General features: G+C 38.5%; 1 protein-coding gene across 2 annotated transcripts; it reads right to left on the bottom strand.

The window, feature by feature from the left end:
• Positions 1 to 10,863: 10,863 nt before the first annotated feature.
• LOC121367741 lies at positions 10,864 to 27,234 on the bottom strand. 2 transcript variants are annotated; one of them, XM_041492082.1, is made up of 6 exons: positions 27,178 to 27,234; positions 26,734 to 26,978; positions 24,989 to 25,051; positions 14,665 to 14,814; positions 13,677 to 13,987; positions 10,864 to 12,373 (listed from the first exon to the last, which is right to left on the bottom strand). In XM_041492082.1, the coding sequence occupies exons 2-5, from the start codon at positions 26,963 to 26,965 to the stop codon at positions 13,704 to 13,706; spliced, it is 729 nt and encodes a 242-aa protein (XP_041348016.1). In that variant the 5' UTR covers positions 26,966 to 26,978; positions 27,178 to 27,234; the 3' UTR covers positions 10,864 to 12,373; positions 13,677 to 13,703. The 2 variants fall into 2 exon arrangements, with proteins under 2 accessions (XP_041348016.1, XP_041348017.1); XM_041492083.1 differs by lacking the exon at positions 27,178 to 27,234 and having other exon boundaries at positions 26,734 to 27,048.
• Positions 27,235 to 64,583: the final 37,349 nt, after the last annotated feature.

The raw sequence follows: 64,583 nt of genomic DNA, 5'->3' as shown, positions 1-64,583 counted from the left end.
CATGGATCTAATACTACCCAATTACGGCAGCTAACTACCATGCTGTTCTACTGCAATATTGATACAAGTGTGGAGTGGATATATCAACAGAGGTAAGTGTTTGTTTCTTTGATTGTTTGTCAGGACCCTTGAAGTCGGTGTTGGAGTGCCTAGGCTTTGGCATAGCGAGAGTTTTGTATCGAGGGGCCACCCATCTTCTTTACGTGTGTATGGGGTGTGTGGAGTGTGACCGAGAAGGGTCGTGGTCGCCATGCTCCACATTGGCTACGCCAGTGCATATTAATAAGATTGTACAAGAAATGTTCGCGAGGTTAATTCATTTTAGTTCATTTCAATTTATTGCATTAATTTAATCGTACGAACTGCTCTCGAAGAGCCCTGAAAATTCCAGTGTTTAGAAGATAAACATAGTGCATTGAAATTGTGTATAGTGGGGAACACATTTTACATGGTCCCAGCTTGATATTTCTGTGGAAGATTACCATATAGATAATACATGTTAATAACATTGTTAAAGGGACAGACCCTAGCTTTTAAACACTAAAGCATATTTTTCACCTAGACCCTAGTTTCAACCCGTAAAAGTGGACACTAAGTTTGGTTAATTTATAAACCTGTAACAAATTTGGATACAACCGAGTGAAACAAGAGTCTGTGACGTTGAAATACCTTTAAAAATAGACTAAAACGCGACTCCATAGCCATTACTTCTCAGACGCACGTGCGTTTTTAAAACTATAAAAACTAATGTTTGATTTCAGTGATCATAAACGACTTTAATGGTGAAAAAATATGTCTTAGTGTTTAAAAACTAGGGTCTGTCCACTATGCACTAATATACTTCTGAATTCTGTTAGTAGATTCCCCTTTTAAGCATTGCACTTCCTCGCTAAATCCTGCACCCACCCCTGCCTAATATGACAATATATATATATATAAATTGCTTTATTACTACCACCCACGCTTCCTAACACACCAAATTCACAGCTTCATTGTGACCCCTGCTCGAATTGAAATTCGATCCGCCACTGTTAGAAATCGAATTTTCATTCAGAAACTCGTCTTCAAAAGGGCGGCGGGACGCCTTCCCCGTTTTGTCTGAATAGAATACTTTAATTATAAAGCTTGAGAATGCATCATTTCGTGTGTAATAGTAAATCATAGATTACCACTGTAAATCACAGATCTGGATGTCAAAGATAAAAAGGGACAGCGACATTAATGTATAAATGTATTCTCAGTGTGTGCATACAATTGCTGTAGTCAACAGAGTCATCTTCTCTTATATTAAAGGTAAATAGAAAACAATTGATTTTCCATAAAATAATTCTTCGACTAGTCGCTCACAAAGCGGTTCTGATGGCATAGTGGCCAGGCCATCTCATTTATGGTATGAGAGGCAGGCCAACTTTTAGAATTATTAAAGTTGCAATCTCGCTTCACCATATTGTTTAACGACACCACTAGAGTGCATTGATTTATTAAACATCGGCTACTGGATGTCAAACATTCGATAATGTTGACATATAGTCTTAGAGAGGAAACCCGCTACATTATTCCATTAGTAGCAATGGGTCGTTTACATGCACCATCCCACAGACAGGATAGCACATACCACAACCTTTGATATACCAGTCGTGGTGGACTGGCCGGAACTAGAAATAGCCCAATGGGCCCACCGATGGGGATCAAACCCAAACCGACCGCGAACATCATTTATAAATGCAAAACAAGCACAGCTACAGTTTCGGTAACCTCGTGTGTCATCGACATTGACATAGCCTATCTAATTACATACACATCTGCCGTCATGCTTTTAAAATACTTTTGTAACAAAACACCACAGAAAACAACTTCGTTTCCAAGTAAAATAATGGAGAATACTAGATTTTGTATGTCATATATTACTCAGTAAATATTGATAAATCATGTTGAAGAATGTTGTGCGGTAACAAATCACAAAACAAATAATAATAATAATAATAATAATAATAATAATAAATATTAATAAAATAATAACATTCACCTCCCCCACCCCCCCCCCCCCCCCCCCCCCCCCCCCCCCCCGAAAAAAAAAGAGGAAGAAGAAAAAAGAATAAAGTTTACGATTCAGTCTCGTATCCTGTAACCTTGGTCTCAAATAAACGTATTTGGCACACGTGATATATTATAACTAATTTAGTACTTATTAGATTTTCTTTTAACACCCTTTGAACTTATAGTTTATTTCATTAACGAACCATATACAAAGATAACTGCAGTTTTAATAAATGCTCACACTGAAATGAAAAGAAACGGACAAAAATAACAACAACAAAGAAACAAACACAGGAGAGAGAAGTTGAGAGGCAGACAGGCAAATAGACACACACACACACACACACACACACACACACACACACACACACACAGACAGACACACACACACACAGAGTGAGAGAGAGAGACAGAGATACAGAGACAGAGAGACAGAGACAGAGAGACAGACAGACAGAGACAGATGGATAATCTGAGAGATTGAGAATGAGATAGAAAATACATACACATATGCTTGCGTATTTTTGACATATTCACGTGAATACTGTACGAATAAGCCACGATTTCGTTCTGATACGCTACGAATACGCAGAGCTGGTTTTTGCGTAAACATACAACATAGAATACGCTGTGACGCATTCGGTTTAAATTCATGATAGAAATATACACACAATATGTTTTGCGTATTCAGGTTGAAGCAAAGCATTACGTATTCATAGCAGAAACACTGGATGACGGTCTGAATTAGGAATTAGAGCTGTGTCACTGGCGGGCCCATTGGAATATTTCTCTTTTCAGCCAGAGCACCACGACTGTTGTATCAAAGCCGTGGTATCTGCTGTACTGTCTGTGGGATGGTGCATATAAGAACTACTAATGAAAAAATGTAGCGGGTTTCCTCTCTAAGGCTATATGTCAAAATGACCAAATGTTAGACATCCAATTATTAATAAATCTTTGCTCTAGTGGTGTTGTTAAACAAACAAAAAAAGAAATTAATAATGTCCATTACTATTTTAGGGGTGACAGGTTATTTGTTGGAGAACGTTTTAATTTTCTTCAGCCAAATGATGACACTGGTCACAACATGCCTACATTTGCTCCATACTATTAAACAAATATTAATATTAGGACATGTCATGACGCAGGAGATTGGTAAAAACAAATACATTACAATATCCTGTGATGTTAATAATACCAAATGTCTTCATTTTAAAATGTGTATATAGCTAATTTGAATTAAAAAAAGAAAGAAATGTTTTATTTAACGACGCACTCAACACATTTTATTTACGGTTATATGGCGTCAGACATATTGTTAAGGATCACACAGATTTTGAGAGGAAACCAGCTGTCGCCACTTCATGGGCTACTCTTTCCGATTAGCAGCAAGGGATCTTTTATTTGCGCTTCCCACAGGCAGGATAGCACAAACCATGGCCTTTGTTGAACCAATTATGGATCACTGGTCGGTGCAAGAGGTTTACACCTACCCATTGAGACTTGCGGAGCACTCACTAATTTGAATTATGTTTGTATATATTCTGCGAAGAGCTCCTGTCATCTTGTCACTGTAAATAACCACTGTACAATAATGCCTCATATGCTGTCGTTTGTACGGAAATAAGGTTTCAAAGATTTAAGTTTCAAGATACGTATACCTTTCGTGTCTAGATGGCGGCGACGCTATCAGACAAGTGTAAATGCCGATTTAACTAGGTAACATTTTCCAATAAAATCCAGTAGGTATTTGCTGGAGCATTTTGGATATGTAGTTGCCTGAGGGCGCGAAGCGCTCGAGCTTTGTATAGGGATCCAGAGACATGCTCCCCCGGAAAACTTGAAATCTCCGAAAGACTAAAACGCGCTTTCCTGGTATCTTGAACTTAAAAATTGATATTTTAAAACAATGATTTTTGACTATTTGTAGATTGTATTTTTGTTATTAAGGTTATTATTAAATTTTGTTTAACGATAATGAAACTCTAGCACACAACAGGAGTTACGGGTACTGACCCGAGGTATATGGTAAATATTTTCGGCAATTGTTTATTATAACCTTAGTAACAGAAAAGGCACCACACGCACAAACTGGAGCTCGTACGTCTGTGCTACTGTTGTAACCTGTTTCTGACTAATATAATCCTTTTAGCAACTGAATTTACATACTCAATACATTTCTTTGTTTAAAACACCAGTGGCTGTATATCTGATGTATTTCTGATGACCTAATGTTTTCAGCAACTCAGCCGTCATTCTGCTACCTAATATGTATGTTTTTGTACGTACGAAATCATTTGAACGTAAAGGGTGTATACGACCAAACCAAATAGACGACAATAGTAACATATGTGCAGCGTATCAATCAACATAAACGCCACGGATATAGTAACATATACCTGCAGCGTATCAATCAACATAAACGCCACGGATATAAATACTACCACCCCTCACACTTAAAATGAATCAGAAAACATTGGGGGTCAAGCTGATTGTTTCTGAGATAACGGGTAGCGTCTATGACTACCCTAGTTCCGCACAAAATTCGAGTACTTTTTTTTACAGGTACCCCATACATGTTTCAAGCACAAGGCTACTTGACACATTGGTACTAGATGAAATAAAATTGCATATTTTGTTTACCCAGATGAAATATATTATTTTTTACAACCAACACATTCACATTTATAACCAATCACAGGACTTGTGGTGTTCACTTCTCTATCAAAAGTTGGGTGCACCTCCAATTTTTACTCAGCCGGAAGTTATTTGGTTTAGTACTACCTAAAATCCAATAGTTTCGGCTATTACAAACATTATGACAAACAGACACAACTCAAAAAGCGTTCTTCCAAAATACAATACATTGTAAGCTTAATTCTTCTTCGTGGGTTATCTCATTTCAGCCGGTGCTTCGTTAGAGATATAAATGATTATACTGTGATATATGTGCTATATTGTCCGTGGGGAACTGCATATGAAAAACCCAAAAACATTGCTGTGGATAACGCGTATCTTCCTAAAATTACTGATACACGAATAATGTCTTTTGTCCTGCCCAAACCACCCCACCCATCCCCACGGTTTATTGTCATGGATAGCCTGTCATTTAATGCACCCCATAGGAACTGAAAATATATTTTCTAGTTATTGTTGAGTGGAAATAAGTCACAAGACAATGATTTTGGTGGGTGGCTAGGGGTGAGAGGGTGAGTACTGTTGTTTTTGTGACAGCTTCTCTTCACACCTCTTAAAAAATAAATAGATTTCTTTTTTGTTCGCAAGCGACAAACAGGTCCTGCGAGACGACCGAAGCCGAGACGAACAGACGTGAGTTCGAGCCGACGCCGAGCCGAGCTCGAGTCGACACGAGCTGAGCCGAGCCGAGCCGAGCCGTGCCGTGTCATGCCGCGCCGAGCACACTGTCCTTGGCGCACACTCCAGCTATCTGAGCTGTCTGTCCAGGACAGTGGGTTAGTTGTTAGTGATCAGTGGTTGGGACTGGGAAACTCTTTTTACGTGCCCCTATCCACAAGGGTTCAGGCACGCCCACCCCGGATTCAGCCTCTGACTACGCCAGTGACCGACTCCGGGGCGGGAGGGTCAGTGGTTGGTGATAGCGAAGAGGGTGTAGTGGTCTTACACCTACCCACTGAGTCGTTAAAGCTCGTTCTTGGTGAGAGCCGGTACCGGGCTGCGAGCTCTGTACCTACCAGCCTGTTGTCCGATTCATGGCTTATCACGACACCACCGAGGCCGGTATTTTCTATTAATATTAATGGCACGGAACATACGTCTGCCTGATTTGTTCCACATTCCGTGTGTTGCACCTGTTGATTGATACCGCGACGAAGAAGTCAGATAAATGTGATGAAGTACACGCTTTACTTTACGATTATTGATATTAGTTTATACACGCTTCACAAATTTGGGCTATTCTAAGCACTTGGGTTATTCTAAGGCTCGTGACACATAATTTGATTATTGTAGGTGGGTTTCCATTTTCAGGTCGTCTGAAGATCAAATGTGTAAATGTAGGACATTCATCAATGTTGGTGTGGGTTTTTTGGCGGGTTTTTTTTTTTTTTTATTTTATTTTTATTGTCGTTGTTATTTCAGTTAATGGATGTCGATATTTTCCCCATCAGCAGCAGTTTTTATACGCACTGTACTACAGGCAGGACAGCATACACCACAGTCTTTGATATACGTTTAGTGGCAATTGACGAGTACAAAAAAAAAAAACATTCCATTAATTCACCAAGGAGGTTCGACCGTATGACTAGAGACCGCAAAGGAAGACGTTGGCGCCCCAGGTCGCCACTAATCAGTCAGTTCACTCCCTTGGTCTAAAACAGGCCCATTTATAACAACCAGTCGGCCTCGGTGCTGTTGTGGTTAAGCCATCGGACATAAGATTGATATTGGGTTCGCAGCCCGGTACCAGCTGCCATCCAGAGCAAGTTTTAATGACTCAATGGGAAGGTCCCCTGTGTGTGCTGTAACCTCACCGTGGGGCAGGGGTGTAACATTCTCTTTGAGAATGGCCAATACAGCACAAAATTGAAGTTTTGAGTAAAGTTCAGTATCCTTAAAATTCTGTGATGTTTGTGTTTTTGCACAGTTCTTTACACTGTTTTTGTTTGGGTCTTGAATTTTTGTATTGATGTTGATCATCACTTTATTTGTTTGCATTACCATAGTTTGACACCCAATAGCCGATGTATTTTTCGTGCTGGGGTGTCGTTAAACATTCATTCATTCATTCATTCATTCAATGGGAAGGTGTAAGACCACTACACCCTCTTCTCTCTAACTAATCATTAACAAATACCTCACTGTCCTGGACAGACAATCCAGATAACTGAGGTGTGTGCCCAGTACAGCGTGCCTGAACCTTAATGGATATAAGCACGAACATAAACTGAAATGAAATAAAATGAAATAACGACCTTTTAAAATGCGTTGTCGGACATATACGAACAGCTTTCGAGTTGTAGAAAGTAAGAAAATAGTTAAATTTTACGTGCTCCAAAGACAAAACTGCGCATGCTTTAGTAAACTAGTCTGGAAGTGGCAGTCATCTTTGTGGCGATGCAAGAGGGATGGAATAAACTTTGTGGCGATACTAGAGGGGTGAAATCCCCAATAAACGATTTTCTCAGGAGTGACTGTTCTCCTATAGACGAGGCACTAGAAAGAGATCCATGGAATCATCCACTATTTTGCCAAATGCCCATTCGACTCTGCGTTGTGACGAGATACGGCCTTGATCATGTATTACGGTTTTGTCATTCAGATTACCTTGGATGTTCTATGAATTGCCGTAAAACCTGTATCAGAAAACAAAGAGTTAACCTATGCAGTTTGATGGTTATTTGTGCAAGGGAGCACCAGCAGTCCGACCGGGGCCGGTAACAGGCGGAGGGTAGTATGGTGCTATGGAATTTGGAACGTGCCGTAGGATTAAGCCAAAGAGAAATGGTGCGCATTTTTGTGAAGGAAGTTAGGCTCAATTCTGAGCGGTCCGTCAAAAAGTAAAAGTGGAGCTACGTATACCACGAGTGAGTTTATATAGGAAGTGATTTGTACAAAGTTCAAGTTCAAGTTTTTTTATTTGCCTATACAAAATACACACGTGCAAAACAATAGTGTGTGTGGTTTATATATAATCATGGACGAATAAAGTGATATAAGTTACATTTATCACATTAACTATCATCCTGCATTAACCGATCTCTAATTGTATTAGTTTGCACTAATATGACGCGATAAGGAAGTTTGACTCGGTGAGAGGTGGGGATTAAAATGTGTGCGGTTATACAGATGTGTTGCACCTAAGCGTGCTTCAACATAAGTTAATGTACTGGTATTTTATTTTGTATTTCATATATATCAAACGCCGTGGTCTGTATTGCCTTGTGTGGGAAACATCATATAAAACATCTGGACGACAAAACCGTAATACATGGTCAGGGCCGTATCTTTTCACGATGAAAAAAAAGTAAAGTTTGTTTTATTTAACGACGCCACTAGAGCACATTGATTTTTTTATCTTATCATCGGCTATTGGACGTCAAACATATGGTCATTCTGACACTGGTTTTTTTTAGAGGAAACCCGCTGTCGCCACATAGGCTACTCTTTTACGACAGGCAGCAAGGGATCTTTTATTTTCGCTTCCCACAGGCAGAATAGCACAAACCATGGCCTTTGTTGAACCAGTTATGGATCACTGGTCGGTGCAAGTGGTTTACACCTACCCAATGAGCTCTGCGGAGCACTCGCTCAGGGTTTGGAGTCGGTATCTGGATTAAAAATCCCATGCCTCGACTGGGATCCGAACCCAGTATCTACCAGCCTGTAGACCGATGGTCTAACCACGACGCCACCGATGCGTGTCTACTCACGATGAAGACGAATGGGCATTTGGCAAAATAGTGGTTGATTCTATGAATATTTGTCTAGTGCCTCGTCTATAGGAGGACAGCCACTCTCAAGAAGATCCTTTACTGCAGAGTTCACCCTCTTGCACCACCAACAAGAGGACTGCCACTAATGAGTGTAACCTTACTGGAGATTGCACCCCTTGTACAGCAAAAGAGGACTGCCACTCACAGATTAATTTACTAAATCAAAGCTACCATTGAACAGAGCTCATTAGAATAAGCTGTGATAAAATGCATTCACGAATCACTGTCATAACAGTCACGATATCAGGTGTACGCATTACACATTTCTCATTGTTAAGATTAGCTTAGATGTGGCAGTAGCATGTTTTATTTCTTATTAACTCCCCTGCGAGAGCTGTTCCTCGTGGTACAGGGGTAGCAACAGTCTCGTGGTTTTCCGTGAGTGTAGCCATTACAGCACACATGTATATGTATATGTATATATATGTATATGTATATGTATATACGTGTATATACGTGTGTGTGTGTATGTATGTATATATATATATATATATATATATATATATATATATATATTGTACTGGTATGTATTGTCTAAATAATACCCCCCAAAAATGCAACAATTGAAATAAACTATTCTTCTGTTAAAAATCATCTCTTCATTCGGAATATTCCACAGTTAACCTCACCAGTCCTGCCATTGGTGATAAATGTGACAGTGTTTGTTGTCATACAATGTTGTTTCTTCTCAACAATGAATTCAATATGAACTAGTGTCAATATATCAGCCACTGTTGTGAATGAAACATGTGCGGGGTCCTACTTATGTCAGGTCATGCCATGCGGTTTTACGTGCACATTCAGAACAAGTCCTACTTAAAATAACATACATTTTTTATATACGGAATTAGTTGTGTTCCAATGATCAATTATAATCGAACATTAATCGATTTGTCTCTATCTATGTGATAATCAGCTATAAAAATCAATAATCGATTATGTGGGAAAATGTTAAAGGGACATTCCTGAGTTTGCTGCATTGTAAGATGTTTCCGACTAAAAAAATATTTCCACGATTAAACTTACAAATTAAATATATTTTCTTGTTTAGAATATCAGTTTCTGTATATTCAATGTGTTTCTGGTCGTCTGAATATTTGTAAGAAGCCCAAACTGGATTTTGTCTTCAAATGATTTCGTACGTACGAAAAAATAACATTTGAGGAAATAAAATGAAATTTAACCTAGTACAAATATTACAACGATCAGAAACACGTTTAATATACAGCCACTAATATTTTATGCAGGAAAATATATTTGATATGTAATTACAGTCGTCAAAAAGTATCTGTTAGTCGATAACATCTTAAAAATTGCAGGAAACTCAGGAATGTCCCTTTAACACTATTTGTTCTCCCAGTTTAGATGATAGAATTGACGTAAATGTGTTGGGCTTGGTGTTGTTTCCATGTGTACATAAAGAAATATTTTACTAAATGGTTATTAAAGGTAAAATTAGATCTAGATCACGGAGAGAACACAACAATATGTGCATGGTGCTTATGTTCATATAATTCTAACCGATTGTGTAACCGAAAGTTGATCGGTTGGTCCAATATTAAAGAAATTAGCATATTTAATAATGTAATTATTAGTAACTTTAAACGTCCCTAACCAAACCAAACAAAAATATATATTTATTATTACGATGACATATTTGCTTATACAATGAAACCTCTCAAAACCGGACCCCCTGTAAACCGGAATTTCCTTAAAACCGGACTTTTTTTCGTGGTCCATTTTTAAATATCTGTGTACAAGAGAACCTCTCTAAACCGGATACCTCGAAAAAGCCGGACATTTTACTTGGTCCGAGGGTGTCCGGTTTAAAAGAGTTTCGTTGTAAGTACTTGGCCACACATGGTATAAATCTAGATTATATCTATATTTATATGAACATCAACCTATAGTATGTGTATAACGATGTTCTTAAATATGTTCATGTATCTAATGTATTTAGAGTTTTTGTTATACACCTTGTTCTTATAGAATTTTATTTATTGGTCTTTGTATATATTTATTATCAACCATATTGCCACGTGAATGTTATAAATTGTATATGTATATATTCCTCCTATGCCGTTGTGCAACGGCTCGAGTGTAAATAAATTCTTATTCTTCTTCAAACCAATTATAACCGATAATCGATGATGAAATTCTTGCCGATTTTCAACACTAGGAATTAGTCGAGGTAAAGACGCTTCCGTTATATCTGAAACAAGCAGCTTAATTCCTATTTTTTATTTACTTTATGCGTGATTGGTGATAGTATTTATACCCATGGTGTATATGTTGATTGAAACGCAATGAGTAGCAGTTTTAATCATATATGTTAATTAAACATAACACGGAATATGTTAATATATTATTTTATTTTACAAAAAGAAACTATAGACATATTCATATTGTTTTTATTCATATAATGTCAAACAAGTGAACAGAAATTGTACACAATATAACTAAGACAACGAAGATAAACGAATACATTCTCAGTAATTTAATTCCATGAAGAAAATACAGATATCAGTTAACCCTAAAATGCACAATGTTTAGTTACAAAATAAGGCTTTTTAACATCCCAATTTAAAAATTAAATCATATTATTTTACTTATTTTACTCATGTGTTTACTATTTAACTTCAGGTTACATAAAATACATCTCATACAGCAACAGGCGAAAAGTTGTCATTGAAAGTGAAAAAAGGAGAAGAATTGGAATGCGATGTATTGTTAAAAGTCCATTTTCTACTGTATTCTTTTCGAAATATATAATCATTCTTTACAAATTGGAAGAAAATTAAATTGTATGTTTTGTATAATATTTATAGATTTAAAATCTGATGTGGGTACCGTTACGACAAATTGCTGAAACATGTTTGTAAAAATATTTTACTCAATTGATTAAATATTTAAAACAAAATATTTGAGACTGATTTTAAATTTCAGTTTTACCAATGGTCTTTAATTTGCTGCAACGTATTTCGAACATTAAATATATATATATATATATATACAGAGTTACGTCAATTGTACACGTTATTTACTTTATTCGATGAATTTTTAAAAAAAAGAAGAAGAAGAAATGTCAACGGTTACAGAAGTCGTTTTATTTGTGTTTTTCCACTCACACTTTGATAACGAAAGGAAGAGGACATTCAGGTCATTCAAGACTAGCAGTTATTCAGCAGACCGCGCTTTTAAATATTTATTTCTGAATACGACGGAAATGAACTGATTAGTCAGTCTCATTCAAACAAAAAAGACAAAAGACACAAAAAAAGAAAAAAAAAAGGAAAGAAAATACTAAAAACGAACAATACAAAACAGAAAAAAAGATAACTTAAGATAAATATAAATTCCATTGTTCTCACCACTTCAGCTTAAGTACAGATCAGTGAAACAGACGTGCATATTCAGCATACATTTATGTGTAGTATTACATGTGAACATATTGTAAGAATAATGGAGTGGTCAAATCACGTTAAAAACACAAAATAAAATAAATAAGATGCATTTACCAACAACGTGGTAAATAGCACAATCAGAATAACCGTTTTTTTGTTGTCAAAATATTGCACAGAATCACGATTTTATACGGCAACTTTCGTTACGTTTTAGCGTCATGATCATGCAGATAATGCATTCATCCTTAAAATTCCTTCTGGAACAGCCAGTATTTGTTAGGCAAGTGAAAACCGAATAAATAAAAAATATGGCCATGAAACAAAGCAAACTTTATAACAAGTTAACGGAAATTGCAAAAGACAGCACTCTTGTTTTTTTTTCGTAGTTCTTCCCGAATAGACGTGGATTTCAATTCTTGCTGAACAGGTCAAAACCTCTTCCAAAGACACCAACGGTAACTGAAATATAAATATAAATTTGAAATATGAAATTTATTCCAATTAATCCAATTAAACCTGCTTTGTGTTTTACTGATCTTACCCAAGTTAGAGCAGTTACGTTATATGGTCCTGTTTCCGCAATCTGACCGTGTTCCGATTTGGGTATTCCTGGTTATATTAAAGTGACAAATTCTAGTTCTTAAACACTTCGGTATATTTTTCACCTAAACTCTAGTTTCAACCCGTAAAAATGGACACTAAGTTTGGTTAATTTACAAACCTGTAACATAAGTTACAGAGTGAAACAAGAGTCGGTGACATTAACATACCCTTAAAATAGACTAAAACGCGACTCCATAACCGTTACTTCTCAGACGCACGTGCGTTTTTTAAAATATGAAAAATGCATTTTGTGGTATTATAAACACCAGGATGACCAGAAATACTTCGTTTATACGGAAATGGATAATCTAAACAATACAATACAAGTAATGTTTGATTTTAGTGATCATAAACGGCTCTAACAGTGAAAAATAGGCCTTGGTGTTTAAACACTAGGGTCTGTCCCTTTATGTTGGGTGTAACATAGATCTACTAACTACCGGCCTTAGTGGTGTAGTTGTTAAACCATAGGACTACAGGCTGGTAGGTACTGGCTTCGCAGCCCGGTACCGGTTCCCATCCAGAGCGAGTTCAACAACTCAGTGGGTAGATGAAAGGCCGCTACACTGACTTCTCGCTCACTAACAATTAATCACTAACTCGTTGACAGAGAACCCAGATAGCTGAGGATGGCGTGCTTGGAACGTAATTGATTATAAGATAATATTCTTTTTTACATAGTAGATATACGCGTAGATGAGCATTTTTACCACCAGTTATACACCACTTCAACACTATAATTTAGGGAAATCTCTTGATAATAACCTACGCCTGTTGATCAATCCCATCTGTTATTATTAACATGAATAAATATTGTTTGTTTAAACCAATTGGATACAAGCACAAAAATAAGTATAAATCAAATAACTAGTAACTAGTATATAACCGGCATCGGTGATGTAGTGGTTAAACCATCAGACTTAAGGCTGGTAGGTTCTGGGTTAGCACCCTAGAACCGGCTCCCACTCAATGGGTAGGTGTAAGGCCACTATACCTACTTATTTCTCACTAACCACTAACTACTAACCCTCTGTCCTGGACAGACAGCCCAGATAGCTAAGGTGTGTGTCCCGGACAGCGTGCTAGAAACTTAATTGAATATAACCACAGAAATAACTATAAAACAAACAACGAAACTAACTAGTATTTATATACCAACCTGTTTTTGTTCTCACATTGTTGGCAGTCAGTTTCCGTCTTCCAAACCTTGTAATGGTTTTGGGGCCGCTCGGACAGATTTCTTGAGTCGTTTGACCCCAAATAAGGGCCCGCTCTTGTGACCTTGGGGCCACATCCAGCTGTCGGGCTGCGTGTACCACGCTGGCAGTTTGCTCTTGTTTGCTTGGAGCGAACTTGAAATGGGCGCCATATTGACTTTTGAATCAACGCCAGGGGAGATAACTGGTGGCGCAAAATTGAATTTGCCTTTAGGGACTGGATTAATTGAGGTTGGGTTGATTCCATGCTTGTCTAAAATGATAAAAGGAAAAGAACACCGATTCAATTATAACGATAAGAACAGATACACGTATTTATACTACTGGTATCGCGATAATACGACAGTTGTTGAGATGCCTACTAATGTGGTGACAAAGATGAAGATATCAGAAGTAGGACAATGAAAGGGAAATGAAAGATGGCACGTTTGGATAGACAGTTGAGTCAAACCCCTATTTTTAAAGTTAACCCATCGTCGGGCACTATTATACTCTTAACTTAGATATGTACATTTTAATTTTATGTATCCTTTTATGTGTTCTTTATATACTTTTTTTTTTACGTTTCCATAATTCATGTACTTTTATACAGTAGTTTATATTACATTGTATTATTGTGTGCACAAGGTGCGACTTAAGTATAGTATACACATGTATGTCTGCCTGTCTGTCTGTCCTCACAAGTAGGCCTACGCCTGATAATATAGTTAACACATTTATACTGTGCTAAATCCCATAGTCAAACTTGCTACAACATCGTGCATATTATGCAAACCTAGATATTTTTTTTTTTTTTTTTTTTTTTTTTTTTTAGCTGGATCTACAATTAAACTACCCAATTTAATACTGACCCCACATTCCCCGAATCTGCACCCGATTTTTTTACCTCTATACAAAATTTACCTGCTCATAAAGGAAGTTTGTACTTACAAGAAGAAAGGTTGTCGAAGTCGTAGCGGTAGTATGAAGGTAGCATGTGACGGAATCCGATCATATTGGCATACAGAGGAAACGCCCCTCGGTTCATCGGCATAACCAGTGGCATTCCAGGTGGTAGGGGGTTGACACTTCTCTTTTGTCCTGCAAAACATAAACATTGTAAATCTTATGCTAGGTTCAGACTGTCAACTGTCACGACGAAAATGGTCAACAACTAATGGGTTATATGATGAGAATCGAATTGTAAGAGCGTTCAGACTAGCAAATGGACAGTCGTAGAAGTGAGAGCAGAAAGTTGGCCAACTTTGTGTTGGCAGTTGGTAGTCTGACACTAGCATTAAAGAGACTGTCCTGAGTTTGCCGCCGTTGTATGAGTTATTTTTAACAACTCGAAGTATATACTAAATATAGCTTCTTAATTAGAATATCAGTATTGGTATACATGTATATTAAATGTGTTTCCGGTCGTCCTAATGTTGTTGTTGTTTTAAAGTTAGTTTGTTTTCTTTAATGACACCACTAGAGCATATATGATTTATTAATCATCGGCTATTGGATGTCAAACATCTGGTAATTCCGACATACAGTCTTAGAGAGGAAACCCGCTACATTTTCCCATTAGTAGCAAATGATATTTTATAAACACAATCACATAGACAGGATAACGCATACCACAACATTTGATACACCAGTCGTGGCGCACTGGCGGGGAACGAGAAATAGCCAAGTGGGCTCATCAACGGGGATCGATCAGGTGAATGCCGTACCACTGGGCTACGTCCATCCCTTTAATGTTAAGTAGCCGGAACTGGATTTGGTCTTCCATTAATTTCGTACGTATGAACCAATATATATTAGGAAATAAAGTGACATCTGACCTACTACAAACAATATCACTGTTACGAACTGTTTTATTTAACGACGTACTCAACACATTTTATTTCGGTTATATTATGCCGTCGAACATATGGGTAAGGATTATTACTGTTAGAAACACATTTAATATACAACCACGAATATGGTATGCAGAAAATGTATATACTGATGGAAAGAAATAAAGGATCACAAAGATAGCAACAAGAAATAATGACTGCATCAAAAATCAATTCATATTGTCCGAAGTTGACTGGGAACATACAGACATTCAACACTACAGACATTCAATCCCACATTACAACTTGGTATGAAATACAGACATTACTATGCTAGTAGTGAATTAAATTTCGTCTACAATTCGATGTGTTCCGTTATTTCTTTCCATCAGTTATTAAATATGCAATTTTAGTCTTTAAAAAATATCTGTTAGTCGGCAACACCGTAACAATGGCATCAAACTCGGACTGTCCCTTTATTAAATGATACGAAACCTACGAAATAATAGGGAAAAAAAGCTGAATAATGGCACCTTGGCATATTGTAAAACAATGGTCAGAAAAGCGTGTTTTAATAATGAACTTAAACTTATTGTCAGAATGGTGAAGGTGAGCTTGTTAATATTATGATATAAAGTGAAAAAGAACTCCGTTGCTGCCACATCCACTGTTCTTACCGCTGATTAGCTGTAAGAAATCATTAGTCGATTTGATTATTATATAGATAAAGGTAAGGTACACCGTCTTCGGAGACAGGAACGATATCTGGTGTGTGTGTGTGTGTGTGTGTGTGTGTGTGTGTGTGTGTGTGTCTGCGTATGTGTCTGTGTGTGTGTGTACGTGTGTGTCCGTATGTGTGTGTGTGTGTGTGTGTGTGTGTGTTTGTGTGTGTGTGTGTGTGTGTGTTTGTGTCTGTGTATGCATGCGTCTGTGTGTGTATGTGTGTGTGTGTGTCTGAGTGTGTGGCTGTGTGTGTGTGTGTGTGTGTGTGTGTGTGTGTGTGTGTATATGTATGTTTGTGTGTGTGTGCGTGCGTGTGTGTGTGTGTGTGTATGTATGTGTCTGTACGTGCGTTTGAGCCTGTGTGCGTGCACAATCACTAGTAGGTGTAGGCCCAATCTTTATGTTTATATATAGAGAGTGGGACATAAATAACGTATAGTTTCATTCTCGTGTTGGGGTGGTATGGGGTGGGGGTAACAGACCTCTGAGAAGTAACGATTATTGAGAACAACTATAATCTATTTATAAGGTGTTTTCCCGTTTCAACATCACATTATTGTTTCACTCTACTGTAATTTTAATGTGTTCCAGGTTTGTATAGATTAACCTAACAGGTTGAAACCAGGGTCTGCGACTTTAACATTTGTTATTATTTATATTTACAGGCCCTTAGAAACGATATTTGGAGGGGGGGGGGGGGGGGGGACAATCTCTAGTGAAGGGGCACAATATCTAGGGTGGGCCACAGGCGTGACCTTTTTTTAATTTATTTATTTATTTATTATGAGACAACAAAAAACCGCGTACATTTTCGTACACAATTCCTACGCGACTGATGAATGCCTCACTCCAAGTACAACGATTTTATTAGACGGGAGCGAATTACTTATATTTGTTCCAGTGCCCCGACAATAAACAATGCGCTACACGAACTGGACGTTTGGAGTTCGTACACGGTGGTTACGACCAACGTTTACAAACTCGTGATACCAGTCATGTTGTTCTTATGTTATATTTGGCTAACGTCCTCGAGACAGACACCGCGACACGTTCTGTCATAGACCCAGGTGTTATTACGCGAATAATCTATTTATAAATCTTTTGTTGACCATCTGGTTTCATGGAAGATTTGTCTTCAAGAACCATTTTATTCATCCTTAAATAAGTTTTTGTTTTTATGTTTAATAAAAGAAATTTGTTCATGATTTTTTGTATTCAAGAACCATTTTCTTAATCCTTAAATAAGTTTTTGTTTTTATGTTTAATAAAAGAAATTTGTTCATGATTTTCGGGTATGGTATTTGTAGACCAAGATACGCCGTCACGTGACACCCCTACCATATACATGTACTAATATAATATTAAATTATTTTACCTGTTCGATGTAAAATTAAGGTACTGTATATTAATTAGTCAAAGAATTGTCATGTTATAATAGTTTATTTTCTGGTTATCCACCATATATACTGAACTCCATTGAAAACGCATCACCTATTTTTAAATGTTATTGGGATCGCATGTGTGGAATTGCTAGAAAACACACAAGAAATCTAACCCTTGTACACAATTTTATGACCTTATTTATTGCCTACCAGAATACACCCATCGATTCAAAATCAGTTAAATGTATTATTTTTCTTCTACACTTACAATTCTGATTAGTTCTTCAGTATATGTTAAAATAAAAATCAATACTTTTCTATCAGTAGATGGATTGTTTAGTTTAGATTCTTATGGGCATGTTGTTAATGGTATCGTCTTTCAATTTTACAGTAAAAGTCAATACATTTAAATGCTTTGGACAGGAAGTCGCCGTTGTGCAACTTTGACAGAACCTCTTTAATCTTTCACGAGTCTTTAGTTGTTATGTCCCGGTGAAAGACATTGTGTGCCAAATAATGACTGTAATTTCCACAAGGTATTAGTACACGGGAGGTTGAGACAGAACGAAATCTAATTACAACTGACCCAGAGGAATCGTACACTAACATGGCAGCATTATTATCCATCAGACCATGTATACACATCCAGCATCATTTCCCAAACGTACCGGTCTTATATCAGACATTAGTTCATGATCAAGATTAACGTCTAGTTTATGACCCCGTGTAGATTCCAGCGTACTAAGACCGGACGTACGGTAATTAATTCATTTGTGTCACTTATTCACCCTGTCAGCCATCCATCCAGCCAGCCATCCAGCCAGCCATCCATATATTTATATATTTATTTATCTGTCTCTCTCTCTCTCTCTCTCTCTCTCTCTCTCTCTCTCTCTCTCTCTCTCTCTCTCTCTCTCTCTCTCTCTCTCTCTATCTACCCATCCACCCATCCAATTATCCATCCATCCAAACACCCATCGACACACCCTCCCATCCATCCATCCATCCATCCACCCCGTGAATCTCAAAATCAATCCATCCAAACACTCATCCACCAATCCATACATCCATTCATCCATTCATTCACCCATTCACCCATTCATCCATCCATCCATCTATTCATCCATTCCATCAATTTCACCAAGCAAGAAACTGACAAAACATAAACGCGTCATATGAGAGGAATTACACAGTAAATAAATAGCATTAAAAAAAATATATATATATATATATCAATAAACTAATCAATTAACAATCATTGGAATATATTATTTTTTTAAATAATAAAAAAATATAATATGGGATGAGGAAATACAAAATGCCAAATATTTCTACGAACATTTAGAATCAAATGTACTACTAAACCGCGAATCTTTTGGCACGAAAATGAAAAAAAAGAGAAAGAACAAAAACCAAAAAACCCCCAAAACAAAACAAAAAAACCCCAGTGATACAAAATTATTCCTAAAGGTCAAGGTGATAAGAAGTTATTATAGAGTGTCCAAAGTTTCCAACTCATCTCCCATTCACGGAAATGTTGAAATTACTGAATTTTATTCTAAATTTTAATTTTACTTATCTGTGATATATATTTTAAAACAGTTCTTTACACTGTGTTTTAATTTAACTCCTGAATTTTTATATTGATATTGATCATCACTTCATTTTTCCATGTACCTTAGTTTGACACCCAGTAGCTGATGTATTTTTCGTGCTGGGGTGTCATTAAACATTCATTCATTCATTCATTCATACCCCCATTAACTAACAGCCACGACGTAGCATACAAACACACCACACACTCACGCCCCAGCGACCACCACTACATTAACATGTGTAACTTCGTGTAGTAGATCAAACCTGAGGCCATTCACTGCGGTCCGTGCGTGTAGTGTCAGGGAAGAGCCCGGGAACACGGACATGAATGGACCCTCGACACCTCTGGGCGTCCAGTTTGGCACTGACCCGACGGGACCAGTTGCGTAAGCCGCTAATTGATGGATCTGTACATTAACCGCGAGAGCACGGCTAACCGCCCACGATTAATCATTCTAATTATGGCTGCCAACGGGATTAAATTTTATCATTCCGTACTTTATAAGGTATGTGACCTCCGCCCACGCTTCCATGGTGTCGTGGTTAAGCCATCGGACATAAGGCTGACAGGTACTGGGTTCGCATCCCGGTACCGGCTCTCACCCAGAGCGAGTTTTTACGACTCAATGGGTAGGTGTAAGACCACTACACCCTTTTCTCTCTCACTAACCACTAACAATTAACAGCTAGCCTTCTGTCCTGGACAGACAGCCCAGATAGCTGAGGTGGGCGCCCAGGACAGCGTGTTTGAAACTTAATTGGATATAAGCACAAATATAAGTTAAGAAAAAGAAAAAAAATACCAGTCGTATAGATTGAAAACAAAGATCACGGTGTCCAGCTTTTAAATGCTAAAAAAAAAAAAACAAGAAAAAAAAAAGAAGAAAGAGAAGATTTTCATAAAAACATAATATTGCGCAGTACAAGATTGAATTTAATACCTGTCCCAGTGAAATAATACAATGATGCATTATTTTCCTTATATACAGCAGATACAGTTGCAAATGGTCGTTTCAGATGTATTCTGAATTGAAATTTTGTATTGTTAATTGTTGGAAATATCTCAATTTCGCCCCAGTGTTTCCTTATAATAAGTAATAACTACATTTAGTAATTAATAAATTTATTCTAATGTGTGATACTTTTTAGATCCACTGGAATGGGTGGGTGAGTAGGTGGTGGTGGGTTTATGAGGCAATAAACACAAGCGTACAATATACAATATAAACCACTTTAAGTAACTTTAATCACTTAGACTGGCTTTTCTGTTTAGTCAGAGTAGGCATAATTAAGTCAAGTCGCCCACTCATATACATATATATCTGTTTTACAAAGCTTAATGACACCAGAGTTCCAGATTTAACATTGTTAAAGTAAATGTTAACGAAGCAATCAAATATTTTACAAATGAAGTCTCCATTTTTGGCAAATCAGTAGAATAAGAGAGAGAAAAAAAAAAAAACCTTAGAAAACAGAAACCCTAACGCAATATAATAAAGGCTCGACTTCTGAGTAAGATTTGCTGTAACGTTTTAGATGGTAGTAGCTATCATATTATAGCCTAATAGTTGTACTGTGAGAACGCCCAGATTGAACCGATTCAAACTAAACGATGGTAATCTTATTATCTATGTACAATGATGAAGCAAACAAAAATGCTTCCCTGTGTGCATATTGTACTCAGGCATCTTTAAGACAGCACATATCACGGCATTTGATATACTAGTCAAGGTACACTGGCTAGAAAGACAAATAGCCCAATGACCTGGATCGATCCCAAACCGACCGCGCATCAAGCGAGCGTCCCGTCCCCGCATCTTTCGCCTTTGTCATGAATGTATGGACTAATATAATTATAATACGTCTTGTGACATACACAATAGGGCTCTTGGTTTGCGGAGATGAATATTGGTACGATTACACGTGACATGTTTGACGATGAAAGAAAGAAGTGTTTTATTTAACGACGCACTCAACACATTTTATTTACGGTTATATGGCGTCAGACATATGGTTAAGGACCACACAGATGTTTTTAGAGGAAACCCGCTGTCGCCACATATGCTACTCTTTTACGACAGGCAGCAAGGGATCTTTTATTTGCGCTTCCCACAGGCAGGATAGCATAAACCATGGCCTTTGTTGAACCAGTTATGGATCACTGGCCGGTGCAAGTGGTTTACACCTACCCATTGAGCCTTGCGGAGCACTCACTCAGGGTTTGGAGTCGATATCTGGATTAAAAATTCCATGCCTCGACTGGGATCCGAACCCAGTACCTACCAGCCTGTAGGCCGATGGCCTGCCACGACGCCACCGAGGCCGGTTGTTTGACGATGAATACATTAGCTTGCGAATTTGTAGACTTATAAATATATATACAATGAATTAAAGCCAGGAACGTATCTAGAGTGAAATAAGAATCAGGACATAATCTTATAGGGTCTATTCGAGGTAGCTAAAGAGGAAAATGTTTTCTTTTTGTTGTTATTTTAACGAGGGCATTAGAAAATGGGCAACACACTGCTGAATATATACCCATCCGCCCCCCCCCCCCCCCCCTAAATTCCAACGATTTGTAAATCCATAAAAGTCGCCTTTACCTAGAAAAACAGAACAGTGTTGAATGGAGGAACGTGCGCCTTTAAACTCAGCTAATCAAAAATCGTTACTACAAGTCACATCATGAAAACGCACCTTAACAGCTCATAGTTCTCAGCGTAAACACAAAATGAAATTAGACAAACAAGTTGTCCGTTAAAGGTTAACTGCTATTTTAATCTGCAGTACGTGACTAATATACAGTAATTATTAGACACGTATAACACATCTGAGAAAAGAACACAAAAACCAACGGGCTTTTTAGGATACAAATGAAACTCTGACGCCTTTCTGAAGTGTTATGTTATAAAATGTTTAAATTTAATGTTTAACGTCCTATCGTAAGCTACAGGCATCGTAAACCTATTAAAATATATAGTGTAACTGAGCTGAGATTCTACATCTGAAAGTAATTCGTTTCAACTCTTTATACATTTGTCATGGAATAAGAACAGAACTATGTACGGTACTTGAGTTGAGTTATAAATCTGAATTTTTGAATAAAACAATTTCAGCTCTTCAGTAATCTAACCTTGCATTTGCATTACAAATATTATACTAATCCTAATATCTATTACTTGTTTATTAATGCATGAAAGGTAATTTATGTCTATAAAATACTTCAATAATTCAATCAGAGATACATGTGGGGTGTAACTCTTTGGTACAATACTCACGCTTGGGGTGTGATGGGTTGTGGGATCGAACACACTCGGTGGATCTGTCGGGTTCCCCCACCCTTCCACTCCATTCGTTATATCAGACTGTAACTTATATTGTCCCGTCTATCGGAAAGTACGTGTAAAAGATCGTTTGATGCAATTCTTTTGGGGGTAATCTATATGGCGATAACGGGTTTCCTCTTTCATTTTGTAGACAAAATGTTGAAAAAACCGTATGTTAGACACCAAATAGTCGAAGTTTTAAATGTGCCGAGGAGTTGTTAAAAAAATAATCATTTCGCTTCCGGAAATATATGGATTAATGCTTTTAACAATCCAGTAAGCAAAAAACCTAAACTTGTATATTGATATTAGATTATAAGTTGAATTAACAGCAACGAAACATTCACCACAAACAACACAGTATTTTTGGTTATATGACAGTTCAAAATACATCAACAACAGACCATATCAATTTCATGAATAAACGTAGTTTAATTTCCTATATTCAGTATCGGTATTCTTTACAAACGGAAACCCAAAGTGAAGCAGATTTTTTTAATATACAGCTTGATTTGCCTTTTAATTAAGATAAAGATTCACTCGGAAATTATTTTCGCTTGCAAAGAATTATCACGTATAATCATCAGATGCATTATACAGAAATAACAGACATCCATTTTAGTTGGCAGTCGCGTGAATGTTCTCAATGTCAGTAGGACTATAAGCATGACTTAATACAATAGACAAAACAGAAATAATTCTGATTTCTTCTGACTGGTCTGTTGTAGAAGATAATGGTTTGTAGTTTCACTTGTTTAAAAAACAACACGCAGGCGGAAAAGAACGGATATTACTGTTATTAAAGTAGACAGTTTTGATAAACAAAAATGATTGCAGAACGGATATGAAGGGAAATCCCACTAACAGGTAAGAAATCCATTCTGGACCGCGATCGTCAGCTTGAATTTATAATTTACATCGGTCAGTCTATATCGAGCGAGACAATGGGTTTTGACGTATACTATGTCATCAAAACAGTAAGAGAAAAGGAAAAGGAAACGTGCATCAGCATGCAATGGAAACTACCAATATAAACGAGGTACTGATATATAGTATACTTTACTCCATAAGTGCATACTCAGCCGCGTGTGCAGGGGGAGAGTTTCAGGAGTCGAAGCAGATTTTCTTCTTTTCTTAATGTATATTCCGGGGGAATAAACTCAGGTCGCTACAGTACAGACCCCCTCCCCTACTAAATGTCCTACACACGTGCCTGATACTAACAATGTGATTATGATCAGTTCCACTGGTCTATAGCTACTGGCTGTAGACCAGCTGAGCTGATTTACATTACATTGGCATACCAAGGGCGGTATTTAGAAGGGGAGACACGGGGGCAGTTGCCCCTCCCACAAAGAAACGCCATTTCCACTTTAAAAGTGAAGAATATGCTATATTGCTGACAACTCTTGTTTTATTGTACACTAGTTGTTTTAGGCTATGAGCGGCCCTAATATTTTACAAAGATAAATCGGGGCAGATCGTGGAATTTGTAAAGGTGGGGGAGGTAGAAAAAAAAAGTAATTTGAATTTGTTGATGGCAAACCGGCCTCGGTGGCGTCGTGGTTAGGCCATCGGTCAACAGGCTGATAGGTACTGGGTTCGGATCCCAGTCGAGGCATGGGATTTTTAATCCAGATACCGACTCCAAACCCAGAGTGAGTGCTCCGCAAGGCTCAATGGGTAGGTGTAAACCACTTGCACCGACCAGTGATCCATAACTGGTTCAACAAGGGCCATGGTTTGTACTATCCTGCCTGTGGGAAGCGCAAATAGAAGATCCCTTGCTGCTAATCGGAAAGAGTAGCCCATGAAGTGGCAACAGCGGGTTTCCTCTCAAAATCTGTGTGGTCCTTAACCATATGTCTGACGCCATATAACGGTAAATAAAATGTGTTGAATGCGTCGTTAAATAAAACATTTCTTTCTTTTGTTAATGGCAAATAAGCTGGGATTTCAAAGGAAGCGAGATCTATAGGGATTCTGAATGAATGAATGAATGAATGAATGTTTAACGATACCCCGGCACAAAACTTCACATCGGCTATTGAACAATAGTAGAGGGTTTTGGGGTATGCTCTCTGGAAAATTTTGAAATGAAGATGCTCAAAAACACGTTTCAGGGCAATTTAATGTTGCATATGGTGTATTATGAATTACCCCTTACCAAAACGTCATTAAAAACGAAACTACAAAAGTGGGGATTAGGACACGTGATCCCGGTGACCCCCGACCCCCTCTCCGGAACTGCCAATGTATATCGTCAGATGTTCTTATAAGCATGTTCATCTACTGGGAAAAACATACCTTTCTCTGAAATATTTATACTAATAACCACACGAAAGGTAAATATGTACTTCACAAGCATTTTAACACTAATATACATATAACAAAATACTGCATTATATTTACTTACTGTTACTTGAACGTGAAAAGGGAGGAGGCAGAAACCGAGTTACGAAACCAATATCTTGTTTTTCTGAAAACAAATGAAAGAATACACAATAAATTGTAATATTATTTTTTCTACATACTGGTTTAAATAGATCATATTGTGTTATTAATGTAGACAAAATCGATACTCAGGGCTGTATTCAGCCAGACAGAGAAGGGAAAGACGTTCGCTAGACTGGTTCATGTGTCCACATGACTATATCAGAGACCAGTCAAATAGTTGGGAAATGTTAGCATCGCTCGCTGTCGCTGAACGCAGAACTGGGTGTATAAATTAAGCAGAAAACAATACATTGTCCTGTAGGGATTTATAACTTTAAACATTTTAGTTCCCTTAGTATTTATTGGAACCATGTCACTGACAGAGATGCAAAAGGTGTTGGCGATCTTAAAGAAAAACTAAAACTAACAGAAGCGTCATTTAAATTGTATTTGTCCCCAACATGTTCTAGCCGCCTGAGGGGAGGGAGCGAGTGCTACTTTCTGTCACGGTTTAACTGATCAAACAGACCTGCGTTTGTACGAAATATTATTATTCATAGATCGTGGGCGGGATTTAGAACAGTCGATAGAGCATTTGCATGAAATGCCTGGGGCGAAGGATCAATTCCCCTCGGTGGAACCATTCAATGACTTTTCTTCCCTTCCCAACCAGTGCCCCACAACTATCATATAATAGGCCACGGTATGTGTTGTCCTATTTGTTTAAAAGTGCAGTTAAACGATTCCTTGTTGCTACTGGAATAAATGTAGAGGGGTTCCTCTGAAGACTACATGCTTCAATGACCAGATGTTTCAGATCCAGTGGTAGATGATTAATACAATTAAAGTGCTCTAGTGGTGGTGAAACAAAACAAACTTTAACTGTAACTTTAGTAGCGCCATTTAAATTGTGCTCGTCCCCAATAATTTCTACTCGCCTGGAGCGACAGGGCGAGTGGTGAGGGGCGTTTTATCCCTGTTAATCGGATAAAAAAAGACCTTCAATAATTGACATTATTCATAGGAGTCCAAACGATAAAGTTACTGTGTTTTGAACCTTATGTCTGTATCAGTATGAAATCTATAGGTTTCCCCCAAAACAATATTTATATGCTTGACAATGCATATTTTAAATCACAGATCATATAGGCCAATACTATTATTAGTCGTTACGTAAATTAAATTACTGTTTCGTGCAAACATAGATCTTGTATGAAGATACGTTTACAAATTCATTGACGATTTGGTAATTTGTGTCAGTATACAAACATATTAGTCTTGAAAATCATTTACAATACGCATAGAAGACAAGAATGGACGCATCCTGACAACTATTGTAAAATGCGTCTTAATTCATAGTTTACTTTGTTTGTTTTTTGGCACATAAATCGCATCCTCTTCACTCCAGAGCTGATACGCCCCGTACGCCCATGATACCCAAGAAATTCACCAACAACTTTTATGATGCACAAATCCATATAATGTTCATTTAATTTTATACCGATTTCCATGCTTAGATGGATAAATTCAAACATGCTTTTGAGTGTTAAATGTAGAATAGTACATTTTGATCTGACGTAGCTTGGCGCTAGCGGGAAAACGATAGCGAAGAATGGCGTGTCTTGGTAAGAAAATGAATGCAGAGGATATTATTCTAAATACTTCTAAATGATTAAATAAAAACTAGAGTCGAGACAGCGGCTTTAATAAGCTAGTATGACCAACCTGTTGGATACGTTGGGAATTCGAACGCTTTGTAGCTGTTGGTGTCAAACGTCCGGTACGGAACCCATTGCGCTTGAACGTCTGAAAAGATCGGGTAGTCGATCACAGGAACTATCCCCAGGTAAGGAGGACGGCGCATGGATATCATGTCGTCACGGTCTCGGAAGATGTACCGCGCTGATGTCATAGTTCCAAATATTGTGAAGGCAAGAATTCCTGGTAGTGTGTTCATATTGGTGGCTTATCTAAAATAATAATTTTAAAAGTATTTTCACACCTTTTTTATTACTGACTGACTGACTGACTCATACTCATTGACTTATTTACCCATTCACCCACTCATTCACCCACCCACCCACCCACTCATTTACTCATTCCCTCCTACCCAATCACTGATCAGCAGCTAACTGTATTACAGGCGCACACAGACACGACAGCACATACCACAGCGCTTGATAGAGCAGTCGTTGAGATCTGGTAATGTCTCCAGTAGTGGCTAAGATCTAAGTACTAAGTGGATAACGTACGTAGAGCTCTGTGTAAATACCCAGGTGTTGACGTACACGCTCTATTATGATTGATGTGGGTGACATAAGTGCGTTTTTGACATAATGAGTTTTTCTTCAACACACGCGCCCATTCTTATAAAGGTGGATCAAACTCAAAATCACTCATTCATATTACATACAATAGATTTTAACTTTAAGTATAATTTCATGCATTTGTATTTAACTACGTACAGCAGCTTTTAAGTTTAAGTGTGATTGCATACTCTTCTTCTTCTTCTGCGTTCACAAGGCCATGTTCAGACTTCCAGTCCTGTTCTCACCAGGAAGTCCGCTGTCCGTCGAAGGGACGGCGTCGGTCCCCAAAGTGTTTTCATATGTTTGTGTTTAACTACATGCAGAAGATTTTAACTTTTGTTAAGGTTTATAAAATATAGTTGCCTGTCTATTTTATACGTACATCCCCACGCACGTAGGCACGCACTGCCGTGCATAGATAGAAGAGCACGTACAGCTCAACACACGCAAACGCGCGCGCACACACACGCAAACGCACGCACACACACACACATACACACACGTACATACATACATACGTACGCACGCATACACACACACACACACACACACACATCATCACCACCAATATCATCACCACGACTACCACCACATTGTACAAGTGGTAGACGTACGCACGATATTCTGTTTAAGTGCATGGACGTTAATGAAGCTGCTGCCGGGGTAGAGTGTTATGGAGGACGAACTCACCAGGTCAATGAGGGTGGTTTGTTTTTGTTCGTTTAATTAAAAAAAAATTGCATTTATGCGCCGATTTTTTTCTCTTTTTTCTCCGTTTTGTTTGTTTGTTTAGGGCAGATTCTTGAGATAGGTTTTTCTTGTTTTGTTTTTGTTTTGTTTTTATTTCAGGTTAATAGCTTGCTACTGTATATTTGATTCGTTTCTCTAACATTTATGTTGTTTCATACTTATATGGAAATCGGCGAAATTTAGGGCGAATTCCTATTGACCTCTCGGTAAAGTGTCATTTCATACATCTGTATCTAAGTGTATACGACCCTTTTCTTCGGCGTTTGAGCTATGCAGTTGATCATGCTTTAGATTCCGATTAAGCTGAAAAATACCGCTGTTTGATTCAACTCTTCTTTGGTAGCCCCAACGCCATATAACCGTAAATAAAGTGTGCCGAGTGCGTCGTTAAATAAAACATTTCCTTCCTTCCTTTTTTTTGGTAGCCCCAAGTTGTACAAAGCTTATCAGTTAGTACTGCTCCATTCGGCCAGTTTTATCTCTTTCTTTCTTTTACTTATTTTTGTGCTTATATCCAATTAAGGTTCAAGAACGCTTTCATGGGCACACATCTCAGCTATCTGGGCTGTCTGTCCAGGACAGTGGGTTAGTTGTTAGTTGGTTAGTTGCTAGTGAGAAAGAAGAGAGTGTTATGGTTTTACACCTACCGACTGAGTCGTCAAAACTCGCTCTGGGTGAGAGCCGGTACCGGGCTGCGAACCCTGTACCTACCTGCGAACCCTGTACCTACCAGCCGTATGTCCGATGGCTTAACCACGACATCACCGAACCGGTTTTATGTGTTTTAACCTTGCTTCGTTATATGGTGGCAGGACTGGTGGGTGTGTTCTGGAGACTGTGGTTCTTTTTCACACGGACAGTCGTCATTGTCTACGTTTGAGACCGTGCATATATGGGATTTCAGATGCCAGTGACCTGCCCACAGTCTTTACAGGGTGAGTTTCACAGATACAGATTATTTCTGTATTTAATTGATGTGGGTTTAATCCAGATGTTCTCTAACCATTCGAGCAATCGATACATGTGATTATTTCTATATCTATTATCTATCTATATCTATACATACATACACACACACGCACGCACGAACACGCACATGCACCCCCACACGCACGTACGCACGCACGAACACCCCCACCCACCCCCACACACAGACACACACATACACACACACAAACATACACACACATACACACAGACACACACACAGACACACACAGACACACACACACACACACACACACACACACACACACACACACACAGGCACACACAGACACATACACACACACACACAAACATCCGGGGGCGGGATGTAGCTCATCAGTAGAGAGTTCGTTCCAGGTGTCACAGGTTCGAGGATCGATCACCATCGGTGTACTCAGTGAGTTGTTTCCCGTCCCTATCATTGCCATAGCTACGAGTGGTATATCAAATGCCGTGGTATGTGTTGTCCTCTTATAAAATACCTCTTTGCTGCTGTTCGGTAGGAGTAGCCTATACGAAGGTAGCGGATTTTTACTTTTGACATTCAAGACCAAGCGTCGCTATAACCATATACATATTAAATATCAAACAGCTGCAGTGTAAAATGTGGTAAGTTCCATTATGCAAATATTTCTTTCCTTCACAATCGACCTTTGAAAATAAAGGAACCGTCAGCTTATTGCTGGTACCGTAGATTAGAATTTATTTTATTTAAGATTTTTTAAAGACTGCAATTTATAATAGTATTAATAGACTGACAAAACCAGCACATGAAGGAGATTTGATAATAAATTATTCTAAGGTCAAGGTCACATATATTTATGATTATGTTTAGGTCGAGTGTGTGCGCGGGAGCGCGCGCGCGCGCGCGGGTGTGTGTGTGTGTGTGTGTGTGTGTGTGTGTGTGTGTGTCCCCAGCTGTGTATGTCCCCAGCGGGTACTGATAACTGAGGAAATAAAAATAATAATTTCTCAGTGTAAAGTAGTTTGCATCTTCTCTATATACATGGCCATGTATGGATACCGATATACGAGAGAGAGAGAGAGAGAGAGAGAGAGAGAGAGAGAGAGAGAGAGAGAGAGAGAGAGAGAGAGAGTGAGTGAGTAAGCGTTTGGAATACACAGACGGTCACTTCTGAAGAAACAATAATTGAATTGATACAATTAAGTTCACTGACATGGGCCCTACAACAGATATCAGCGCATTAGTCTAAATTCAAGTTTTCTTTGTCGTAAATGTGTTGTATTATAAACGTACTCACAGGATAAATGAACATGACGTTAACACAATATAGACATTATATATCTGTTAATTTTCAAAAAACCTATTTGAGACTATTAACCTATAAAATTAATAAACCCATCTATAGTCGTTAAAATCAAAGCTTGCGTACTCTTACCAGAATTTAAAAACGATTAACAATGCACAATAAGAGGATAATTTATGTTCGAAGACAACCAAACGTTTTTGGGGTTTTTTTTTAATAATAAAATATTCCATTATTAATTTCACAGAGCTAAAACACCCTATACATATTTTAAATTTATATTAATTCTCAATTTATATTTAAAAAAAATGATGGTTATTACCAAAATAGTTTTTGCAAAAACAAAAAATATACTGATTATCATGTGATACATCTACAACAAAAACAGACATTTCAATAAATAAACTTACAAAACTATTAAAAATGCCAATAATCTGTTTTCTAAATTTGAATAAACATTATTATATTATCATATAAAAAGCCTAAGCAATCCACTTACTGTAGACTGTAGACAGTACTGATCCAAGTAGAGAGAATCTCCGAGAATAACACAACTACAGTATATTTGGCGTCAAAATCATGAACTGGCCAAAATAGCGCCAGATCAGCCTTAAAGACTTGACCACAACTATTTTCGTGGGCGATCGCCCTGCGTTAATCAGCGTTGTGGGCATGGTCCAAGATTTCACACCCCCGTGACGTATTTCCGGTCGCCAGAGGTCACTCCATATCATCTGCGAGACCCAAGCCAATCAATGACGAGCTCTGATGGACAGATTATTAACTCCGCACTCAATCATCTGCAATGGGGCTGGCATTCGTTCACCCGCTGACCAAGGCCAGACGCCCCTTGGCAACGAGGTTTCGGTTGACAACGCGTGCCATAGTGACAGCCAAGTGACACGTTGTGACAGCATGTGTGACTTTATGCAAGTCACCGTCACTGGTCAGATAAAAGTTGACACCGCAAATCCGCTTCGCTCATTTTGAGACCAAAAACGCTCTAGGACAAAAAGCCGCCTTCCTCTCGCCAATAACGCGACAGATATGGACACAGAACGATCTTTTTAGAAATGTTTGGAATATTTTTGGAATGGCTAAGATTAGTTTTATTGGATTCCGGCAAAAGGCTTGTGGCAGAGAAGGGTCAGGAAGGAAAATTTGTTATCTTAATGCAGCTGTAAAAATATCTTGTGACAAAGCAAAACACATTCGAGCATTCCGATAATATTTAAGGTGACATTTTGCACATGCATAAGTCATTTTGATTTTCTTTTGATCTGTTGTTGTGACGTATTCCGAGTAATACGCTACCGTTAGTCAAGAATATCTCTGTATTTTTGTTTTCCCAGAGATAATGCAACATTTAACATTGTGGAGTCATCAGCTGTTACATGTCTAACATGTTATGAACTATATGGTCTGGAGAACGAGAGAGGAAACACGCATACATACGACAGAGACTACTCCGAACAGCAAACTAAGTTATATAAACTTTCCCATAGAACTCCCAACAACAAGGACAAGTTACACAGACAAATCCACACAAAACCCCCCACCAAAAATACCAAAACCCCCACCAAAAGTTTGTTTTGTTTAACGACACCACTAGAGCACATTGATTTATTAAACATTTGGTAATGTTGACATAGTCTTAGAGAGGAAACCAACTATATTTTTCCATTAGTAGCAAGGTATATTTTATGTACACCACCCCACAGACAGAATGACACATACCACGGCCTTTGATATACCAGTCGTGGGGCACTGGCTGGAACGAGAAATAGCCCAATGGGTCCATTGACGGAGCTCGATCCCAGACTGACCGCACATCAAGCAAGCGCTTTAGCCCTGAGTTACGTCCCGCCCACCTCCCCCAAAGCCCACCAAATAAATAAGCAAACAACAACAACAAGAGATAAACAGAGAGACATACAAACAAACAAACAAACGACAGAAGCTACAGCTAACAGCAATTTTTTTTTGTATAATGACAACTCACACATACACCCCCCCAAAAAACCCCACAACAACAATAACAAACCTCCTCTCCCTAAAAACAATTAAAACCACCAAAACAAAACCCAACCAAATAAAACAAAACCCAAATAGATAGGAAAATAATTTTAAAAAAGCACCCACAAACAACAACAATCTAAGAAAACAAAATGCCAAGATAGAGTTTACTAGGACCTTTGATCATTGATTGCAAGGGAATTTTATAATAAAATTCAATGATCCACGTAATGCGCGATCTATTTCTGTCATTTCAGATGTACACGAACGTGACATGGCTCAATGTTATAGAGATATATGATTAACAGCAAGATTGACCCTTCCCCAATTATTGTCAGTAGATCAAATCTTCAGGGTTTCACTCACCGCTTTCTTAAAGGAATAATATCTTTAATGCCATATTTCGTTATTTGGTCGCCATCTAAATACTCTTCAAACATGTGTTTTCTACTGGTAAATTATTTGATTGTAATTTTTATGAACATATAATTGAAGGTATAATTTGTACAATTCGAAACAACAATAATTAATTTAGGCGGGAAGCCGCTATTATGCACATTTGAGACTGAACCTTTGAAGGGACATTCACGAGTTTGCTGCATTGTAAAATATTTACGAATAATAAAATATTTCTACGATTAAAATTGCACATTAAATATAATTTCTTGTTTAGAATATCAGTGTCTGTATATTCAATGTGTTTCTGGTCGTCTTAAACTGGATTTTGTCTTCAAATGAAAACAAATATTTTAGGAAATAAAATGAAATTTAACGTAGTACAAATATTAAAATGATCAGAAACACGTTTAATATACAGCCACAAGTCTCTTGTAGTCGATAACATCTTAAAAATTGCAGCAAACTCAGGAATGTCCCTTTAAAGTGCGTATTATTTGCTGTCCTCTGACTAATGTTACTGATAGGAATAGCCTGTATGGTAGAAACTCGTTATTTTCTGCCATTTGTAGACTAAATGTTACTGTAATCATCTTAGATAGTTACACCGTACTACGGCAGTGCTGAGGTAACGTATAAACATTATTTTTGTTTATATACAGAAGAATATGCTATACACATATTTGCTGACAATAAGCGCATATATATATGCATGCATACATGCATACATACATACATACATACATACATACATGCATGCATGCATGCATGCATGCATATATATATATATATATATATATATATATATATATATATATATATATATATATATGTATATACTGACACACTTTGAAAACGCAATTTGGTTTTAATGTGACACTAAAGAAAACATCTAAATAAAATAGCTAATGTATATCTATGAATGTATTACTATAACATGCAAAGGTGTATTCCTGCATGTCAAAGTGAGGATCTTTTCATGCAGTTAACACACAATCTGAAAACTCAAAACAATGTATGCAGTATGTTCACAATGCTTTGCACGTGCAAACCGCATACGTTGGACGCATACAAGGCACAGATTGTGAAACAATGCCACGACTGGGCAATGATCAGAGGGAGCGACCATTAGGAATGCTGATTGGTGGAATTTCGCAACAACGGGTAGCTAGGAATTTTCAAGTGCACCCTTCAACAATTTCGAGGTTGAATGGGCGATATAACTTGACTTGAAGTGTTCTTGACCGTCCTCGACCAGGCCACAAGGTCACTTCTGGCCATGACCATGAGCAAATTGAAGTCTGGTAGCTTGGTGTCGTGGAGTCATAATGTTTGCATTGTAAGGTCTGCGACATCTCATTCCAATTGCTATGAGTCATCGAATTACTGTACTTAGAAGTATGTACCTCCCATGATGTCCTATCGTCTTTCTGGCTGTTGTTGCAGCTGACAAAAAGCTGTTACATTGATGGTTTCTCCTTATCTGTCTGTCTTGTTGTAACCGGAAGTTGGCCTGGTCGAGGACGGTCACGAACACTTCCAGTCAGGTTATATCACTCATTCAACCTTGAAACTGTTGAAGAGAGCACTTAAAAATTCCTAGCTATCCGTGTAATTGAAATTCCACCAGTCAATATTCCTAATGGTCGCTCCCTCTGGTCATTACCGAGTGGTGGCATTGTTTGACACGGACTTATCCTACAATCAATCTGTACCTTTTATGCGCCCAACGTATGCGGTTAGCACGTGCAACGTATTGTGAACATACTACACACAGTTTAATGTATTTTTTTACCAAATTTTGAGTTTTCAGATTTTGTGTTAATTGCATGAAAAAATCCTCGGTGTAAACCCAGAAACGCACGTTGACATGCAGCAATATATCTTAGCATGTTATAGTAATATATTCATAGATATACATTAGATATTTTTGTTAGTGTCACATTAAAACCAAATTGCGTTTTCAAAGTGTGTCAGTATATATATATATATATTTATTTATTTGTGAATATAAATGTATGTCTATAAAAGCAGACGTGATTACATGTATACACTGATAGCCGCCTTCAGGTGGAGACTAAATACATTGCTTACATTAAAGGCACAAACCCTAGTTTCAACCCGTAAAAATGGACACTAAGTTTGGTTAAGTTACAAACCTGTAACACATTTGAACAGAGTGAAACAAGAGTCTGTGACGTTGAAACTGAAATACCCTTAAAAACACTAGAACTCGACTCCATAACTGTTACTCAGCCGCACGTGCGTTTTTTTAAAAAATATGGAAATATGCATTTTGTCATATTAAAAACATCAGTATGACCAGAAAGATTTCGGATGTACGGAAATGAATAATCTAAACAATAACATCTAAGTAGTGTGATTTCAGCGATCAAAAATGGTTCTAATAGTGAACAATATACGTTAGTGTTTAAAAGCAAGGGTCTGTCACTTTAATCGTTTCTTTCTTGCTGAATTTATTAATAGTAACAAATATACTTTAGTGTTTAAAAGCAAGGGTCTGTCACTTTAATCGTTTCTTTCTTGCTGAATTTATTAATAGTAACAAATATACTTTAGTGTTTAAAAGCAAGGGTCTGTCACTTTAATCGTTTCTTTCTTGCTGAATTTATTAATAGTAACAAATATTTATAATGTATGGCAATTTAAAATATAAATATATACATACGTGCATACATGTATACACGCATAGCCATTAGGTGTAGGCGAAATCGTGTTGTAGTTTTTTTTCACATCAATCGTTTCCTTCTTGCTGAGTTTATTAATAGTAACAATTATTTATAATGAAAGACAATTTAAAATATAAATATAAACATACGTGCATACATGTACACACGCATAGCCTTTAGGTAATCGTATCCTTCTTGCTGAGTTTATTAATACATGTAGTTAACAAATATTAATAATGATATACTATTTAAAATTAGCTAACATGTTTTGAAAAACAGTTATAGTCATTGCATCGTGTATAAATAAAATATAAAAGAAATACAAAATATAACTGAAATACAAAAGAAACGCAACAAACATTTTCTGGTGTTATTGTTTACAATTTATTTAACTAAGTACTAGTATATTATAATAAATAGTCAACGATAAAGATCCATATCTCTTTTACTCAATTCCATTTTGACCGCGCATTCATCGGGAGGGGTTTGATTGTTATATACAGGCCTCTAAAAATCTAGAAATAAAATCAGTATATGGTAAGACTTCCGTTTGCAGTCATCGCTGTTATGGATCCTTTTGTATAACTGAGTTTATCAGACAATTAATCATTCATTTGAGCAATAGGAATGTTCTGCCATTGCACATGAAGTGCAGTCCGGGAAGGGTTTGCGGAGGGATTTGGGCACGTTCTAATACATCTACCAAGAACGTCCCAAACGTGCTCCATAAAGTTTGTTTGTTTTGTTTAACAACACCAATGCAACAGAATAAAGGACATTGATTTATTAACCATCGGCTATCGATATCAAACATTTGGTAAGTTTGACATATAGTTTTAGAAAGGAAACCAGCTATATTTTTGTCATAAGTAGTAAGGGATCTTATATTTGCACTTTCCCACAGACAGGACAGTACATACCACGACCCTTGATAGACCAGTCGTGAGGCACTGGTCGGAACGGGGAAAACCCAATCTGAGAATGATTCCACCGATGAAGTTCGATCCTGCGACGAGAGAGCGCTCTAGGACTGAACCAGGTCCCGCCTCCGTGCTCGATAAGTCACAAATTCGGACAAAATCTGAACCACAAAACCGTAACACGTGATCAGGGCCGTATCTCTGCACAACGCAGAGTCGAATGGGTATTTATTTAAATAGTGCTTGATTCCATGAATCTCTCTCTAGTGTCTCGTCTGTAAGGGGACAGCTTTACTGGAGATTTGATCCTTCTTGCACCTCCACATGGAAGACTGCCACTCCCAGACTAGTTTACTAAATCAAACCAAGCACAGTACAGAATGAATGAATGTTTAACGACACCCCAGCACGAAGCACAGTACAGAGCTCATTGGACTAAGTACAGTCGTGGTGACATGCACTCATGAATCACTGTGAAAACAGTGATGGTATCCGGTGTTCGCGAAAGGTTAACATATCCTACCAAAGGGCCATTCTAAAGTTTCGATTTTGATTCTACAAATACAAAATTAATACCATAGAATGTGTCGCAGTGTGATGTCGGCCATTATCCTTTTGCAATATGGCATTATGGCGTAGAACAAATGGGACGGTCGCTTGCTGGAAATTGGTGTCTGTGTATCATTGGGCAATTCTAATGTATGTTTTTTCTAACCCAAACATCAATAATTAAAAACATAAACACAACAAAGCCTAACAAATTAATGACAATGATGACAGTTAGCATTGTAATATTATTCAAGGAAGAAATGAATGGTTATTAACGCTTTGATACTTTCGAAAACTGACGCGTTTCTTTTGCGTTTCAGTATATAGGGCCTAATCATTGCCCAGAATAAATAAATAAAAGCAACGCTTGAACATACAGTTAAACTGTCTGAAGGATTTTGTCATATATGATGTATGAGAGGGACACGTAATTAAATGTGTGTGTGGTGTGTGTGCGTGTGTGTGTCTGTGTGTGGTGTGTGCATGCGTGTGTGTGTGTGGTGTGTGTGCATGCGTGTGTGGTGTGTTTGTGGTCTGTGTGTGTGGTGTGTGTATGCATGCGTGTGTAGTGTGTGTGTGGCGTGCGTGTTTGTGGCGGTGGTGGTGGTGGTGTGTTTGTGTTGGGGAGGGTTGCCAAGTTATCGCCATCTATATCCGGTTCTGTACTGATTAAATCTTGAATATGCCATCAGTGCACTTATAATAACTTTATAACAGTTAAGAAAGCATGACAACATTCAAATACCAAATGGAATGAAACGAAAATAGTCAATTTCCCTACCGGAAGTAGTGCAAGTGCTCATGCTACGTGCAATAGTGACTGTAAGGAAATATTTGATTGGATCGTACTGTTCATGATAGGCATTGCAACGTTTCGATGAGTACGAATCTGTATGGCTTTATTTGATTGGATCAATATGTCCCTTGGTGTAGTAGAACACTAATTTCTTTAGAATCTCATTGTTTTGAGGGTTTTCTTTTTGTAAAATGTGTGAACACTATATTTCCAACAAACGTTTTTCTTTAAAAACGAAAACAATAACTACAATAAGTAATTGATTAAACCTAAATAATTAGAGAACTTCTGTGGCCGCGGAACAGGGGGCTGCTAGGCCATGCCCCCCCCCCCCAACCCCACCCCACCCCCTCAACTTTCCCGTGCCAATGCCGTATTTGAACACATAAAATTCAAACTTTCCTCCAGCGAGCATGTCCCCGAAACCCTTAGCAGGTTCGGGCCTTCACAATTCCATCATCTAGGCCATTGCACTGGCAGTGCCCCTCCCATCCCACTTTCAACATCACGTCAAACATGTGAATAATAATGTTTCCCCATGTGATATCTCACAATAAAATAGTGTTACAATCACGTAAGCAAATCACGTAAAATGCTAGTTCAAGGTTATTGTAATGAGAATAGAAATTTAAAATAATTACCGGAAGGTTTACAAGTGCATGTCTTTCCAATTAACCCATATAGTACTCATACGAGCAATGCAATATTTGTTACTATGGCTTATTAGGACGATACTGTTGCCTGGAGGCTTGGCGAGAACAAGAGACAGCTAAATGTCAGATCATTGTGTGTCATTATTACGAATTCTGAGGGACAGATGCGGTCATAGGGATTCGCTTATTTAAAGTTATCTGGTATAATACGGACATTCCACAACACGCTGCTTTGTCACCAATCCACCGATACGACACACGGCACACGAGATTGGAAAGTTAAAGTGCACTGGACCACGTTGAAATATTCATCATCGGCTATTGGATGTCAAAAATTTGGTAATTTTTGACTCGTTGTCTTAGAGGAAACCCGCTACATTTTTCCATTAGTAGCGAGGGATCTTTTACATACACTATCCAACAGTCAGGACACCACATACCACGGCCTTTGATATACCAGTCGTGGTACACTGGTCGGGACAGGAAAACCCCAAATCAGAGAATGGGTCCACTGAGAGATTCGATCCTACGATGCTAGCATCTCAGGCGAACGCTCTACCGACTGAGCTAAATCCCGCCGTTACATGATTCGAAGCTGCGTCAACGGCCCAAATATACGGACCTTCGGAAAAATATCTTAACCATTTTTATAATGAAATTTAAGAGCACTGGCAGCAAAGCTTTATCTATCAATTGGACTCGTTGAGGGAAAAAATTGCTGCGTCACCCATCTAACAAAACAAAAGTTAATAATAATAATAATAACCCAGGATACCTATGTAAATTGTAACGTTTACTGATGACATAACTTTCTCTACCTAACAAATAGCTTTTAATATTTGTCAGCCTGTCTGCTAGCTCATACAAAAACAAACAAATAATAATAAATAAATAAAATAAATAACTCCATATTCCTATATAAATTGTAAAGTTTACCGATCTCGTCACTTTCTCTACCAAACAAATAACTTGTAATGTTTATTAGCCTTTCCGTTCGTTCATCTAAAACAAAATATAAAATAATAATAATAACCCCTTGTGTAAAGTTTACTGATGACGTCACTTTCTCTACACAACAAAATAGCTCTTGGTATTTGTCAACCTTTCTACACAGCATCAACAAGTTGTTTGTTTTCCGATCGTGCCATGCCCTACCAAAGCCATGTATCAGGAGCTAACTCCTATGACAAGCCTCATGGCACTGTTTTGATAAATCCATTAGCACCAAGATATTCCCACCACATCACGTCCAGCCAAGCGTACGATTTGGCGGGCACCGAGATGGGCAGAAGGCAAACCTCTTGATTCAGAGAAGCCCTCAAAGGATCAAATTGGCACGACGTCAGACGTAATTGAATTGCTAACACGGGTGATCCACTGGGCTTTGGTTGCGAGGTTCATCATTCAAACAGATTACATTTACAATCACGACAAACGAGAGCGATATGTAGCAGACGTAGATATTTACAGCCGAGAGATGATGTGCTTAGTTTCGTTTATTAGGGTAGCTAAACTAAGAAATGATGCCCGAGTTTACGCGTTCTTGACTTCTTTAATTTCGTCCATTGATCTATAATTTTTGGAACGCCATACACCAAGTATTAAATATTGTCTGCGTTGGTGTCTAATTATCTCTTGCTTCGCAGTGTTATTTACTTACGTATAGATGTGATTAATTAAATTATATGGTATATTCTTTCCTTGGTATATGCTTTCTCACCAGTCTTGGTAACGACGTATAGATGTGATTAATTAAATTATATGGTATATTCTTTCCTTGGTATCTGCTTTCTCACCAGTCTTGGTAACGACGTATAGATGTGATTAATTAAATTATATGGTATATTCTTTCCTTGGTATCTGCTTTCTCACCAGTCTTGGTAACGACGTATAGATGTGATTAATTAAATTATATGGTATATTCTTTCTCACCAGTCTTGGTAACGACGTATAGATGTGATTAATTAAATTATATGGTATATTCTTTCCTTGGTATCTGCTTTCTCACCAGTCTTGGTAACGACGTATAGATGTGATTAACTAAATTATATGGTATATTCTTTCTCACCAGTCTTGGTAACGACGTCAGCAGCTTAAAGAGGTTCGTGCTTGAACCTTCAATGGTTGTAAGCACGAGTCAAATGGTTGATTGATTAAAAAGGTAAAATGAATGGTCTTACAAAGTAGAATTATCCTTGTGGTTTTTGTTTTTGTTCTTGTTGTTATTTCAATTCAATTCATTTGGTTTTACGTTTGTATTCAGCTACAACAAACAGCTACAACAACAACAAAAAAAAAAAAAATAAAAAAAAATAACTGTTGTAGCGCACACCTCTCATGGGCGTAGGTTCTGACCACTGCCAGCTCATTCGTCCGAGGAAAGTACAAGGGAGCGCTGACAGTACGAACTAAGGTAGGGAGTGTGCGATGAGGTAATTGGCGATGCGGAATTTGCAATATTCCCCGAGGAACCAATTAAGGTATCTGGGCTGTCTGTCCAGGACGTGGGCTAGTAGTTTGTTGTTAGTGGTTAATGAGAGAGAAATCGGTGTAGTGACCTTACACCTACCCACTGAGTCATTAAACGCACCCTGAGTGGGATCCGGTACAGGAGGCGAACCTAGTACCTACCAGACTTAAGTCCAACGGCTTAGCCACTACATAACCGAGTCCGATTGTGGTGAGTGGCAACCTTTTTTTTATAGACAAGCCCCTGATGGTGATTTATGTTAGCAGTCTCGACCTTGACAAATCACCCTTTAGACTCTGTCTTACACAGAGATGTGTTTCGAAAGATTATCTTTTAACAACGTGTAATTGAGTAATTCTTTTTCTGTTCTTCTATTCATTAAACGTTCATGTTTAACATTTATTCTATACATAGCTTAACCGTGAAATGTTTTAGGTAGCTGTGATCATTTTTTGCATAACGCTGTGCTTTGTAACTGATTTATCACATATTGTTACTTCTTTTTGCTCACCTGATGTGCGATGGGTTGTAGGCTCAATCGACCTCAGTGCCTCACAGCTTGTATATGAAAGAAAAATGAGGAAAAACGCATATAGAACAAGCATTGCTTCTATCTGGTACCCAGGAGAGGTCAACGTCATAGGTACCAGATAGAAGCAAGGCCTGTATGTGATGTAAACTGCGATCTCATATCATTATCAAAATTGAGTGTCGATGCAACCATTTATTATATAACATTTAGTGAAGTATCTTAAAGGGACATTCCTGAGTTTGCTGAAATTTTTAAGATGTTATCGACTAACAGAGACTTTTTAACGATTATAATTACATATCAAATATATTTTTCTGCATAACATTTCAGTGGCTGTATATTAAACGTGTTTCTGATCGTTCTAATATTTGTACTAGCGTAAATTTCATTTTATTTCCTAAAATATTTTTTGAAGACAAAATCCAGTTTGGGCTTCTTACAAATATTAAGACGACCAGAAACACATTGAATATACAGACACTGATATTTTAAACAAGAAACTATATTTAATATGTAAGTTTAATCGTAGAAATATTTTATTAGTCGGAAACATTTTACAATGCAGCAAACTCAGGAATGTTCCTTTAAAATATCAGTGAAATAAAAGTGTTATCAGTCACTTAGTGACGATAACACATTTTAGAGTGAAACGTTCACTATTTCACTCTAAAATGTGTTACCTTCACTGTAAGAAAGCCGGAACTATTTTGCTGCTGGCATTTTAAAAATAAAGGTACATTGCCAAAAGTTATATAATAAATAGAAAATTTCATGTTTTTTGTGAAATATGATTTATATTTCATCTCGTGAAGTTTGCAATCATATCACACTCGTCGCACAAGCATGAAATAACCTCTATTTATCAAACATTCATAATTTAATGTGTGCTCAGGTGTTGTAAATCAAATGTTTCTTTACATTTTTTTTTTTCGTTCCGTACAAAGTGACTTTCTGGTATAACCTGTACGAGCTACGAACACCAATATTAGAAGATGGAAAAAGTAAAAGTTAAAGTTTGTTTTGTTTAACGACACCACTAGAGCACATTCATTTATTAATGATCGGATATTGGATGTTAAATATTAGATACTTTGGATGTCTTAGAGAGAAAACCCGCTACAATTTTCTATTAGTAGCAAGGCATCTTTTATGTGCACTATCCCACAGACAGGATAGTACATAGCACGGCCTTTGTTACACCAGTCGTGGAACACTGGCTGGAACTAGTAGAGAACGGAATAAATATTTTAAAATTGTAACACTTGTTCTAAATGTCAAAAAAAGGGGAAAAAAGAAGAAATGAAAGAAAACAGAAAGAAAGAAAGAAAACAAGAAAGAAAGAAAGAAAAATGAAAGAATCCTGAAACTATCCATATGATCTAGCCTGTTTTGAATTCTGGCTTGATACAGAAATGCTTTGTTTTACATTGCTTTGAGAAAATTAATGAACTATAGTTTTTATTTCCCTTTTACGCATAAATAATATCATACTAGAATAAACCGGAAATCGGCCACAAAAAGACGATAATAAAATTGGCGTTATTTCACGATAGCGTAACAGGATTCATCAGGGAATCAATCTATGATATAATTCACGCCCCCAGGATGGTTCATCACTGTCAAGTTATATCACGCGACTTGCCTTGTTAAAACACCGTTCCCAAATAGTTACTATTATCATGTAAACGGGATCATTCTATTTCGTTTATAGTGTAATGAATTGGGGGGAAATGGGGAAAAATCCGAAACATACACACGTGATTGATGTTAGTCACACGACTCTCTCTCTCTCTCTCTCTCTCTCTCTCTCTCTCTCTCTCTCTCTCTCTCTCTCTCTCTCTCTCTCTCTCTCTCTCCATTGGGCTATTTTTCGTTCCAGCCAGTGCACCACGACTGGTATATCAAAGGCCGTGGTACGTGTTATCCTGTCTTTGGGATGGAGCATATTAAAAAAAAAAAAAAAAAATGAAAACAAAAGAAACAAAACAACAATAATAACAGCAGCAGCACGCCAATCAAAGCTATAAAAATCTTATCCGTTAAACTCACCCGATACATGTGACAACTTTACCAGTTAACACCAAGGGAGTTTTACTTTCCCTTGGATAGAGTACTATCATAAGTAGTACTAAACCAAATAACATCCGGCTGGATCAAAGTTGGAGATGCACCTATGTTTTAATAGAGCAATTACTACATGAAGTCCTGCCATTGGTAATAAATGTGAGAGTGTTTGTTGTAAAAGCAAATTAGTTTCATCTGAGCAAACAATGTATGCAATTTTATTTTATCTAGTATCACTGTCAAGTAGCCTTGTGCTTGAAACATGTATGGGGTACCTGTGACAAACAGGTACTCAAATGTTGTGAGAAACTGGGTGTTGTAAAAGTATCGGGTTATACCGAAAATGAGCTATGAAAGGTACTATTTTCTTTTTCAGTTAATACTTTGAGGTAGGGATTGTAGTACTGATATTTATGGTTCATAGTTTGGTTGATATATTGCATTTGATGTTTTTAAACACTAACGTTAACCTGGTCGCCTATGGAATTTTATTTGGTATAGGAAATGTTTTATTTAACGACGCACTCAACACATTTTATTTACGATTATATGGCGTCGGACATATGGTTAATGACCATACAGATATTGAGAGAGAAAACCCGGTGTCGCCACTTCATGGGCTACTCTTTTCGATTAGCAGCAAGGGATCATTTATATGCACCATCCCACAGACAGGATGGTATATACCACGGCCTTTGTTACACCAGTTGTGGGCCCACCGATGGGGATCGATCCTAGATCGAATGCGTATCAGGCAAGCACTGTACCACTGAGCTACATCCCGCCCTCATATTTGGTGTAGCACACAGTATACACATGTATATACCACTGGTCTGGCGTATGAGGGTTACACCTGTTTATTGAACATGGGTCGTACCAGGCTACGAACACAGTATGGATCATCGTTAAATCGGATGACACGATCATAGCCTCATCGAGTGTGTAAACATAACGGATCTGCACCTAGCCCTAAGCAAGTAATCAAATGACTTTCTTTTACTTTTTTTTTTTTTTTTAAACATTGCGTCAGATCCTGGAACCAACAAGTTTCAATAAAGCTGACTCCACATTATGTTATCAAAGAAATTGTTTATTATCTTACGTTTTGCTGCGTCACCTCATACGTCACGTACATGTCACTCAAGACCTGTCATTAGAACTATTAAATCAAAACCTGTGTTCACACTTATACTACTTAAACTGGCTTAACTATACTGGCTTAGCTAAAACACTTTTCGTTAGAAAGAGTGAGATTTAGCTCAGTCGGTTGAGTGGTTCGCTTCAGGTGCTTGCGTCGCATGATCGAACCACCTCGGTGGATCCATTCAACTTACTGGGTTTTTAACTTTACAACCAGTGCACCACAACTGGCCAAAGGCCGTGGTATTTGGTTTCCTGTTTGTGGATAAATGCAAAAAGATCCTTTGTTTCATAAGGAAAAATGTACCTGGTTTCCCCTGATGATGTCAGAATTACCAAATATTTGACATCCAATAGCCGATGATTAATAAATCAAAGAGCTCTAACTTTGGTTAGAAAAGACGAGCGACCACACATGCAATGCAGGCGCGGATCCAGGATATTTTAATAGAGGGAGCCCAAAACCCGTTATAGTTTTTGAAAATAGAATTTACGACAAAATTCTTATTACTATTATAGTACAATAAATACAGTTTGAAGTACACATATTTTCTTTTCTTCTGTCATTAAAATGCCCCATCTTCCGTAAATTCCCTGTGTGAAATAGATGTCAAACACGTGTAAACGTAAGTCCGGTACAACTGCTAGTCGCAGACGTAAACTTACAATGCTTTGTGAAATTGGCTACTGTATTTTTGTATTCCCCCCCCCTTCCATCTTTTTTCTTTAATTTCACTCTTTTTTTTCCTTTGCTTCCGTTCTTTCATTCTTCGTCAAATGTTTAACATACTCTCTTCTTTTTTAAGGGCTTTTCTTTATTATTATTGTTTTCATCTTCTTTCTTTCAAGGACATTTACATTTCTAAATGTTGTTATGAAGACAATAAGAAAAATAAATTCAGATTGTAGCTGTCAGTGTGAAAGGTGCGTGTGTACACCACAATGTTTTAATAAAGAAAAGAAACAACCATTGATCCAAAGTAACTTCTAAAAATAAAATTGTTGACAGAATACTTCCTCAACATCCAGGAAGCTAGGATTTCGGGAATATTTCAAGTATTAAAAAGTGGAAATAATTAAAGCTTTTTATTTTGTTTTCAAGAATACTAGTATACTAAAAAAAAAAACCCCAACAAAGACACAAATAAACAAACAATAAAGAAAAGAAGGAAGAAAAGAAGGGAGGAACGAAGGAAGGGAAGGAAGGAAGAGACAAACATAAAAAACATAACTTTATGTAGGATTTGAAAATGACGACGAAAAATTTATAAATACAGTATATGCAATTAATATTTCACTTTTGAATATAATGTAAATAAGAATGTAATTCTTCATTTGGTTGGGATGCGTTCGATACACAAACCTGAACACGTGGAACTTGTACTAAAACAGTTTACTGTGTAGCGCAGTCACGATCTGACATAAAGGGCCAGACAATTCAGTGATTGACCTCGATTCGTTGACGGATCACTCCGAGCCGTGTCACACACCGGGTTTGTGGCGACACCGCGGGTTGATGGGACTAACAGATCTCTTACATGTAGCCACTTGTCTTTGACAGAGCCTGCAAATTAATTTCATACATTCCGTGAGAAGCAGCAACGCCTAGGCTTGTCGTACAAGTCCGTATTACACGTGTCCACTGACCAGAAGTTGTTAGCGGTTGTCAAACTGGGCGTACCAGTCTTGAAAGAAAAAGAAAAAAAATGATCAGCACATTTTGTTTTAATTACGACTGTTTAGTGTCTGACATTATTGTTATTTTGATACTGTATTATTTGTGAAATACCGAATTGGTTTGAAGGAAGGTTAAAGTTGGTTTTGTTTAACAACAACACTAGAACACACTGGTTTATTAATGATCAACTATCGGATGTCTTAGAGGAAACCCGCTGCATTTTTCCATTATAGCAAGGGCTCTTTTATATGCAGTTTCAAACAGACAGGAGAACACATATCATGGCCGTTGATATACCAGTCGTGGAGCACTGGCTGGGACGGAGAAGACCCAACAAGAGGAATGAGTGAACCGAGGTGGCTAGATTCTAGGACGCAAGCACCCCAGGCTAACACTTAACCGTATGAGCTAGATCCAGCCCATCCGAGGGAAAGGAGACATTAAAGACGCATTCGACATATTTTAATTATGAGTATATGGCGTCGGACGTGTGAATAAAGACCACATAGATAATGAGAGAGAAAACCCGCTACCGCATCACCATTGGCTATTCTTCTTTTTTTCAATTAGCAGCAATGAATCTTTTATATCCAGCATCCCACAGGCAGAATAGCACATATCACTGCCTTTGTTACACCAACTGTGGTGCACTGGCTAGTGAGAGTAAAGCCCACTGGGCCCAGTGACGGGGATCCAACTAGAAGACTGCACAGCAGGCGAGCGTTTTACCTTTGGGCTATATCCTGCCCCACAGACCGGCGTTTATACCCACTTCTAAAAACAAACAAACAAATAGTAAAATACTGCAGCACTCAGTTGGAGAAGGCCTAGTAAGTTGTATAACTCGTGCCTAATCCATTAAAAAAAACCTCCCAATAAAATATATGTTAATTAAATAGGCAGTCATATACTATTCAGTGATAAACTGTTATAAATATTCGGTGTCGATTATAAACTACGTTCTGTCTGTATTCAATGGAAAATAAATTTCGGTTTTGGCACTACTTTAATTTCAACTTATTTTCATGCTTATTTCCAAGTAAGATTCAAGCACGCTGTCCTGGGCACACACCTCAGCTACCCAGGCTGTCTATCCAGGACAGTGGGTTAGTTGTTAGTGGTTAATGAGAGAGAAGAGGGTGTAGTGGTGTTGTTAAAACTCGCTCTGGGTGGAAGCCGGTACCGGGCTGCGAACACTGTACCTACCAGCCTTATGTCCGATGGCTTAACCACGATACCATAGATTAATGGTCTGTGGAGAGATACGCCTGTCTAGCGGTTCCACGGTTCCTGACCGAGACTCTGTCGAATACAATGATAATGACACCTCCAAGAGATCCAGTAATGATGAGGTCATTCGTCACCGCCTCCCCACGAGAGGTGCTCAAGCCAGAGTTGATCCTCTCGTAGTCTCTCGACACATAGCTCAGTACGCCGAGGGCTTCGTGGTCGTTAGTCAGACCTCTTGATTATCGCGCTTTTGGAACTCTCCACTGAAGAAGTCCATTACTTGAGGCGTCAACTTCAACCTGCCTCGCCCAGTTTCTTTAATCGGACAATGACCGTAAATGTGGGTAGTATAGCTAGATTTACTATAATATAAATCTATTTATTACACACCCGGTGGTGAGAATATCATCGATTATTTGTGATATCACACGGTAGTAACGCACATATGTGATGTTGTTCAATGAAACGAGAACGACAAACATTAATTTCTATGTGACCTAAGTTAAATTGAAATTAGTCGATCTGTGACGTATACCTTAAACACTACGACGCATTTTTCACTACTGGAGCCGTTTTTAATAATTTAAATTAGAAGTTCTTACATTTTATTATTTAGAATATTCATTTTCATACACCTGAAGTGATTCTGGTCATCCAGGTTTTTGCAATACCCCAAAATGCATTTTCCATAATTTAAAAAACGCACGTTCGTCTGAGAAGTAATAAGCTATCGAGACGGGCTGTAGTTATTTTTAGACGGTATTTCCCCATTTATACATCACAGACTAGCTTCTCTCCGTTATATTCTTATCCAAATGTGTTACAGGTTTGTAGATTAACTAAGTTGAAACTAGGGTCAGGCCCTTTAATGGAAGCCGTTATATTTGTCATTTTACAAAGAAGTGGCTATATAGACGGCGGTCCTGTTTATCGTCTCGGCTAATGAGGGCTGGCTATCTACACGGTTGTCGTATTTTAAGAAAGTTTTAATTTAACCCATTGTGACGGAACATGCTCTTATCTTTTCGCCTGTGGCGATGTTAATTGTTTTAAAGGGCCGTGTGCAGCTTGGTTACGTAATACCCCCGCGCGACCATGGTACCTCTAGCGACCTGGCGACGGTCTGTCTGGCCATCTAAGAAAATAAACCGTCTCTGGGAGTTGGGCTCGCTTGTGGAAATAACACAACATAAGATTCGGTCCCACGTACTGTCTCTGGACCAGTCTGGGAGTTTTATAATAAATAGCTAGTATTTTAGATATATCGGGGAGAAACATTGGAAGTATCCAGGGGAACAGACGTTGTCCAACTGAACGAACTATATTAGTTCAGACCGGACTTGGTAACTATATATTTCTGCTCTGTTGTATAACCTTGATGTGATTGATGTGACTTTAAACATTCTAATACTGTATTATACCAATATTCTTTAGACAGTGTCTCCGGTAATCTGACGAAGTAAATTGTAGGCTTCACTGTTCTAATATTTTTATACGAGTATTTGGTAAGATAAAGCTTAGCCGGTCATCCTAGAGGATCTAGGTAAACTGTAGGTTATTGTCGTTATTGTGATATGTACCAGTATTAATTCTGCATTACAAGGTTACTGAATGAGTATTTCAAGGTTAATTAAAAATTAACCAGTTAGGAATAGAGTTGTAATTCCTTTATTAATTAAGTTCCCCTGGCAGCGTTTCTCAATTATCACCCGTGTGTGTGTTGTAATCACGGTGCAGTAATTAGAATATTGTGTAAACTAGACACCTAGTAATTAACTAATTAAGTAATTAGCTCTGGGTTATTATACTGTTGTTGTTAATTAACTACTGCGGCAAGTACATTTGTCAGCGTTAGAGTTAATACAGATTCCAAAGAGTATTGTGTTTTGTTGTGTTTTCTAGTGAACTAAACGTGCTACATATATATATTTATATCAGATCTTATCTCTGATCACTCCTAGAGCCGAGCCACTCGGGTAATAGCCTGCCCGATACAGAGAGATCTAATAGATATACAGTTAGGAGAGATATTGGGATAATCGTGTTTTATTCAGTTACGGGTATTATAGGATCCCCGTGACAGGATAAAAATTGGGGTGCTCGTCCCGGATCTGAAACGGGACATGCATATTTGAAAAGTTATGGTTTGTAAATGGGGGCTTTATAAATTTTTTTTACAAATTCACTACAAGTAGCAACGTTGTTCACTAGAAAATAATAAGTGCGTCATATCTAAACATGGATAAGAATTTGCTGGATACGCTCAGTGTAGTGGAGATAAAGCAGGCGCGTAAGGCGAATTAGTTGAAATCGCGAGTGAGCGGGAAATTGATTTAACATCAGCTAAATCATTAGGAGATATAAGGACAATTATTATCCAGGAAGTTTTTGGTGATAGTACTGTTATGGAAGAAAGTGAGATTGTTCCAGAGATAGAGATAAATGAGTTGAGTGTGGAACAACAGTTAGCTTTTAAAAAGCTTGAGTACGAAAGAGAAGAACGTGCATTAGATAGATAGAGAGAGAGAGAGAGAGAGAGAGAGAGAGAGAGAGAGAGAGAGAGAGAGAGAGAGAGAGAGAGAGAGAGAGAGAGAGAGAGAGATAGAGAAGATAGAGAGAGAAATAGAGAGAGAGAGAGAAGAGAGAGAGAAAGAGAGAGAGAAGAGAGAGATAGGGATAGAGAATTCCAGTTAGCAAAATTAAAAGTGGAACATGAGTTAAAGTTGAATACTGAAGAAGTTAGACGAGAGGCAGGAAATGGGTTTGACATGTCGGAGGCTTATAGATCAGTGCCTGTATTTGACGACCAGGAGGTAGATATGTTCTTCCAACTTTTTGAATGGGCCTCTAAGTAGCTAAGTTGGCCGCAGTCTAAGTGGACATTGTTAGCCATGTCTAAGTTTAAGGGGAAGGCTAGCGTAGCTTATAATTCAATGAGTGATGAGCGAGCAAGTCAGTACGACCCAGTTAAGTCTGCAGTGTTGAGTGAGTGAGTGAAGACTTTTCCATGCTCCTATACCACTAAGGCTTCGAGCATGTCCACCCCGGATTCCGTCTCTGGAGGCCAGGGCCCAATCCGGGACAGAAATTACTTAGGACAATTTTGAAATTAAACCAATGGGGAATACGGATATTATATAATTAGTTTTTATTTGCGTAATTCCAAAAATAATAATTAATATAAAATATATAATCCATTTTTTAAACACTTTTTTGCTAATTTAGAACGAGCATTTCAAAAATACAAATAGTACAGAAACTCTTTATTTTAGCCCTATTAGTATTTAGTAGGAGGTTGATTAAGGGAGGTTAAGCAGCCGCCAAAGGGATTTTGCTTAGTAAGAAAAGAGGATTGATGAGGAGCACCAGTCGTAATGGGAACTTCAGCGTGGTCGGACTCGGGGAAGACCCCGAGGGGGGCGGGGGGAGGGCAGTCCCCCGGACAAACCCACCCACGGCCCAAACCGCCCACGCCCAAACGCCACAACATATTTCCGGTGGCTTAAGAAGCAATGCAGTATTGAGGGCTTATGAGTTACGACCTGAGAATTATCGGTTACGGTATAGCGAGTTGAAAAAAACGCAAGGTCAGTCTTATAGTGAGTTCGTGGCTAAGAAAGCAGGGATTTTGATAATGGGTGGTTTCTCATCAGGTAGGGTCATATACCGAGTTACGGGAATTGTTGATCTTACAGGACATTAAAAATGGATTACCAGTTAGCTTACGTATTCATATAGAGGATTGTGATATAAAAAAAAATAGAGGAGGCAGGCATAGCGGCAGATGATTACGTGTTAATACACAAAGCTCAGGCAGTACAGGGTAGCTCTATACAACAGGGTGATAAGAAGAAATTTCAGCCAGGTTTTTCCCGGGAAGGTAACTATCGGGGAGAGTCATCTAGTTGGTCAGCTAGTCAATTAAGGAATGCACCTGGTGGGCAAAGTAAGGATAAACCTGCATTATCAGCCAATGCACGAACTTTTCGTCCACATTGCAGTTACTGTAAAAAGGATAACCATCTTGTCGGGGACTGTTTTAAAAGGAAACGCGATAATGCGCAAGTGGTCGGTTTAGTGAGGTCAGCTCCGTTAGCGAGAGAGTTATTGGTTAGTTCCATGGCAGAGAAAGTAAACCCGTATGTGTCCACTGGTATGGTTTGTGATGTGAAACAAGAGTTGAGTCCTAAGGCAATATCAATCTATCGAGATACAGGGTGTAGCCAGTCTCTTATAACGTCAGATTGTTTAGCTGGTATTGAGAATTCAGATACAGGACGTAGTTTGGCCTTAACCTCGGTGACTGGGGAAAATATGGTTGTCCGGTTACATAACGTTTTCTTGTGTTCGAAGTTTGTGACGGGACCAGTCGTTATGGGTGTTGTGAAGGACTTGCCTTTTGAAAACATAGGAGGTTTGTTGGGTAACAATTTGACTAGTCAGTGTTGCCAGTCGCAAAGTTACAAATTGTTAATTGAAGACAGCCATTTACCAATAGAAGAGTGTGAGGTTGATGAGATTAGATATCCTGCGTGTGTAATGACTAGGGCTATGGCCGGAAGGTAACACGAGACCCAGAGGAAAATTGTGATTTGTCTGATACGTGTGTGAGCCATGAAATTGGAGTGGATGAGGTTATCAGTAAAATGGTAGATAAGTCAAGTGAGGAACTAAATGTGGTGGAACCTGTTGACCTCCCGCAGAGGGGAAATGAACCAGTTGTGTTTGATAGAGGGGACTTACCTTGTAATAGACAAGAGTTAATCCTAGAGCATGGAGCTGACACAAATTTGTTGGCAGCTCGCACTACATTGTTAACTGAGGGTGAGATGGAGGATCAGATGTCAGGTTATTATATGGACAAGGGAGTATTAATGAATAAGAGTGTGGAGAAGGTTGTGCCTGATAGTGAGGAATGTGTGACAAGATGTAGAATTGTGGTGCCCTCTAAGTACCGTCTGCCATTGTTATTGTTAGCACATGAGGACGTGTTTGCTGGCCACTTAGGACGGAATAAGACTCATAGTAAACTTGCCTCAGAGTTTTATTGGAAGGGAATGTTTGCAGATGTCAGTAAGTATTGTATGTCATGTCATGTGTGTCAGGTTGTGGGGAAACCAAATCAGCTAATTCCTCCCTATCCCCTACAGAAGGTTCCCATAGTTGGGGAAGCCTTTTCAAAAGTATTGATAGATGTCGTGGGGCCATTACCGAAAACGCGTTCAGGCAACCAATTCTTATTAACAATTATGTGCTTAACTACGCGTTTTCCAGAGGCGATTCCCTTAAGGAAGCTTACTGCATCTGTTGTAGCTAGTGCGCTGCTTAAATACTTCACGTATACGGATTTACCAGGTGAAATTCAAAGCGACCGGGGTACGAAATTCCCGAGCAAGTTGATCCAGCAAGTACTGTCTATGTTAGATATACGACAGATTCGTTCTGCTGCATTCCACCCTGAGAGCCAGGGCGCAACAGAACGTTTCAACCAGAGCATGAAAAGTATGCTCCGCTGCCATTGTTTCGACAATGGTACTGACTGGGACCAGTCAATCCCTTTCGTGTTGTTCGCAGCACGGGATGCGAAGCAAGAATCTTTAGGATTCACCCCATTTGAGTTGGTCTATGGGCATTCAGCCCGAGGCCCTCTCAAATTGGTAAAAGATAGTTGGTTAGACAAGGATAATGCCGAAAACCTTCTGATTTATGTAGGGAGAGTTAGAGATAGATTGTGGCAGGCGACCGAACTGGCTAGGAAGCATCTGAGCTATGCTCAGAGCAAAATAAAATCAGTGTTTGATAGGAAGGCTAGGAGTCGGGAATTTAAAGCAGGGGATAAATTGCTGCTGTACCTTCCCATTAAACGGGGTTCATTACAGAACTGGTATTTCGGTCCCTATGTTGTGCACAAACGGGTTAATGAGACAGGGTATGTGATAAACACTCCTGATAGGGTTAGGAAAAGTAGGTATTGTCACATCAATTTGCTAAAATGTTATTTTGACAGATTGCCGATAGTTCCAGTGTTACCTGTCCAAATTGAGAGTCACTCAATTTCCTGTGATGACGTCAAGACTGCAGAGATCAAATTAACCAACAGCCAGATTCTAGCAGACTTGAGTTCTTATCTACAGCACCTTGACAGCCCCCTGCAAGCAAAGTTGACTACGTTGATTCAAGACAATGTTTCCATTTGTCAGGACTTTCCAACAGTTACCAATACCTTAATCCAGGATGTGCGCTTGGAACCCAACGCTACACCGATTCGACAGCATGCCTATCGGATAAACCCTGTAAAACGCGCGGCACTGAAAAAGGATCATCACACCTGACGGCCTCTTCCAATTTCGAGTGATGCCGTTTGGTTTGAAGACTGCCCCTGCTGCCTTTCAAAGGATGATGAACCATGTGCTATCAGACTTAGAAAACGTCAGTATGTATCTGGACGATGTGGTGTTAGCCATCGACACTTGGGATGAACATTTAACCGGTTTACAACAAATATTCAGTCGCCTACAGAAAGCTAACTTGACTGTGAACCTGGGTAAATGTGAATTCGTGAAAGCTTCAGTGACTACTTAGGTCATACTGTTGGACATGGTTGCGTCGCCCCACTGCAGGCCAAGACACTAAGCATCAGCCAGTATCCAGCACCGACCAACCGTCGTGAAGTTCGCCGGTTTCTTGGTATGGCCGGTTATTATCGTCGTTTTTCTGTGCTAAATTTGCGACGGTATCTGCTCCCATCACATCGCTGCTAAAGAAGGAATCGAAGTTCCAGTGGTCAGATGAATGCGAGAAGTCATTCAACCGTCTTAAGCCGATGCTCTCCCTCGTCTCCCGTGATGGCAGCACCAGACTACCGAATGCCTTTAAGCTGGCTGGTGGATGCCAGTGACGTGGGGAGCTGGAGCTGTGCTTTTTCCAAGAAGACGAAAATGGACTGGACCATCCTGTAAGTTTCTTCTCCCAAAAGTTTTGACAAACACCAGGTGAACTATTCCACTATAGAGAAGGGAAGCTTTGGCCATGGTACAAGCTCTGAAGCATTTTCAGATCTACGTGCAAATTGGCATTGCATCAAGTGGTTGTCTTTACTGATCATAATCCGCTTACTTTCATTCACAGAATGAAAGCCACCAACCAGAGAGTTTTGAGATGGAGTCTTCTTCTGCAGGAATTCCCAACTGAATGAACTATATTAGTTCAGCACCGACTTGGTAACTATATATTTCTGCTCTGGTTGTATAACCTTGATGTGATTGATGTGACTTTAAATATTCTAATACTGTATTATACCAATATTTCTTTAGAACGTGTCTCCGGTAATCTGACGAAGTAAATTGTAGGCTTCACTGTTCTAATATTTTTATACGAGTATTTGGTAAGATAAATCTTAGCCGGTCTCCTAGAGGACCTAGGTAAAAACTGTAGGTTTAGTGTGCCTTTTATTGTGATATGGTACCAGTATTAATTCTGCATTACAAGTTACTGAATGAGTATTTCAAGGTTAATTAAAAATTAAACCAGTTTAGGAATATGAGTTGTAATTCCTTTATTAATTAAGTTCCCCTGGCAGCGTTTCTCAATTATCACCCTTGTGTGTTTTGTAATCACGGTGCAGTGATTAGAAATATGTGGTAAACTAGACACCTAGTGATTAACTAATTACGTGATTAGCTCTGGGTTGTTATTATATTGTTGTTTTAATTAATTACCTACTGCGGCAAGTACTTGAATTTTCATACAGCGTTTAGAGTTAATACAGATTCCAAGAGTAATTGTGTTTTGTGATGTGTTTTCGAGTGAACTAAACGTGCTATATATATATATATTTTATATATCAGATCTTATCTCTGATCACTCGTGGAATAGCCTGCCCGATACAGAGAGATCTAATGATATACAATACAGACTGAGGAGATATTTGGATAATCGTGTTTTTATTCAGTTCCGGTATTATAGGATCCCCGTGACACCCATACAAACAGAAAAACAGTCTACATGATCGCAATTAATAGGCAATTATACATGTGTACATGTCAAAGATGTTCAATAGCAGCTGATCACGAACTGTTGATCAGAGAACGGACATTGCAAATGCTGCATTCTATTTCTCTATTTTTGTTCAGAAGATGATCTCTACATGATCCCAAGACGTCCGGGCCGCGTCACGCCTGAACATTCAGGAGACGGTTAACATCCAACAGGAAGTCTGTGAAATTCAATATTTGTCTATAGAATACTGATACGATTCATTTCTACAGGGAAGTTACGGGATTAGCGTGGCAAAAAGTGTTTTGAATACATAATGAGATTTCGCCTCTGATGATAATATAAGGGTCGAAATAACAAAGGTACAGTCACTGACAAGCTGATTAAAATCAGCTGTATTGTGTCAGGTTTTAATTAGATTGAGTCACTGACAGACCCATTGGGATATTTCTCGTTCCAGCCAGTGCACCACAACTGTGTAACAAAAGGCCGTGGTATGTACTATCTTATCTGTGGCTGGTGCATATAAAGATCCCTTGCTGCTAAATCGAAAAGAGTAGCCCATGAAGTGGCGACAGCGGGTTTCCCCTCTCGCCATATAAGAAAACCGTAAATAGAAAAAATGATTTTGAGTGCGATTGTTAAATCAAACTTTTCCCTCTTTTTTAGTCAGAGGGTGTGACTGGACGCTTTACTGGAATAGTAAATACGTTATTAATAATAATAAAAAAATCAAAAAATAAAAACTTTACAAACTGACTATAGTATATTATCATATACGTTACTTTAATTTTTTTAGAACAAAATAAGCTTGTTTTTCTAACGACACCACTAGAGCACTGATTTATTAATCATCATATATTTGGACGTCAAAATATTTAACAAAACATGTTGACAAATAGTCTCAAGAGGAAACCCGCTACATTTTCTCGTTAGTAGCACGGCATCTTTTCTATGCACCCTCTCACAGACAAGGATAGTCCATACCACAACCTGTGATAACAGCCATGGTTTACTGGCTGGATCTATTTTTTGAACACTGACATATACGGAGAGGAGATGATCTAATTATTTCTATTTTATACGACGTATTTAAAAAATAATGTTCATAATTTTAAAATCATTCATTAAAATATTTTGAATGTAATACAGCAACCAATGATTTTTCTTGAAGGATACCATCCACAGAAGATTGAGTAGAGGGAAGAGAGAAAAAGAGAGGACGCGAGGGAGAGGAAGGAGAGAGGAGAGAGAGAGAGAGAGAGAGAGAGAGAGAGAGAGCGACAGACGACAGACAGACAGAGACAGACAGCAGAGAGAGAGGGAGAGGAGAATGAGGGGGAGAAGGGAGGGGGGAAAGGAAAGAGAGAAAAAGGGGAAAAAGATAAAATGGAAAAAGGAAAGGAGGGGGGGGAGGGAGTTGGAAAGGGGGGGGAATTTATGTAGGGAGAGTTAGAATAGGATGTGTGGCAGGGCGACCGACAAAACTGGCCGGGAAGATCTGAGCTAATGCTCAGAGCCCCAGAAATTAAATCAGTGTTTGATAGGAAGGCTAGGAGGGTCGGGAAATTTAAAGCAGGGGATAAATTGCTGCTGTACCTTCCCATTTAACGGGGTTCATTACAGAATGGTTATTTCGGTCCCTATTTGTTGTGCAAAACAAACGGGTTAATGAGACAGGGTATGTGATAAACAAACTCCTGATAGGGTTAGGAAAAGTAGGTATTGTCACATTCAATTTGCTAAAATGTTATTTTGACAGATTGCCGATAGTTCCAGTGTTACCTGTCCAAATTGAGAGTCACTCAATTTCCTGTGATGACGTCAAGACTGCAGAGATCAAATTAACCAACAGCCAGATTCTAGCAGACTTGAGTTCTTATCTACAGCACCTTGACAGCCCCCTGCAAGCAAAGTTGACTACGTTGATTCAAGACAATGTTTCCATTTGTCAGGACTTTCCAACAGTTACCAATACCTTAATCCAGGATGTGCGCTTGGAACCCAACGCTACACCGATTCGACAGCATGCCTATCGGATAAACCCTGTAAAAAACGCGCGGCACTGAAAAAGGATCATCACACCTGACGGCCTCTTCCAATTTCGGAGTGATGCCGTTTGGTTTGGAAGACTGCCCCTGCTGCCTTTCAAAGGGATGATGAACCATGTGCTATCAGACTTAGAAAACGTCAGTATGTATCTGGACGATGTGGTGTTAGCCATCGACACTTGGGATGAACATTTAACCGGTTTACAACAAATATTCAGTCGCCTACAGAAAGCTAACTTGACTGTGAACCTGGGTAAATGTGAATTCGTGAAAGCTTCAGTGACTACTTAGGTCATACTGTTGGACATGGTTTGCGTCGCCCCCACTGCAGGCCAACGGGACACGCAAAGCATCAGCCAGTATCCAGCACCGACCAACCCGTTGTGAAGTTCGCCGGTTTCTTGGTATGGCCGGTTATTATCGTCGTGTCTGGTTTCTGTGCTAAATTTGCGACGGTATCTGCTCCCATCACATCGCTGCTAAAGAAGGAATCGAAGTTCCAGTGGTCAGATGAATGCGAGAAGTCATTCAACCGTCTTAAGCAGATGCTCTCCTCGTCTCCCGTGATGGCAGCACCAGACTACCGAATGCCTTTCAAGCTGGCTGTGGATGCCAGTGACGTGGGAGCTGGAGCTGTGCTGTTCCAAGAAGACGAAAATGGACTGGACCATCCTGTAAGTTTCTTCTCCAAAAAGTTTGACAAACACCAGGTGAACTATTCCACTATAGAGAAGGAAGCTTTGGCCATGGTACAAGCTCTGAAGCATTTTCAGATCTACGTGAAATTGGCATTGCATCAAGTGGTTGTCTTTACTGATCATAATCCGCTTACTTTCATTCACAGAATGAAAGCCACCAACCAGAGAGTTTTGAGATGGAGTCTTCTTCTGCAGGAATTCCCAACTGAATGAACTATATTAGTTCAGACCGGACTTGGTAACTATATATTTCTGCTCTGTTGTATAACCTTGATGTGATTGATGTGACTTTAAATATTCTAATACTGTATTATACCAATATTCTTTAGACAGTGTCTCCGGTAATCTGACGAAGTAAATTGTAGGCTTCACTGTTCTAATATTTTTATACGAGTATTTGGTAAGATAAAGCTTAGCCGGTCATCCTAGAGGACCTAGGTAAACTGTAGGTTATTGTCTTTATTGTGATATGTACCAGTATTAATTCTGCATTACAAGGTTACTGAATGAGTATTTCAAGGTTAATTAAAAATTAACCAGTTAGGAATAGAGTTGTAATTCCTTTATTAATTAAGTTCCCCTGGCAGCGTTTCTCAATTATCACCCGTGTGTGTGTTGTAATCACGGTGCAGTGATTAGAATATTGTGTAAACTAGACACCTAGTGATTAACTAATTAAGTGATTAGCTCTGGGTTGTTATTATATTGTTGTTGTTAATTAACTACTGCGGCAAGTACATTTGTCAGCGTTAGAGTTAATACAGATTCCAAAGAGTATTGTGTTTTGTTGTGTTTTCGAGTGAACTAAACGTGCTACATATATATATTTATATCAGATCTTATCTCTGATCACTCGGGTAATAGTCTGCCCGATACAGAGAGATCTAATAGATATACAATACAGCTAGGAGAGATATTTGGATAATCGTGTTTTATTCAGTTACGGGTATTATAGGATCCCCGTGACACCCATACAAACAGAAAAACAGTCTACATGATCGCAATTAATAGGCAATTAATACATGTGTACATGTCAAAGATGTTCAATACAGCTGAGCACGAACTGTTGTCAGAGAACGGACATTGCAAATGCTGCATTCTATTTCTCTATTTTTGTTCAGAAGATGATCTCTACATGATCCAAGACGTCGCGTCACGCCTGAACATTCAGGAGACGGTTAACATCCAACAGGAAGTCTGTGAAATTCAATTATTGTCTATAGAATACTGATACGATTCATTTCTACAGGAAGTTACGGGATTAGCGTGGGCAAAAAGTGTTTTGAATACATAATGAGATTTCGCCTCTTGATAATATAAAGGTAGAAATAAACAAAGGTACAGTCACTGACAAGCTGATTAAAATCAGCTGTATTGTGTCAGGTTTTAATTAGATTGAGTCACTGACAGACCCATTGGGATATTTCTCGTTCCAGCCAGTGCACCACAACTGTGTAACAAAGGCCGTGGTATGTACTATCTTATCTGTGGGCTGGTGCATATAAAAGATCCCTTGCTGCTAATCGAAAAGAGTAGCCCATGAAGTGGCGACAGCGGGTTTCCTCTCGCCATATAACCGTAAATAAAATGTGTTGAGTGCGTTGTTAAATAAAACATTTCCCTTCTTTTTTAGTCAGAGGTTGTGACTGGACCTTTACTGGATATAAATACGTTATTAATAATAATAAAAAAATAAAAAAATAAAAATCTTTAACAAACTGACTATAGTATATTATAATATACGTTACTTTAAATTTTTTAGAACAAAATAAGCTTGTTTTCTTTAACGACACCACTAGAGCACTGATTTATTAATCATCAGATATTGGACGTCAAATATTTAACAAAACATGTTGACAAATAGTCTCAAAGAGGAAACCCGCTACATTTTCTCGTTAGTAGCAAGGCATCTTTTCTATGCACCCTCTCACAGACAGGATAGCACATACCACAACCTGTGATATACTAGCCATGGTGTACTGGCTGGATCTATTTTGTTGGAACACTGACATATGGAGAGGGATGATCTAATTATATTCTATTTTATACGACGTATTTTAAAAAATAAATGTTTAATAATTTGAAATCATTCATTAAAATATATTTGAATGTAATACTAGCAACAAATGATTTTCTTGAAGGATACCTCCAACAAGAAAGATGGGGGAGAGGGGGGAGAGAGAGAGAGAGAGAGAGAGAGAGAGAGAGAGAGAGAGAGAGAGAGAGAGAGAGAGAGAGAGAGAGAGAGAGAGAGAGAGAGAGAGAGAGAGAGAGAGAGAGAGAGAGAGAGAGAGAGAGAGACAGACAGACAGACAGACAGACAGACAGAGAGAGAGGGGAGGAGAGAGGGGGAGAGAGAGCGAGAGAGACGAGGAGAGGAGAGACAGAGAGAGAGGGGGAGGGGAGAGAGAGAGAGAGAGAGGAGAGAGAGAGGGGAGGAGAGAGAGAGGAGGAGGAGGAGGAGAGAGAGAGACGAGGAGGAGGAAACAGAGAGAGAGAGGGGGGAGGAGACAGAGAGAGGGGCGGATACAGAGAGAGAGGGGGAGGGGAGAGAGAGAGAGGGGGGGTAGGGAGAGAGAGAGAGAGAGAGAGAGAGAGAGAGAGAGAGAGAGAGAGAGAGAGAGATAGAGACTGACTCTGCCACTAAATAGCTCTAGGTTACTCCTACCAATATGCAGCAAGGACCAGTTTTTTTATGTACCACATGGGGAGGGGGATCTGGTTGGGATGGACGATCGTTCCTGCGACCCGTCGCAGCTCATACGAGCGCTCCACCGCTGAAGTGAAGTTTGGTAATAATGTATACATGATTCATTTTGGTTAAAACATTGATTTGTGACATCACATATATGAAATCTGAGCCTCGTAACGTCCTTTCATGAAAATTTACACTATCCAGAAACCCCACTACAATTGTCTAATTTGCCATTCGAAATGCATTAGGCGTAGACGACCGCTTAAAATAAATTATTATCGACAAAAATAAGTGATGTATGTGTAATATGTTTGCAAATCTAAAACCCATTCGCCTTCGGGGTGATACGGTTTATGAATGGCGCAGACAGTGGTCAAGATAGCGCGTCGATCCGCTTTTAGTATCGGAAGTGGGGAAACGTCACCACCTCAAGGCTTTCTGTAATGATTTCCAAATATTTTTAGTCTTCTTAGTTATTCTAGTATATTGATACGGTCTACCAACGGGTTTTATACATTCATTTTGGTCCGATAAGAGTTCTTTTTACGCCTTGGGCGATACCACCCATCAGGGCTGTAGGAACTGTGTGTAAAGTGTGCATTTTCTTTGAGGTGTTGTACCGGCCTCGGTGGTCTAGTGGTTAAGCCGTCGGTAGGTACTGAGTTCGCCTCCCGATTTAGCTCCCACGCAGAGCGAAAGAAAGAAATGGTTTATTTAACGACGCACTCGGCACATTTTATTTACGGTTATATGGCATCAGACATATGGTTAAGGACAACACAGATTTTGAGAGGAAACCCGCTGTCGCCACTACATGGGCTACTCTTTCCGATTAGCAGCAAGGGATCTTTTATTTGCGCTTCCCACAGGCAGAATAGCACAACCCATGGCCTTTGTTGAATCAGTTATGGATCACTGGTCGGTGCAAGTGGTTTACACCTACCCATTGAGCCTTGCCGAGCTCTCACTCAGGGTTTGGAGTCGGTATCTGGATTAAAAATCCCATGCCTCGACTGGGATCCGAACCCAGTACCTACCAGCCTGTAGACCGATGGCCTAACCACCCACCCAGAGCACGTTTAACGACTCAGTGGGTTGTTGTAAGACCAGTAGACCAATTAATTTATCTCTCACTAATCACTAACAACTAACCTCTAATCCAATCCGCAACATTTTTCCATTAGCAGATAGGGATCTTTTATATGTACCGGTGCTTTCCCAAGACGGGACATCTAGCATATAAATAACGACTATTGATTTATGAGCACTGGTTAGGACGAGAAAAAACAAACAATTAGAGAATGGGTCTACCGAGAGTGTTTGATCTTTCAACCCAACCCAGGAGAGCGCTCTATCGTCTAAGCTACATCCCGCTCCTCCCAAAAACAAAGTAGAAAGATCCTCATGTAGACGAAAACAATCTATTACAAGTCAAAACTTCCTTCATACTCCATCTTATGCTGAGATACGATTTAGAATATGTTAATGGTTTTGTCGTTCGGATTTGGGATGGTACCAGTGTGCTCCCGAAATATTCCTTCCGCTAGCAACAGTCAAATATTATAGTGTCCGTTCTGTAGTTCGAACTCATGACCCTCAGAGATAGGGAGGCGTAGATTTATTCAGTAATTCACGTCCCATCTTTTACTACGCCGCTCAGAATACAGCCTGGATATGCATAGATGTTCTTAACTTAACGTTAGCATCTGGAAGCTGACCAGAATACACACTGTGTATTATTGGCTGTTTTGCGCCACTTAAAGCATCTTCGTGTTGTCCCCAGCACCATTAAAAATAGTTTATACCTCATGCATGACATCAGTATTGGCCCTGCTAGCCACTTTAACTGCTGTTTCGTCTACGATCTATTTGCGATGTTGATATTGGCAGCAATTACATTGACGTATTATCAATTGCTGCAGCTGTGCATGATAAGTGGGTATTGTCTCTGATATTACTTTACGGTCGTGGAGGAATATACTGACCATCCCGGTGATGGTAATGCTTTGGGATAATCTACGGTCTTGTAGTTTTAGTTTGTTAAAACATCATGCACACAGCAAATTAAAGTTACCGCATAAACTTACGAACGAGTGGTATGCATGGTTATTGCACATTTTCGATGTTTGGACCGACAACAGAACTAGGGTAAATCTGCTGTCTATCAAATCACGGAAAGTGTGTAATAACCGTACATACTAACAGTACATTTGTGTTTTTACAATTGTTTTGTTTAACGACACGACTAAAGCACATTTTGGGCCACTGAACACGAATCCGTTTTATATCCGGAACTGTAGTTTATTAAAAATGGCGGCCAAATTTCGTCATTTGCCATGAATTAAAATGTTTTAAAGCATATAATCTGTGTAATATATCAATATATAGGTTATGGGGATTGTAGAACATGAATATGGCACTTATAAGTAGCTTAGACTTCATACAGCGGTTATTTGAGTCTTTATGCACTAAAAATAAGGTATTTCACAGGATTTGTTTCTCAGCAGTTTGAGTACATATTTAGTAATTGGTTCATGTGCTCACCAAATTCAATACCACAACATGCTTTTGAAAAAAAAGATTACGCAATCCTATGAACCAAGCTGTTTTAACTTCACAAACAGTGTAGAGAGAACAACGAAAATAACATCCGCTGACACCGAGGATTATACACAGGTTTATAAATATCAACCAAAAATAAAACATGGCGGCTACCTAATCAGCAGAATGGTTCCTGTATGCAATGTACCAGTAAAAAAGCTTCAAGCAACTAGAAAGGGCAGTGCAAGTGAATTGTAGCTAAGGAAGTTTGTATTTGATTGGATAATAAAAATGTTGACCACAATTATTGGTTGACTATGAAACATTTCAGAAAAATTAAGTATAGTTCAAAGCCAAAGTCAAAAATGTTTTTAAAAATGTCAATGACTGATTAATAATGCGTACAATATCGGAACCAAAAACCGTTACCAGAAAAAGGTTAGAATCTGATAATGGAGTACATAATATAATGCATTGTGTATACCTTGCGTAAGAGGAAATACACAGATGGCAAGAATTGGACAGAAAAGAAGTAAATTAATTCTACCAAGAAGCTATATGATTTACTAAATCACACCACTAACATTGACATAATATATATTCAAACAGTACAAAAGACTCCTTCATAAATCCATTGATTGGTTTCTTAGTTAATCTCGAAAATGTACATCTGTGGCAGAATTAATTTCGCAATTTACTTTGTTCTTTTCTTGCTGCTTCTTCTTGTATGCTACGTTCCTTCTTTATTCACATATTTTCTTCGTATGTCAGTTAAAGGAACGTAATGTTCAAGAATGGAAGGTGTACTGTTGCATTTTATTGTCCATGCCAGTTGTCCAAGTAAACGTCTTCGCTATTTTCAGTCATCGTTACTTCATCCGCTGTCTTTGTTGAGATATTGAATGAATTAGTGGCCAGTCATTGAATTTGCATTTTGTAGTATTTCCCAGACGAAGATCTTGGACTTTCCCCCAATTATTTCTGCGATATTCTGAAATGTTTCAATCAACCAGAATTTTTTTACTGTATATTTTAACCAATCAATGCTATCTTTTTACCTTTCAATTTCATTTGCACTGTATTTTTTAATCACTTGAAGCCTTTTTTCTGGTACATAATATATAGAAAGCGTGCTACTTTATATAAG

This window comes from Gigantopelta aegis, chromosome 3 (assembly GCF_016097555.1).
Source record: "Gigantopelta aegis isolate Gae_Host chromosome 3, Gae_host_genome, whole genome shotgun sequence".
NCBI lineage: Eukaryota > Metazoa > Mollusca > Gastropoda > Neomphalida > Peltospiridae > Gigantopelta > Gigantopelta aegis.
The sequence above is the reverse complement of the archived record's forward strand: the minus strand, read 5'-3'. Positions and strand labels throughout refer to the sequence as shown.

What these genes read in the sequence shown, in the direction of transcription:
- LOC121367741 (XM_041492082.1), bottom strand. Translation starts at nt 26,965, where the DNA reads ATGAACACACTACCAGGAATTCTTGCCTTCACAATATTTGGAACTATG. An exon ending in CTTTTCACGTTCAAGTAACA is followed by an intron (nt 14,815 to 24,988) that starts GTAAGTAAATAT and finishes TATGTTTTGCAG; the next exon opens with GACAAAAGAGAAGTGTCAAC. An exon ending in CTTCGACAACCTTTCTTCTT is followed by an intron (nt 13,988 to 14,664) that starts GTAAGTACAAAC and finishes TTATCATTTTAG; the next exon opens with ACAAGCATGGAATCAACCCA.